Source organism: Pararge aegeria, chromosome 3 (genome assembly GCF_905163445.1).
Source record: "Pararge aegeria chromosome 3, ilParAegt1.1, whole genome shotgun sequence".
Lineage (NCBI taxonomy): Eukaryota > Metazoa > Arthropoda > Insecta > Lepidoptera > Nymphalidae > Pararge > Pararge aegeria.
In genome coordinates, this window is record NC_053182.1 from 12854864 (window position 1) to 12926952 (window position 72089).

The following is a 72089-nucleotide window of genomic DNA, read 5'->3' on the forward strand; positions in this document are numbered from 1 at the left end:
ACACGATAAAAAAGTTTTTACTACGGGACGTTGTTGCTTTAATCATAAACCTAATTATGTGTCTTATACAAATTTTAATGCCACATTAAAGCGAGTGCTGTTATGCTGCTAGGCTTTAGACTAAACATTAATGCAATACTTCTACGGCTTATAGATAAACAGTCGTTAAACTGTTATTTAAAAAACATACTGCGTACATTATTTTGTATGAAAAATATTGATACGTAATAATATGCCTACATACGAGTACATTACCTTAAGGGGAACGATCTCGATCCCGGCACGCACCTCTAATTTATCAGAGTAATGTTCATTTCTAACCTATCTTGATGGAATTTGACACAAAAAGTATGATAAGGTCATGGCATACTTTGTATTCCAAATATGCACAGGGTTACAGTTTTCGGATGGTTAAAAATTTTGGTGTTTTTATTAAACGGTTCAGCAGCAAAAGCGATCTTGAGATAAATTTGCTTAGATATAGCTTGGATCCTGGAGATAGACATTACATAATTACAATTGAAGCCCTGGTAAATAAACTGCCCAAACGCGAATCTTTAAAAACCTAAAAAAACGCAGATGAAGCCGCGGGCATAACCTAGTCAGTATATATTTATGGTTTACGCAACACTGTTAAACTGAGCCAATAAAAGGTTTGTAACCTCTGCATCTTTTGGAATTCAAAGAGATGACACGTATCTTTCAATTCGTGAGGCTTTAAAATATAATAACTTCGCGTGTTGCCCTTTTTCCGGACAGTGTGCATACCAATTATTGTGTCTAACCATTAAAATTGTTAAATGTAATAACGTAATGACCTACTCATTTGCAATGTTAACATTAAGCCCATGAAGGACCTTGTCAGGATTTAAACGACTTTAAATCACGCTATGGAAAACATGTAACACAGAACAACAAACAAAAAACTCCTGTATTTTGTATATAGGTGGTTATTGTTTGTTGCTATTATGCTGTATGAGTCCCTCCGTGAGAAGCTTAAAGAAATAGGCATACTTACTGTAGCTTCACAATATATTTATAATAATATAGTATTTGTAAGACAACATATTAGTCTTTATAAAAAAAAAGTGGACATTAACAGTCGACTTACAAGAAATGGTCATAATAGTGACATCTGCATATTGTTTGCGAAAGTTACAGAAGTCATTTGTGGGATTGAGTATACGCTTTTATAATATGATTCCTAAGGTGATTTTGGACCTACCAATGCATAAGTTTAAAGAATAAGTTAAAACACGTTTATAACATCGAGGTTACTTTACAATTGATAAATTTCTTAATGACAAGGTTGCTTGGAAGCATCCGGCTCCGCTTTCATCTCTCACAAGATAGGAAAATGGATGTTAAAATGTAAAATGTAAATTGTTGATGTTGGAAAAGAGCAACTGCTAAGTTTCTTGCCGGCTTCTTTTCGGTAGAATCTGCCTTTCGAACCGGTGTTAGAGTCACTACAAACAGACAGACTTGACGTTTCAAAAGTGCTTATATGAGGTCTACTTGAAATAAATGAATTTTGAATTTTTTGAATTTTTGAGTAACGTAATATAAAACATCTACCTTATTATCCTTATCACTATCTTACTATAAATGTCTCACTTTTGCGGCAGTGCAGGAGCTTCTATAAAAGAATGAGACTGGTAAAGAAAGAGACCGGGCTACGCTTGCTTTGGGGCTAGGTGGCGATGTGTGTATTGTCGTAGTATATATTTTTTATTTATTTCTTCTTTTGTTGTTGCGGCGTTCGAATTTACGTCCATCGAACCAATCACAAGTGTGTTCGAGCAAGATCCTTGTGATTCGCAGTTCGCAAACTGGAACGCAAGTTAAACGCAGGTTTGACGCGGCTGTGTGGCGTTTGCCTCAAACGGATTTTAGTCTTGTTTTTACCGATCAGACGTCGATGTAGAATTCCCATAGCTAAAAGCTATTCACGCGTAACGAAATGAACCAGCTACAGCTAACCAATTAAAAACAACTATCAGCTCTTACTGAAAAGCTTTACGGATGCATCCAAGGGTATTATTTCGAGTATGTTTGCAGGTTAAATTAACGTAGCGAGAAGCATCCTCAATTCAAACAATTTTACGCATGAAATATTATTATAAATCATCACTCTTTCATATTTTGCTGCAGTATTCACCTGTGAACAAGAATATTAATATTCTCATAAAGAGTAATAAAGTTGTGTGAAAATATTTACAAAAAAATTAAATAAACGTTAAAATGTGATAACATAGCGGCATAGCACAATAATCATTTTAATTGGAACCCTGATTCTCACTTTAATCTTAATTTACTTTTATTTATTTCATAAAATCTATAACTAACTGTATTTATCATACCCAATAATACCTCTTCATTCTTCCTTTATATATTTCTGTACAGATTGCTTGTTTCTTATAAATAAATTAACAAGCCACTACAAGTTAGCCCTTGACTGCAAACTCACCTAGTACTTAGTGATGATGCAGACTGAGATAATAGCGTGCTTACCTGTTAGGCTGAAATGGTAGGTACATGGTACATATGCGAAAGTCTCAAAAGGCACGAAAACGAAAAAACTTAATAAGCTAGTTGCAAAAGTTAACAAATAAAAAAGAATTATTAAATTAAATTTTTGAATCATAGTTTATTTACATGGTTATTTTTGTACACAACCGAATGTGTTATATGATTCTATCTTTACAAAAAATCTATTATTAATATTCCCAAAGCAAAATAAACGTGGCATGTAATTTGCGTTCACACTCATTTTACTCGCAAACATAATAATTAATCAACACTCTTTCATTTCCTGTAGTATTTATTTTACATGCTGCGAGCTGGAGCATAAATAAATCAAGAGTTTGTGATCTAGACACTGGTTATACAAGCCCAGCTTGTTTTACGACGGCGTAAATTATTAAAGTAAACTTGTTCGTTAGATGAAACTTTCAAAGTTTATTCTACAACGTAATTTTGAAACTGTAATAATATTGAGCTTTAACTAGTCATTAGTTGAATTTTGTTGCGAAAAATAAAATATGTGATTTACATGGCGCAAGTACGATTCGTTTCTTATTTAACCAAATAGTTTTAGTGACTATGTAGGAAGTGCTGCTAAACTAGTAAAAACCATGAAATTCCGCCTAATCGGAGATGCTGTAATGCGGATAAGTTCGGTCCTGACCTATAGACCTCACATGATGTCATTTCCAGTACGTTAAAATACGTTATGTTGCTTACTTGCCTGAAGCGCTTGAAAATCCTTTATGCGTTTAAAATTTGCGTTGTAAAATGCATTGTCAAATAATACGTTTACTAATACGATATTGTGCTTAAAATAAAGTGTGGTATCGCTTGGGTCCAGCGAATCCCTGCGACTTATTTGATGTAATCTGTCCACCTCGTCTGGGGTCTACCCAACGTTGTATCACCTCTAAATTAAAGTTAAAGCAATATATTATTCACAAACGCTTCAAAGCTTCCTCTGATAATACTATTTCAATAAAGACTTTCTGCATTCATTTTTTTTTGTTTCTAAACCCATTCGCCGCGCTATGACTATGCTAAATTTATATGGTGCCCCGAATTGTGGTATATACAAGTAGGTACGTTACTACTAATAACAAGTTATTAAGTACTTGTAATTACTTGTAATTACTTGTAATAACAAGTTATTACTTGTTATTAGTACGAATAAAACTGATAAAGTCACATAGATGTGACCTACCACATATATAAAAAAAAAGTACAGTTCTCAACGAAACCAGATTTTGCAGCCACATCTGATCAATTCAACACGTTCCTCTTTGAAAAGGCCCATTGTCACATCCGACCCTCACGATAACCTTATCTGAATTTCAAAAGTTTCCTTTTGTTGTCCCCGGAGCGCACTATTATTGGTCTGGAATTTCCTTTGGCTAGTTTTGGTGGCCCTGTAAAGGTTTTATGGAACGTATACTTTGAATTTAAACTACGGCATTGCAATTTGACGCAGCTGCCAAACGTTTGAGCGTTCTTAACTGGCATGGCGAGGTCCTATTAAAGGAACAGAATAACTATATTGTGTAGGACTATAAGCTTAATAAGCGTATATACCTATACGAATAATCGTTGTTACCACAACAGCGATTTAATTTTTTATCAACATCAATCCATTACCAGCGTTAGGTTCGTCAGGTGGGCCATAATGCCCCTGATTTTGAACAGTATGAGTCTACTAATTTATGAGAGTGACAAACTTATCTATTTATTGATATTAATATTTTTTATATACTTTGGTAAACTAAAATAATATTTGAGGCCTGTCAGAGGAACTTTGTTACTTATTTATGCTATGAAACTATAAACAAGAATACAAATTCTGAAATTACTCTGTTTATCCAATAAAAACTTTTATTTTTGTTTAATCTAGTAGCAATATTCAATAGTAAAAATTGTAACATAGTATATTATAACATCGTATTTTAGTTTAAAAAATACGAGCGTTTTAGCTCTGGTTTAAGGGCTATGGCTCTACACACTTATAATCTTTACTTTTAGTTTTTAGAGACTATTCTTATGCCTAAGTTCGCTTAAGGAAAGGCTTCTATCGTCATATCCGACCCTCACAATTACCCTATCTGAATAGCAAAGTTTCCTTTTGTTGTTCCCAGAGCACCCCGTTATTGGCCTTGAGTTTTCCATGGCCTAGTATGTATATGTTTAGGAAAGTAGAACATCAAAATGAAATGATGCCTTCGTATGGATACTAACTTGCAGCTTCTCAAGGTCACGTGCTTGAATTTATTGAATTGCTAATGACGAATATTGTAGTTCATCAAACTAATTCAAATTTTTTGGTCGAAGTTGAATTTAGTAGTGCTATCCTTATCTAATTATTAAGACTTATTTGCAGAATAAAGTCTTTATACCTAAACCTAAGATGGTCGGATTGAAATAAGGAGAAGCGAGTTGCAGGCCAGATGTCGTTCTTAGGACCAACCACAGATTGAGTAAGTACGATCGTGCAAATTGTTTTTACTTTTGGTCGAAGAGACTCTGTTAGCAACTTCCAACTATGGTTATCTTTCGATCTTCCTCTGTATAAATACATTACCAATAAGCTATGGAAAAACACTCTCGTATGACTGGTGGCAGGCTCTGTCGTAGGCTCTACCCATCATTATATGTGCCAGTTTTCCAAACAAATGTTACATCCGATGGAAGGTTGCAGCTCAAGACCACACTTCAAGGTTTTTTTCGAATTGTGTCCATCAGTAAGCCTGCCTTTTCAGTTGACCTTGTCTGTCCAGATCCAGATCAGGCCAGATCTGCCATTTATTAGAAACATCTTGTACTTGCCTTACCTTACCTATACCTTGATATAAGACCTTGCACTATACGGCACAACTTCTCTTATCTTTAAATCTATGGCCTCATATTGTGAGTATTGGAATTTTATCATTTATGTAAACACAACTCTCGCCTTTTATTTTTATATAGATATAAATGTCTTAACTAAGAATACTTTTCTTGTCATTTTGTAAATAAGGGACAGCTTATTTTGCTCGGAACTCTTACAATTATTGTCAATTAATTTTATTGCCTTACACTTTTGTGTACGAGAGCGGAATCTCAAATCTGTTTACAAATTAATGGCTGCCATTAAGCGTTTCAATGAAGACTTATCGCCTACCGAAAGTTACTTATAGACGTGAATAGAAAGCTTATTGACAGTGTTATAAATGACACGAATAAAGCTAAGACAAAATTGGTTTTACGGAATTGCTAGCTTAAATTACCTACACTTTATCATTATATCATCATGCGCCCGCAGTTTTTTTTGGTTTCTAATAGAGGTAGAATTCAAAATAATATAATCTTTCTCTTTGTATAAAAATAAAATCACCCGGCTGAGTTTGTTGTGGGCTTTTCTTAGACCTGAGTGTGTTTGGAACCCTCTTAGCTTTAGTTATAGTTAACGAATGCATTATCATTATCACTAATATTAGTGTGAACATGTTAAATGTATGAACGCTTCATAAGTGCCTATGATAGGCCAACATGAATAAAGAAATTTTCAATTTGAATTAGAATTTATAGTTCACATGTTTACATAGGCGTTATTTAAATACCACTTACGAAGTTGGACTACCCAATCATTTATTTGTATGCATTTTATTTTTACCCAATTTTATTATTATTTGTTGCTGTATCCTTGTTTTTGATTGAATTGTTTAGCCATACCATTCTTACGTCTCGTTAGTAATCTAAATGTAGGTACTTCCAAAAAATATTTAATATATTGTATGAACATTATGAGTGCATTGTTGTGGCTTTAATGATCAAAGAAAAATTACAAAGTTAAAGGGTTAACAGGAAAAAAAAAACCATGTCAGAAATATAAAAAATGTAAAATATGTATTAATTTAAAAATGAATGTTAAGTCCAAATCCAGATAATTTATTTAATGCCACGGATAATTTTTTTGGAAAAAGACGAACATGGAATCTAAAGAGTATATAATGTTATGACAGGCCAGTCGGATAGGGGTTCCTAGGACACCATCACTATAGAGTATTACTAATGCACTTATTATTATTATTATTATTACTCTTTATTTGTACACCACATGAAGTAAAAGAATTATAAAAGGAAAAATAAAAATAGAAGCAGAATACAAAAGGCCTTATCGCTTTGTAGCGTTCTCTGCCAGGCAACCTTAGAGTTAGGAAAAAAAGAGGAGAACAAACTGCAGGTGGTACAAAATATAAAATGAATAGATACGAATAACTAAATACTAATACATAAACCAATATACACAAATGCATCAAACTAATAAAGAGATAAGTATGTATGTACTACCTCGTTCGCCTAGTGAGTTTAGAAGAGTGTACTCAGGAGCTATTCCATTTGGTTTCCTTCCATTTTCCTTTCTACCATCGAACAGCGAGGTACCGAAAGAATCTGCACCGTTACGTTGTTGAAATACAATCAACACGTACGAAGCGTTTTGCTTCTTCCTTTCTGATCCGCACAGGCCTGGAATGCCCTCCCATCTTCCGTCTTCCCCGATACCTATAATTTGGATTCCTTCAAATCAAGAGTGAATAGGCATCTGCTAGGCAAGCGCGCTTCATCTTAGGCTGCATCATCACTTACCATCAGGTGTGATTGCAGTCAAGCACTTGTTTATATATTAAGAAGAAAAAAACTTGTTCGCATGCACAAACTACGGATCACGAAGTCTTGGGTTCGATTCCAGGACCAAAAATTGCTAGGCATTTGATTTAATGTATAAAATAATATCAGTACCATCCTAGACTTCACTTAGAAATATCTCCTCTTCCTTATCTCTTGCACTTATAAAGCTTAACCGTTGAACGGTCTTTATTATATAAGAATCATAGTATCCTAATCCTTAGCAGTATTCATAAATTGTTTTAATTAAATGAAAGCTACTATCTATTTAGATCTAGAAACTCAGGCTCCTTTAATTTAAAGTCAGAACTAAGTTCTACATTACAGTGACTAGTCGTCAGCTGAATATATATTTGTGAATTTCAGTAAGATGGCAAGGTCCCGCTAAGAGCATACGAAAGTACCGTTAGACAGCGAAAGTCCATTAGGTTTTATGGCTTTCACTCGGGAGGACGAATGGTCCCGCCGAAATGCTAAAATTAATTAAATTCCGCCTCCTATTTACACCGGAACGCGACTGTAAGCGAAAAAATTTAATTTTACAAATGAATCAGGTTTTGACGGCTGAATTCAAAGTTCAATGATTTTTTTTTATTTCGTAATCAATGCAATCGCGTCCGTTCCCGAATAGCTTTTTTTTGCTTTTTACGAGATAAGGGTTGTTCAGGGGTCGACCAAGTTTTCTTCTGCAAGTAACTGGGAAACTATCAACACTTCAATAGATTCATATAAATGTTTCGCACGTTTAAGGTAACTTGTATTATTTTTTTATTTTCAAAGTTTTCCTATTTCATTTTTATAATACATTGACTAGTAAGGTAGCTTTGAACATGGTAGAGGCGAAACATCGTGAGGAAAACTGCATGCCTAAGACTTCTCCATAACTTTCTCATAGGCTTGTAAAATCTACAAATGCTCAAAGTGAGAAATGATTATTCTTTATCATTAAAACTTGGTCATTAAGTTAACTCATTCATTAATCCAAAATCGTTCAAATCTCAAATTTCATTTCTTTCAAATAGGCCTAATAATAATAACTTTTAATACGTCTAATCGGTCTGTTTGCAGTGACAGGCAGATTCTACCGATAAGAATTCGGAAAGAAACTTAGCAGTTTTTTTCGACATTATCCTTTTACAATAATAATAAAAATTCTTTCTTGCGAGAGATGAAAGTGGACTGATCCATTCACCTGCTTATTATTGTTTTATAGACTGACGGACGTGAGTAACGCATTCGTTCAGCGGCCAGACTGTAAATAGAACAATTCAATTAAAAAACATAATCTTTTCGCCACAAGTGCCTAATGATGACCTAATTCATGAAAAACAAAAGTTTTAAAACAGTGAGAATTATATACGGTTTCAATGAATAATGGATCGTGAATGCTTCATTTTCGAACAAAAGCCACTCTTATAATGAGGAGGCATGGAGCGTAATCCTCTACTGTGTCACAAAAGAGTTGATGTGTGAATGGATGAAGTCTTGCCATTCATTTAGGCTCTTTTCACAAAGCACCATAAAAAATTAAATACTTTGTTTTTTACATACTGCACTTATGAGCTTCGTTAGGAGTTTATGTTTTTCCTAAGATCTGGAAAGGATTTTTTTTCAAATATAGAGTGTGATTCTATAGGAAACAGCGGTTGGTATTAAAAAAATCTACTTTCGAACAATATTTTGCAAATGAAGTCACGGGCAAACTATTATAGAATAAAGTGAATGAGCAAAGCGACTTCAGCCCTAGTATTAGATGAAAACGTTTCCGGACTTTGGCTAAATTGGATTGCGCACCGTCGACCGACAAATATAAATCATAACTTAAGTAAGGTAAAACAATTTCGATAAACTATTACCTAAAGGATGTAAATAAATATGATTGAAACTAAAATAACAAAAAATGGTAACTATAGTAATTTCTACCTGTGACTCTATTTAAATTCTTACTTCGATAACAAATAGGGTTTTGGGCACAGACCTTATACTATGAGAGAGGGTTTAAAAGCAGAGACCTAAAAACCTGCTTCAATATGGGTTGGCGGCTCCAATGCGTATTATTATACTATATTAGTAATAATATCCTTGATAAACTGTTCTGCGTGCTTTCCATGACCCGTTGCAACCTTGTTATTGGCGTGTTTTAAATTACGAGAATTTGATACGAGGTTGTTGAATTTTGATCAAACAAATTACACGACAGAAAATAAATCTGTGACATAAACCCGCATATAAGACCACAGCACCGCTGCGCCAGGGAGATCGACGATATATTTTCATTATATCCAGTTGTAATCAATTGATGTTAAGCCTCAAAATCCGTACAGCCGCATCGCATAAAGTGCCGATCCCGCAAAGGCCGCGGCAGGCAACAGATTGATTGGCGAATACATTCACAATCCTACTCGTTGGTAAATAACTGTCCTTCGTTTGGAATGGCAACATTAACGCGTAACAATTCTATTTTAGGCCTATGTTCGGGTATTCTGTTCTCCCATTTAATTTGGTTGTCCGTGTTTTCATTGTTCCACAAAATTCAATTAAGCTAGGCGAACAATGTTCATTCTTCACTCTAAAATTTAAGCTATGTTATTATACTCCTTTCTATATTTCTAACATGTAAATGCTTTTGTGTGTCTGCATGTTTGTTAACTATTTCGGTACCAACCTTTTAACCGATCTTTATAAAAGATAGACAAGGTAGATTGCATCCTTGGAGATAAAACTGTCTTATCTTATATTTAACAATTATAGGTTTTGTCGGTGGCCTCATATTCCAAAGCTTAAACGACGTTGGTGATTTTAGGCGTTCACAATTGGGCACCGTTAATATACAACCTTATAATCAACACCAGTATGGTGGCCACCGACTACCTCTTTTTAAATAAAAGATCATTATAACATATTTTTATAGATACCAACTATTTTGAAGTTATAATTAGCCTAGTTTTGTATGCCTAAAAAATAAATTTCTTCGTAGACGGGTTTTAGTTTTTAAACTCTTATTATATCTCAATCAATCAATATTTATGTAATTTTTATTCTATTTCGATAGGTCCGTACTATAAAATATATAGGAAAAGTAGAAGACACTGCAGAGCAGCTTATAATTCGGTAGCTTTGAAATCAGATAGCACCGTCCTCAAAAGTAGGTTCGAACTCAAAGGTTTGAAAGTAATTGTTATGAAACACCATTAAAAAGCTTCGTAATTAATCAAGGCAGATGGCACCTTAATGAGAACTGACACGCGAAATTGTAAGTAGCGCTCTAAAAAACACATTTCATGGAATTTGCAAATTAGAAAATGTCATTTATGTGGTATTATAAAATTTATCTGTTATTAAATTAAATATCATCATCATATATCATTATTAATCCTGATAGACGTCCACTCTTGGACATGGGTCATTGGTAGCTATTTACAAACTTCACGGTCACGAATAGATTATCTCTCGTAAGCGGAGAGCCCCTATGACTCGTTTGTTCAAAAAATTTATTGAGGTCTCGTCTTTTACAATATGTAATTTTTATGATTTTCCATACCGAATTTCGTCCCCTATTCTATAAAATAAGCAGATTTTATTAACTGTTAATTTCAAAAATTGCCAAAAAATCTCTTCCGACCCTCATAATTTTCATTCGATTTTAGTGAAAGTTAACTAAGCGCCTTAAAGTAGCCTACCTTCTAAATTTAAATGCTAAATAAAAGCCAGAAATATACTTTTTCGTACGTATTGAGTAAAAAGTTGTTTTTGGGTTTAGAGATATGCACTTAAATTTTATTTTGCACAGATATAGGTAGAAGTTAAGTTCGTTGAAATATTACTCTTGATCGAAGAAAAGATAGACCTCTAGGGACAGATCTAGTTAGATTGCCGGTCTAAAGTTAGTCTACACGATTCATTGGTTGGTGCACTATCAAAAGCTATTGGAACTCTGCAGCAATAGTTCAGAACTGTTTACTTAGTGGCCAGGAATACGAATAGGCTTGCAATGTTAGTTTGAAAAATTTTCGGGTAACTATTTTAATTCTTTGATTTCAGATTTCATTTGAACAGTGATTTTTTGAAAACTTAAACATACATTTATTCGAAAGAATACACAGTGCAAACGTATACATAAAGAAAATTAAAACGTAGTCTTAAAATTAACAAAAAACACAAAATCACCAACAATCAATTTATTTTTGAACTAAATATATCGATCAAATTATTTGATATACTTATATTTGATATATAGAATTATTTGTTTTTTCTATTAATATTGGTGAAGCAATAACTAAAAAACGAGAATTATTTCCGTTCAAAATGCGTTCAAATTAGTTCTGCTCAGGCAAAATCTGTTTATGCTAGTCAGACTCACGAACTCAGCTAACAAGTTTACCTAATGCATTCAATTTGAATAACTTTATAGTTTTCTTCATCAAATGCAATTTGCAAACTGAATTTTGTCTAAGTTTCTAATATTTGTTCATATTTCAGGGAGATGGATTTTTGAACTTGTCTATTTATTTATATTAAATACGTACCTAATTGTGAAGTGAGGTCGGGTGACAGTTATGAACAAAAATGCACAGAAACAAACTCAAAATTTAGAATTTTTAGATTTTATTCATCGTTATTCCATTAATCAATTCGAGTTAGGAGATCTAATTCCAGTTACCGATATTCTATTAAAAATAAACTGTTAGAATATTCGAATAGAAAAAGCGCTGATGTTGTTTAAAAATTAATTTGTTTGTAGATTCTCGTGAACGTGATGTAGCGCAGTTTTTTTTACATTTATATTTCAATTCTTATGTGATTTATTTATTTTATATGCATAATTAAATCACATAAGAATTGGAGTTGTCAAATGCGCGTTTTAAGCTATTAAAATATCACTTCACAAAGCATCGTGTGTAAACCTGCATGCCTGTGAGTTCTCCATAATTTTCTGGACGTAAGCGTGTTGGACTAAGGCCTAAATCCTTCTTGCTGTGGGAGGAGATCCGTGCCCAGTAGTGGGCCGGTTATGGGTTGATATGATGATGATAATTATATTATTGTCTTGTGTTCCAGAGTAACAAAAAATGTGTGTTACAACAAACATATCGTATTACCCGTTTTATAGCTCACAAAGTTTACGTGGTGGATGCGGTTGGTGAGTTATTTATATGAAATGAGAAATACGATGTAGGGTAGCTCTACGCCTGCAATGTAGACTGCTTTCAATTAGAATTAATTTAGAATTGCTAAAACATCTCACTGGGACGTGCCTTCCCTGATAATCAACTTGCGTTGTATTTCTAACACTGCCAACTGGAAAGGAAAAGAAATTGTGTATAACGATTCCGTACGTTTTTCTGTTCAGATTTTCTTCAGGAGTCGTCATAAGTTCAATGTAAATGCGGTTTCCCATTTTATAGGTATCACTCCAGAACAGATAACCAAAAATAAAGAACTATTGATTGACTATTGAATATGGATTATTACTTTAAAAAACAAAACTTTAAGTTCGACATGGCCTATGTGGATTACATAGCATTAGCGGGTTCATCGATATTACATCGCCAGAGACTTCATTCCTTATGTCACGCTTGAGTATGATTGATTCGTCCGCCGAACCTATTGACCGTTAAGTTTTCGCTACATTTATATATTGACATCTATAAATATAAAAGCGAAAGGTCACTGACTTGCTCATTAAATACGATATTTTACAACAACAGGACCTATAAAGCTGAATTTATGCAAGGGAATAATAGATAACATCTACCTAATAGATAACCTTTACCCCCTTTCAAGTAGGGGTCTTTGGGGGTATAATTTGTATATGAAACTCATCTTATGAAACAAGAGTAGCAAACATAAATAATATAAAAAAATAACTTATAAATAGGCTTAATTGAATAAAACCATCAAAGGGTCGAATTAAGTTTACAACCCAAAATTAAGAGAAAAGATTCCCTCTAAATCATATAACTTCATCAGCTAAAAAAAGATTTTATTCAAATATATCTCACACACACACACACACACACACACACACACACACACACGCATACACAGAGACACGCGCATCCACACGCACACACAAACACACACAGGTTGGTTTAGGTTATTAATTCGCATTTTTTAGTATTTTTGCTCTGTATCCTGAATTGTTAAGTGTACTGCATATAAAAAATTGCTAGTGCTAGTTTTACAAATCACTATAACTTTTATTTCATTGTATAAATCTCCTTCTCCTTCTCCATACAATAGGAATTAATAAATCAAAATTCATTAATTTCTGACTGTTTGTTATAATATATACTCTGCAATCGTAAAAGCAGTTTATGTTAGCTAGGGAGAAGTTTAGCAGTTGCTCTTTTTAACAATTTTTCTAGCAAGAGAAGAGAGTCGAGCTGACACCTGCTTGAAACCTGCTTTGTCATGATGATATTGTTATGTGTTTTAACACATTGCTTAAACTTATGCATGGATAGGTATATAGAATAACCTTCGTGATAAAAACACCATGTGCTCAAGCCATTACAAGCCTAAAGTATAATACTATATTGATATGTATTATAAATAAGAACGAGGAAAGGACCAAGTAAAAGTGACCATGTCTAAACTTTAATGTTGCTTTCATTAGCTCTGGATTGCTTAATAAATTGTCGATTCACATGAGTCAGGCTGACCCCACACAAAAATGTTAATTATCAAGCAGAACCCGTCCCAGTCGAATATTTTTTATTCAGCACTAATTGAAATTGGTCTAGCAGTTCGCATTGCTATCTTGGTTTTTTCTAATAGTACCTATACTATGCAAGTAGCTATAAATACTGACCGTTCATTTGTGTCCAGCACGCGAGCTTCGCGAGTAATAAAACTTCTAGTACAATAATTAATGATAGAAAACTTAACAGGTTTAAGGATATAAATTGGACAAAGGGGTGTGAAGCGTTTGTAATAAATAAACGCGACGAAACTACCGATGCCTTAATTTATTCTTTCCCGAGAACTTTTTTAAAGATCGAAACTTCGGAATAGCGAAGTCAGCTGCAACTTTACTTGGGTGGATTTGCAGTGTTAAAAGGCTGCCATTTAAATAACTTTTTTAAACAGAGTTCAAAAATATTTCAAAAATAAAAGATTCGATTCTTTAATTTTATTTGAGGAGTGCCTTATCAAAGTTGCTGTATTGTAGAGGTATTTTATCCAACAAACTTTTTCAAATTTGGCTTGATCTGAATAGCTGATATTTATTCTTCGTGTAACTTTTTTCTATTGTTGTGGAAATTATGGAATCTGTTACTTTTCAAAAAGAACTTCTTTTATAGTTCAAAAATAAATAAAAATAATATAGCTTCTTACTTAAAACGATTTTGTTTTTTTCTTTATAACGTGAAGTCTTAGTCCGGGCCGAACCCCCATAGTGGTTAAAATAAATTTAACTCTATTTTAGACCGGACGAAACTCAATGTGAAGCAGGCTATCGCTAAGGCCATTTCCGGGGTACCAGTCGAAACACGCGAGGTGAATTTTACGATGGGCCTTGATTTCCTTGCGATGATAAGCCTTGCTTACTGCGCTTAAAAGTACTAAATTAGCATTCCCTTTTAGGATTTCTAGTGAGATAAGACTTGTTTACACAATCAACCAATGAAACGTTATTTCTGTATTTTAGATTTATTCTTTAAAATGTATGGTGTTCACCATCAATGTTTGGCACAATAATTGTAAAGACAAAAGGAATTTCAACTTATGATTTTACTTGACTCAACACAGATAGTGACGTATGGTTGGTTGCTTCCAAAACATAGCTAATGCAGTAAAGCTAGCGGAGATATACGAGCAAAAGAGAACCGATAAACTTTAATTAACCGAACTAAATTGACACGATCCCAACTTTACGGCAACAAACTTTATGTATTCTGAAATTAAAACTTTTACGAAACAATGTAGCTGTACTGTATCTACCTAAAGTTTTCGAATGGGAGCAGCAATTCCACAACGCAAATGTAACCCACAATAAGAACAATGCAAATCTTGAGCAGCTAGTCTAATTGTTGTTTTGATTAAGCAAAATGTAGGGGCAAACTGCTTGAATAAAATATTGCAATTAATGGTATATGTTACTTCAACCATAGAATACCAGGGATCATCTCCGACAAGATCCAGAATAATAAATATCATGCGGATGCTTCGAGTGACAAATTGACGTTCCACTACTTTAAAACATTTCAAAGAGAGGGATTATGTCAGACATGCGGTGGTTTGTAAAAACTGAATTGTTCACTATACCACTCTTCGCGAAACAGAAACATCAAGTCGACCTTCCATAGTTGCCAAGAAGTAGAATAAGACTCGAACAAAAGCATAACGCGTAATAAAGGGTTATCTGTTGAACTAGTAAACTTTTCGAAAATATTTTAGAAACTTTAACCATTAATAATGATTTCGACGATAGCAATAATTGTATCAAAGCTACGTACTCGCAATCTGCCCTGTGTACAAACTTGCCATAAAGTGATGATTAATGGGCGGTGTGTGATTGATATATGACGCGCCATGTCAGTTGCTGACTCCGAGGTGTTATATAAATCACCGCTTTGTTATATTGCTCCGAATTGTTGTGCAATCGAATATAACACAAGGATACAAATGAAATTGCCTCGTTGGAAGAAAGAAATTACAATTATTCATGTTAAGTGTTACAAACAGTACAACTTATATTATATAGTAAGAGAATGTCTGTGTTTAACACCAGACAGAAAGGGTGTACAGCTCAGGATTTGCCATGCATTTTGGGTACATGCAAACCGCTGATTTTCAGCGTAGACCCGAGTGACGTTACAGCGAATTAGATTGATAAATAAAAAAACAAAAAAAAAAGTGAAGCACAGTTTATTTAAAGCGATAAAACCGTTGCTCTAGTAGTTAGCATGATCGTAGTCCGGTCGGTCCAAAATTGTTAGGTTTTGTAGCTAGGAAATTGATGTTGTTTCCTGTGCCGCAAAGAGCACGTCAAGTTTGGACAGTTCACTTTTTCAAACGACTGAAAAAAAGGAGGAGGCTCTCAATTCAACTGTATGATTTCTTTTCGTATATTTGTTACTCGATTACTCCGCCAATTATAATTCGATGATTCTTTATTGGTTTGGTATGTTACACCTCAGAGATGGTTCCATTTTAATTTGATGAAGATTTATTGGAGGGATCCTCGAAAAATCGAGAGAACTCTTCAATGATTATAGGCACCAATGGGCACCAATTCAATTTTTTTTGTTTTTAAGGGAACTTAAAAAAAAAAATAGTTAATATTAATATTATATATTATTTATATTTAATTATTGTGCTTTTCTTGTTTCGAAAAGCACAATATGGTCAGGTGGAACTTGTAATGAAGACTATGGATGGCCACCGGAACTAAACAAAAATTAGTATTTAACTGCTATATAAATACAGTTGATGAATTGATGTTGATACGATACTAATGTAACCTACTTTTGTTTCCAACAGCGATTTAATAAAATTTTTAAACATAAAAGCTGTTATTGCGACTTACTATGATAGTTTTCTCAGCGCACGCCAATCTTTTTGGAAATAAATTATAGCCAAATTAAAAATTCGTCAAAAGTAAGCTTAACTATTAAATTATATTTATACATACATGATTACTATTATTAATTAATTAATTTATTAGCTTAACTATTAAATATATTTGTATATATATAATTTAATACTTAAGCCTACTTTTGGCGAAGAAATGGCTAAAATTGGTAAAGTACTTACGGAGCCTACTTTGCACTACAAAAAAAAAAAACAAACAGAATCTTACCTCTTTATAATATTAATCCAGTATAAAAACTAAAGCTTCGCTTCGTCATTTGCTTTACATCTCTTACAGCTAGTAAAAAACGAATACAAAATTTCCAAGGATGGAAATAAACCTGCAGTCACACGATTGTATAAACTTGACGTCAAGTGATGATTGATTGGCGCTCTGTGATTGATATATGACGCACTGAGTCCGTTGCCGATTCGGAGATTGAGTATCAATCAAAACCCTGTTTTATTGGTATTTGGTATTATTTTGTGTAGTCGAATCCCTACTAATAATATATGTGAAAGTGTTTTGTTTTTATTTTGAGTAGCAACAGATTCTGGATGTTTTTGCATCACCATGGTTAACGCACTATAGGGCACGGGTCTCCTTTCAAAATTTTACGAGTGTATATGTGCCATAGTCCACCATACTTTCCAATGGCGGATTGGTAGATTTATTCTCTATAATATTCTTGTGCAGTCAAAGGCATACAGCCATTTACTTCACAGGAATATTATATGTATAGAACTCTTAGGCAAATTAGTGTCCCGCGATGTTTCCTTTGCCGTTAAAGCAAGTAATATACAATTGCTTAAAATACATATAACTCCCGAAAAGTTGAAAGATGCGAGTTGGGTACCTAACTCGGTACCCCCGAACTACGGTGTAATCTCACCCACTGCTTTTAGGATTATTTTGAGCATATATAATATTTATTTATGCATATATAATATGGCATATATAATATTATCCCATATTATATATGCATAATATGGGATTAATAGATATAAAGTGCAATAAATTATATTAAAACCTCTTCATTAATTGGCTGAAAGTATTGAAATTTGGTATTAAGATAGATGTATTATTTTTAATAATCAGAAGGGTAAGGTGAGGTAAGTAGGTATATTATTATGTATATCATGACTTGCCAGGTGAGATTGCAGTCAAGGGTTTTCGCAACTTTTAATCGAATTAAACATCTTTCAGGAGAGCTATTTTCAAACGATAAACTTACTACAGTGTTAAAGATTATCTAGAGGACGATTTGATCTGAAGTCTTTGGCTATTATGTATTATTATTTATTTAATTAATTTAGTTTTTTTTAATGTAAATAATTTTGAATATTATTTGTGATAGGTAATTAATATTATTTCAATTGAAAAAATATTGGAAACAGAAAAAATTTGCACATTATCGTTGACAGAAAATTGTGTAGAAATGTATTTGAATTATTGTGAAAGAACTTGTTATGACCCAACATTTTTATTATTATTATTATAAAAGGTAATTCTATTTCTATAGTGTACTTATAGAGTAAATCGATTTGAACAGGCACCAATGAAACAATCTGAAGTCACGCGTGTGCATAAAGTATCCATCAAAGGATTATAGATGTTAAGTCTTGTGATCTGTGATCGTCACCTCGCCAATGGTTTTATAATAGCCCCGCACACTATGTAGAGTCAGCGTCCCGTAATAAAACGATGAATTATGAGCTCTAAGTGTTTTATGTATTTTATTGCATACATAAAGAAAATATAAGAAAACACATGTACAAGACAATTTTAGTAGTTTGTGTAATAAAGATTGTGATAGCACAGTGGGTAGGACTTCGACTTCACTGTCGGTGGGCTGAGTTCGAATTTTCTAAGTTATGTGAGTTTTAAGCAATTTAAATATCACTTGCTCCAACGGTGAAGGAAAACATCGCTACAAAAGTGCATGCCTAAGAGATCTCCATAATGTTTTCGAAGGTGTGTGCAGTCCACCAATCCACACCGGGCCAGCGTGGTGGACTACGACCTTAACCCCTTCTCATTATAGGAGTAGAGCCGTGCCCTGTAGGGCCGGTAACGGGTTGATATGAAGATGATGATGAACACAGACTTTCAGTGATTTCTTCCAGGAAACCATATTGAGAAGTTGACTTAAATATAAATTAAATCAATTAAGTTAGCTAAACCCAGTCCAAACGTCGACCTATGCTAAGTTCCGAGCACTCACAAGACATTCTCTCCGCTGGTGTCGTCGAGCCCTAGAGCTACGATAGCTACGATCTACGATACGATCCATCCAAAATTATAACAGCTACGAGCCATCCAAAATTATAATAATTTTATACGAACTTATATAGGAACAATATATGGAAAGTGGAATTTAGAAATCCCATATAGGTACAAACCTATCTACCGCGATTGAAGTTTATCGGTTAAGATGATGTTGAAGAGGCTTTTAGTTTCCAACTTTACTATGTGGAATTTCGTAAATCAATCGTCTAATATTATACTGCCCCGCACTATGCAAATAAATATATCCGGATGACCTATAAAATTAATAGGTGGCACCGAGTTTTCATATCGTTGGATTGCATTTTGTGGGAATGTTAATACAATTGATGAAAATAATATTATATTGAAATGCATTGCAATAATATTTTTGACTAAAGTAATATGCTTTATTGGTTTTGAATGCAAGAACGTGAATAATGACTTTTAATCTTTTATTTATCTCCGCTTTTATATGCTATCAACTCATATTAACGCCGATAAAAAATGTGCTCAACTTTAAATACAATACAATATCATTTTACGATTAACAGCGATGATTGAACATTTATTGTGCATACAATTAATTTTTAGTTGAAATTGTTTGTTTAAACAAAACGCAGCACGTAATTGTGAGCGGCTGGCATATGGATCTCAAGATTGATGTTTGTTGGTCGAATAAGAGCTCGCAGGACTTCCTAGACTTAGGGGCCCACAGATTGTATACCTAAGCATGCCATAAGGAACATATGCAACCGTTATGTTATGTTATGAACCGTTTTCGACCGACTTAAAAAATTGGGAGTCTTGGGATCTCGAGCACGAAGTTTCAAATATAGTCCCTACATCAAAATGATATTACTCTTTCTCGTTTTATTGAATCGAAAACTTTTTTTGGCGCACCGCACATAGGTTTTCTCCGTGTGTAGTAAGTTAGGCTAAACCAGCACGCTCTGAAGTGAAAGGCTCGATCGGGTAAAATCGGGACCGCCGAGTTTACCCGAGCGAGAAAGATACAATCAGCTGCTCTACGCTGTATATTTAGTATATTCAATTCCTACCTAATAATTGTCTTTGTTAATATAGCAGTTGTGGTAAAAATCATAATTTTAACATTTATTTGGATTACATTATGAGGTAAGTGTGTCTAGTTAGCGGTTTATCGTTCTAATATTGTTTATTGAAATACATTATAAACATAAAAGATTATAAAAAATAAAACTGTAATTGTTTGCACTTCTACCGAGCACACAAACTTATTTTTAAATCTTATTTCGAGCACCATGGAGATTTATCAACGGAACAATAGTCGTGAATAAAGTTTTAGTCTTTACACCAACCGATGTAAGGACTCAAACCTTGTTCGTAATGCCGCTTGCGCGGGGTATCTCTGAATGCTGGGTATACATTGATTTAGTGACCCATGTAATCAGGTCTACAAATTAGCTGGTCTTTAGTCAGCATACTCCCACCATTTGGTACATCATATTAATTACGATATACCAAATGAATAACACGGATGCTTTTTCACACAATTAATAAAACAATTCACAAAAAAACATTATTTTTTCGTTTAATTAATTCTCTTCATAATGCAATAGGTACCTACTTCCCATTATGTAATTGTCAGTAACAAACGTTTAGTCAGTGGAGAGTTAAAAAAGGCAGATGTGAGTAAAATGACACTGTTATTAAAGTGACAACCGAGCAGAGAATAGCTGCACTCTGGGAGCGCGAAAATATGTCGACACAACTGTAATTAGAAGTTGGACATTCATTGCGACACGTTTAATCGAAATAATTGATGTTAACAAAGCTTATTCCGTTTTTTCGATGTGTTTTACGCATATTTATGATTTATTCGTAAATTGTATCGTAATTCATGTTCTTTAATTATAATGTAGGCAGGTACTTGATTGTATCGTATTATGAATAATACCTACAATGAGATTAGGCGTAGCCACGAAACATTGTTATTGTGTTTTTTAAATATCTTGGTTCTCTAGCTTTAGCCCGCAGCTATGCTCGCATTCAAGTACATTTTGACAATCGATTCAAGTTGTCTTTTTCTACGCTATATGTCCACTCCTCAGGAGCAGAACTTCTTTTGGATGGTACGTTTAAACCCTGTATACAACACTTCATGATGATCGGTTAAGGTCTTTTTAAGGTAAATTACTTTTTGTACAAAAATTACCAGTTTGTATTTTCAGATTTTACTTCTCATTCAAAGGCTATCGATGCGATTGAAATTTATGTTGACTTGGTATATTTATATGCTAACCATTTTACTATTGTGAAAGTATTACAAAATAAGGAAAACGTGGTTAATTATAACAGACCGTTATTTTGTACTTTTTATATTACTTTTCAATAAGAAGCCGTAAATAACAATAGGTATGTACAGGAGATTTTTTATCCTTACATAACTATGTAGAAACTTTATCAATATTACATCGCAGCGCACCATTATTCAGCACACGTCTAATATGATCGATTACATGCCGGGCTTTTTCCACTTCGGCTGCGGACATACCAGGGCGCCAGAATTGTTATTTGGTTTTTGAAAATATACATCATATAATGTATGTTGAAAAACCAAATAATAATTCTGGGGCCCTGGTATGTCAATTAATTTAAAACATTTCTTTGACAAGGCTTAGTTGTGACATCACAAATCTATTTAGTTAAACGCTCCGAAGGAAAGGAAGCCAGATTGCATTGGCTTTCTTTCCTTCGTGCATTTATTTGTAAGCACGTTGTGCCGTCAGTACTGTTTTTCATTGATATAATAAATGTTCATTATGAATCAGGTACCTAAACTTGCCAACCCGCTTTTCAATGTTGTTTTTAGTAGCGATATAGCTTTATGAAGCTCTAGAAAAAGAAATATTAGAAAAGTACAGCCTGAATTGATTCACAAAATCTACGTTAAACAGTGCGAAACCGAGGGCTTAAAAGCTTATCTCTACTAATATTATAAAGCTGAAGAGTTTGTTTGGTTGAAAGCGGTAATCTCAGGTTGGAAATAAAAAAAAGCCTTTTTTGTTTGTAGTCTATTTATCCAGCAATGCTATGGGCTAAGATCCGTAATAGCTATCTACTATCTAGTCTATCTTTTTCGGTTGACTTGCTATAACCTTTTTTTTTGTTTGTATTTAATTTTATCATTAAAAACCGATAAAAATACGAAAAAGTCGTGGGCTAATCATGAAGAACGGGAAATTCACTACCCACTCCGCTTATACTAGAAATGATTTGTTCACAATGGCTACAAGCCTAAAACGTGACGTCGGCTATCGCGCAGTTCGTTTCCGGAGTACAAGCCCGTCGGGGCACGCGAGGCGAACTTCACAATGGGCATTAATTTCATTGCAATGATAAACTCCGCTTAGAGTGCTAAAACGTACAGCTCCCAAATTAGCATTCCCATTACTGTTACAAAACGCTTTGCTAAGATAACATTACAGATAGTGCGCGTTACTTAGTTTTAACCTTTTGCGTAAAGTGATTTACTGAAGGTTACTAGAGTTAATCACTTATTACTCCGAAACATGATCGCTAACTAGGCCTATAGGAAGGCTCAGAGTCACTATGCTTGGAGGTATTTCAAAGTGACTAGACTGTAGGCCTCAGAGTCACTATGCTTGGAGTATTTCTAAGTGATCAATTTGAAAAAAATAGTAAACTAGAGAATAAATAGCTGAGAAATTTGCGAAGCTAAAGTGGCTATGAGAAGGGCACGGAGGAATGTTTTTTTTTTAATAATAATAATTGGACTTTAGTCCAACAACCTATAAAGTAGTTGTTAAGTCTCATGTGCCTGTAATTACACTGACAACCACGAATGTAAGACCGGAATACAGAAATAGGCATAGTGGTCCCGGTAGTAGGTACTTCTCTGGAAGAGCTCTGTCACAACAAGTTATGCTACTAGGTACGAAACTTGAAAGCGCAGTTATGGTGGACGGAGGGCAAAATGCGATTTGAGTCATTGGACACATGTGGCCTAGGACCTAGGAGTTCGTAGAGACCTAGGTCAAGCAGTGATCGTCAACTCGCTGAGATGATGAACATTATAAAATGTGTAATTGACTTTCCATCTTACTGTCTGTTCATCTGCTTGTCACCTTTCACTTATTTTGACAAAATTCATCTCTTAAATAACCCATACCCCGAGACCTCCCACTTTATGTCGTTTACCACAGCGCCAGGTTCTAACTATGCTATCAACGCGAGTTTATATTAATCTATATATATATATCTATCTATCTACTATATAGATTAGGATAAACTTTACTTTATATTATAATAATTGCTTTACATTTTAAAAACTGTATGTACCTACATTCTTGTGAATAAATATATTATTATTATTATAAACTACTAAATATATATATGTATATATATATATATATATATATATATATAACAATCAAATAGAAGCGGTGATGGCCCAGTGAGTAGGACTACGACATCATCATTGTTATCTCATCATTTGTATCTCAATACGCACCTCTAACTTTTCTACTTTATGTGCATTTTAAGCAATTAAAATATGGCAATTCAACGGTGAAGAAAAACGTGAGGAAACCTACATTATGTTCTCAACGGTGTGTAGAGTCCACGAATCTGCCCTGGGCCAGCGTGGTAGACTACGTCCTTAGCCCCTTCTCATTGTGGTAAGAAACTCTTGCTCTGTAGTGGGCCAGTAATAAGTTCATGTAATAATGATGATGATGATGATGATGATGATGATGTACCAATCAACATCCACCACTCTTTGCGAAAACTATAACCAAAGAATTTGAAAGTTGTGCAACATAATGCCAATTAAATTTCACGAAACTAATATATTTAAGTTATACTAAGAGCTTTCAAATAAAACGATGTCCGATCGCTTAAAGCTCTATTCTCATTAACTGGATTCAGTGCGGATGCGACCGCCTTGCATCAATATCTACTACAACTAGTTAATTATTTAATGAAGCTAGTAAACCAAACCTCTTTTTTTCAAGCCGAACAAAGAACCGAACCGGCTCTTTGTTCTCTCTTCATGCTTTTTAGGTTTCCATTCCCAAAGGAAGAATGAGTTTTCTAGGGAAGGATGAGTTCTCTAGTAATGTCAGTCTGTCAGTCTGTCTGTATATCTAACTTCTAAGACTTAAACAGACCTGAATGTCTGGTGAAAAAAAAAAATACTAAACTAACCCTAAGGTTTCATTCACTATGGTAAAAAAGCTGTGATAGCCTAGTGGTTAGTGCTTCGGCCTCCTTTCGGGGAGACCGAGCTCGATCCCCGGCACGCACCCCAAACTTTATGCGAGTTTTTAATTTAACCAAGCATTACGAGGAAACAAGTATGCCCGAGAGTTCGCCATAATGATTTCATAGGTGTGTGTGAAGTCCACCAATCTGCACTTAGCCAGTGTGCCTTTACCACCTGCACCACATTACCATTCTGAGTGATACAATGTAGTACAATGATGATCCAAACATAAATAATTACTAAATTAAAAATTCAATAACGTGATTTTTCAAGGCTATTTTAACAATAAATAAATATGACAGTAATACGTTTACAAAGCAAAAGCTTAATGTGATTATCAATTAGATTTTAAGTATCAACTGAATACAAAAATAATGAACAAAACTATCCAATTAATAAATCGGAAGCTTGGTGGGCTTATTTCTATTAACGCCCGCTATTAGGCACCTACAAGCTAATAAAGCCCAATGACCATAACCCAACCACTGCATTTCTGATGCAGGAGTTAATGAGCACTAATTTAGAACTAATGGACTGTGAAGTGTGGTGTCAAGAATTAACGATAGAAACCGAGAACAGTTAATTGCTAATCTATATTTAACTGATACAACCGTTTTGAAAATAAACGTAATTTGAAAGTAATTTTATCATTATTTCTATTAGCATTTTTAAGTCAATTTGAAAGGAATTACAAAATATTACCCGTAAATTAATTTTGAAAGTCTGCATTGATTTATTATAAGAATATATATTATCAAGTTTTCCTTGATGACAATTAGTTTTAAGTGGCTTCAAAAAGGTTATCAATCAGCATGTTTATATTCTATCACTGTAAAAATAAATCGCTTGGAAATCTACATATTTATATATATTATAAATATATATATATTATAAACAAGTTAACAATATAAACCTACCTAATGAGAAAAAGGATCACGTAATGGATGAGTCTTTTTGAAAGTCTTTTAAAAATGAAACATGAACAATGCTTACAAAACGAGTAAATAAAAATGAAATGATGTAATATGTCACGATATTCTTGGTGCGACAAATAGTGATCGAGGAGAGAATGATAACGAATAGGGAACGGAGAAATAATATTACGGCACGACCGTAATAATAATTAGAAGACGGCAACCGGTGTGACTCTATACCGTCGGTATACAAATTATACATATGTAGTTGTCTTCTCTGCTTTTGAAATGTGTTGCATCATTATAAAATGCAAGAAGTGTAAATCAGTAGAGTGTAGATCACAAAAAATGCAATGAGGGCTTTGTTATTTTTGTTTTGAAACTGTGCAATTATTTAATGTTCTTTTTTTTTTTTAAATTATACTTTATTACACAGCCAATCCAGTTTATTTGTTTGTTCCTTACCTATGTTCGGTTCTACTGTACCAATCTTAACGAAATTTGGCACAGAGATAGCTTACATCTCGGAGACGAATATAAAATATTACTCTCTTTAGCTTTATAAACGGTTCCTGCTGAAGTTAAAATCCGAAATAAACCTGGATGAAATCGCGGGCAACATAATTATTGCGCAGCGCGCATGTTAACTCTACAATCTCTGAGGCACTCAGTGAAGAATGCCAATATTATAATGCTAGTTGTTGGCTGGTACTAGTAATGTTGGTCCGATCCGGTCATGATATAAAAATAAGACTTTGCCATCTGTAGTCGAACCTATTAACCACAACGCATGTAAGGCAGTTAGTAAAGGCTACACTCTACTCCTAAAGCACAATTTCATTTTTTTTTTTCATTTTTCGGATGACATTAGTTGATAACCAATTTAAGGGTTGCAACGACGTCACTGGAGAGATCGGACGAGCGCGCAAGCTCTCCATTAGATAGCCCCAAGGCTCGACGATATCAAGGGGAAGACTAAGAACTTTATACCGTATTGAGGAGTAGAAAAAGCAACATCATTTTACACATAGGTTCATGCCTAAAATACCTAAACAGCTTAAAGTATGAAAAGTTATGCTTTAACATTTGTACATATTGTGCTGCTTGAACGAAATGCTTGCATAGTTATGAAAGTCTATTTTGCAGTACACAATAGTGCTTTAGACTTTGCGAAACTCCCTAACTTTTCATAGCTTGTCTGTTTGAACAATAGCAAGAACACCTGTTAGGCGCATTGTTCGAATGGTTGAATGGTTCAATAGCGTTTTTATGGTTACAACTTTCGTTTTGCATACCAGCTTTTAAAGAATTTCGCATGATCTAGGTACTGATAAATTAGTTGTATTATTACTTGCTTACTTATATTAAGACATGGCGTGTCACAGAGTGCAACTAAAAGGCACTGTGTACTCTCTACAGATAGACAAATACGCCCTGTATGTGGCCCAGTAATCTACGAATTTAGCCAGAAAAACATTTCTGACACAAAATAAACTATAGTTTAAAAAAAAAAAACTTTATTGAATGATGCGCTATTTTAGGCCCACACTGTAAAATTTCTGAGAAAAATAAATCTTGACTAAAATTAAGGGAAATTGAATACAACAATTTGCCAAAAAACCGGAGGAAAATCGATGTGGATAAAAAAAATCCACCGAATTTATAATCTTTTTTGAAGATCGCCTGATAATTTTTAATAGAAAAATTCGTCAAAACTTTCCTTATTTAAATAGACTCATGAAAGGTATTTTTTATGCGTAGATTTTCATTCGAAGCGAGCTGATGGTGATATCTTCATACCGTAACTTAAAACTTAAGGTGATGAATTAACGTCGCCTACAGTAGTAGATTTATTTTAAAACTAGCTGTTGCCCGCGACTTCGTCTGCGTTTGATTTTGTTTTAGTTACTGTTAGTTCTATAAAAGTTTAAGAATACCAATTCTTACAAAAAAAACTGGTGTAGTTTTTAAAAAGTATTTTTTCAATTCGCATAGTAACTATATCTTAAAAGTTACTGTCTGATCAGTCTTAGCTCCTTCTGTCACTTAGAAAGAATAGTAATCGTTAAAGGAAGAATCGAAATCGCATTGTTAGTTGGTTCATATGCTAAATAAAGGTTAACGAAGAACATTTTTAACATTTTTTATTTAGTCCTAGCACTGAAGTCCTCATAATGTCCTCTTATGTGGCATCAATTATATTTTCAGTATTGCTAAGCCTTAAATGAGGGGTTTGCTGCTGACCGCTGAAGAGTTCTGTCCTTTATCTCTTAATGTCGGGATAAAAAGTATCCTATATTACTTCTAATACTTCCAAGAATATGTGTACAAAGTTTCATGAGGATCGGTCAAGTAGTTTTTGCGTGAAAGCGTAACAAACAATCTTACATTGACATTTATAATATTAGTAGGGAAGTAGGGATTGTTGGCACTCTTTTTTTTAGAATTATAATCCCTATTAAAGGGACGTTAAAGTATGCCGTTTAAAATTAATACTGTTTTATGCGGCAGAAGAAGCCAAAACAAAATTTAATTGCTTTAAATATGACAAAAACAGAAAGTATAATATCTCTCCTCCAATATTACCTACTCTGCTAATCCATTTGTATGCAATTTTTCTCCCAACGAGCGCAGCGACTGCAGCTTTTATTACGCCGCTTTTTTTCTTTTATAAAATGGAAGTATGATCGGGCTAGCGCTAATGAACCTGCTACGGAATGTTCAACCCCGTCAAAGAGTGGAAACACAAGTGCATTTGTATAATCCACGTGAATTTGTATAGAAGCGTGTAACGTGACACAACTTGGTGTCTAATGCGTCGCTGAAATCGACGCAGTCATTTTATAATTTCGTATCGCAAAACGCTACTATTTGGAGAATAACCAGGTAAATTAAGGAATAAATTTTGACGGCATTTCTGTAATTTTGTAGAAAAATTACATTTGAAGGAGTGGTTTATATTCCTTCTTATAGCATTAAATAATTGTTATATTACGAGCATCATCAAATGAAAATCTTCGCCGATATAGGACGGAACTCTTTAACGGACAATCGAAAATCACTTAAGTTTAATGCAATCGTTTAGTATATATACGAAACATAACACTGAAGTTCATTCTGAAATATAAAATCACGAAGGCATGTAACCTATAGGTTAATAAACTTGGCCTACTTGTTATTGTTGTTGTTGTTGTTTTGGTGTAGAGTATAAAGATTTAAGAAATAATAAATTACACCATACAAATTCTCCTGCTTTTCGCGAAGTATATCATATACTTGAAATAAATCAATTTTGAATTTTGCATTTTTATAATTTTATTAGGTAGGATCACTGACATAATATTTGGTAGTCTTAGGTATATAATAGCACTAGCTAGTAGCTAATTCCATTAACAATAAAAGTATATTTAAATTATATAAACAGCTCAGTTAATAAGCGACTACGCTATCTGTTTAGTGATGCTGGTTGCCCAAACACACCAATAGTATAATTATTTCAACAGTTTAATGAAATTATCATATGCGTTATAATAAGCCCTGATTTTTTTTTAAAATAACAAAATTATTTAATTCAGAATGCATCCGGAGTACATAACCGGTAAATTATATATCAATTTGTGTAAGCAGCCGCTGCAAAATTATCGACAAGCCACGGATAAAGTCGTGAGATATATAACGAACCCGAGCTGTAATCAACCCAACCCAGTTATTATATATTTTATTTGTTGGAGAAATAATATCGATTAGATTAGTCTGATGGAAACCAGTCTAGCCCGAGTTTTAGCGCGCGGCGAGGGAATTTCAAACACTCGGTGACACCCGATCCGGGCCGCTTTTCACTCGTCCCAAGAGACGAAATATGTTGTACATTCGTATGTGCAACGCGTCGACGATTCTAGTAAATATCGTTCCATCCATGTCAACATTCACGATTCTGCCTGCATGGATGTTAGAAAATCTCAATTTCGGATAATATATTACCGCCCGTGTAATCCATATTTACATTATAAAAAGGAAAGCGTGTCTTGTCTTTCCTTCCGGCACTACAAATAAGCCATTTACTGTAAATCTTACCTAGTAGTACGTGATAATTCAGTAATTGTAAGGTTTTATTAAACCAACCATTAGGGAAACTACGAGACATGATACCGGAACGCTTAATCACTTAAATTTAAATGTGCAAACTAGCCATGGCCCATGCCTCCCACCGCAGCGGACCAGAGAAAAATCAGATTTTATACACACCGCCGCCTACTTTTATTTTATTTGAGATCGTCAATTCGTTCGCTTGTTACCAAACTTTGTCTTACCATCCTGGAGACGTTTATAGGATAGTTTTTATTACTTGAAGTTTTTATTTAAAGAAGACTAAAAAACGCGGAAGAAGTTGCAGGCCTAAGAAGTAAATTCAAGCCGCGGGTTCTGATAATTCTACGTTTAAAAAACAGCGTTAGAAATGCAAAGAGACTCATACCTACTCCGTCTTTTTGTATTCTATTATTTTTATTTTGCAACAGGCGGATTAAAAGTTATTCCATGCAATGCGGTCGGCCCCAATGTATGAGAGCTTTATGTTTTGGTATGTGTCAGCAAATTGGGGAAGTTCAAACTATTTGCTTAAATAAAGATGGGGTTTACTGAAATGCTTACAATAATTTAATTATATCAAAATAATTCACGGAATACAGATAGTTAATTATAGTGAATTCTTACATAATTATAAAATTGCTAAATTATAGTATGTTCTTCTCATCATAAATTACCTAATCCATTTAAAATTCACGACTTCATAGCAGTAACAGTTGAACACTGCGAGAACTATTATAGGTCCTAACATGGGTATAGAACCTATTTCCCATATTTTAATGATAAGGCAGCCTTTGTACGCTAGCCAAGTACTATTTCTGTTTTTTTAACCTAACCTAACCTAATCCATATTTAAGAATGCACGACTTCATAGCAGTAACAGTTGAACACTGCGAGAACTATTATAGGTCCTAACATGGTATAGAACCTATTTCCCATATATAGTCAAAGCGGTTAAAGTATGAAGCAAAGAAGCATAATATATAGCTGATGCCCGTTTATTACGGTTTTTTTTAAATCCTGTGGCAACCGTTGGTTTTATTGGGATAAAAAGTAGCATATGTTACTCTCCATCCTTTCAACTAACTCAATGCCGAGTCAAGTCGATTGGTAACTAAGCATAGTTAGTTAAAGCAAGGACAAAAAAACGAACACACTTTCGATTTTATATTATAATGAGTATTGAATAATATGAGAGTGCCTTTATCGGCGATATTAAATTTTTTTTAAATCCCACAGTTTTCCCTAAAAAAAATAGTATCATATCCATATCCGAAGTATGCAATATATTTGCAACATTTTGCTGTTAACATAGCTGAAAATGCATTTTTTTAAATGCGATATTTGGGTTCTTTTTTAGATTATAATTGTTGCATAATAATCCACCTCTTTTAATTCAAGCTATTTATTTGCCAAATTTATCAAGATCTGTGCAGTGAATGAGCGATGGAAAACAAACAAACCAACAGCATTTATAATTTCATATACAAATTTTGCATTTAATAATTGGATATCATAGCTGTTCATAGTGTATCAAGTATTATATCGTTTCCAGCTCGTTAAAATTATTTTACTGCGAAAATATACCCGACGGACCATATCATGGTAGATAAAGTTTATGATAGTGTTTAAATAGCCTAATGAAATACTCTTCCAACTCACCGCAAACCGTTTATGCTCGATAAAATAACTAACATGTGTTTGTTACGTATTTTTTAAAGATGTTTTTGTTTTTTTTTTTATATCGTTTAGCACGCCTCATAAGCGAAGCGTTGAGGTTGGTAATACTGTCAGTTTACGCACACCGAGTGATTCTCCAACTTAAAATGTCACTTTTTTATTCTTTATTGCTTTTGTGAGTGAATAGAAAAAACACTATTTTTAACACTCATGATATTTTTAAATCTCTTTTTATTATTTAAACTAATTAAAAAACTGTTTAAAAAAGTTCTGTCTTGGACGTTCGTGTGTCTGTATGTGCGAGTCCCGTATCTTGTGGTCACGATAACGAGTGAAATACTTCGTTTTTTTTTTATGGGCTTCAGTGTTTTTAGGAATAGAAGCCTATTACTTTCTCCGTATAATTAGATGTTGTTTAGTTATAATTTACAAATAATCTCCATTTTATTGTAATGAATGAGATTATATCCAACTTTTTAAATTTACGCTAATAGGACATTTCAAAGTTAGTTTTAGGCCTATTCTTCTATCAGCTATCCTTACAAATATTATAAAAACCAAAGTGTGTGTGCCAAACAAACAAACAATTGTTTGTTTGGCCCTTCCTTGACGCTTTGACTAAGCAACCAATCAACTTTATCATTCACGACTGCAATCAAGGGTTAAACTTGTAGTGAAAAAGTTGTAGCTAGCTTATCTCTAAAACTAAATACCACTAGTTTGATTTGAAAATCTGGTACAATTTTCTTCATCATTAGACCACTTTTCACAGAGGGTTCATACAATATTATTTTCGTTTTTTTGTAAGGAAATAATATATGTAAGTATTTGTTGATTTGTAAATATTCAATGTTGTCATATTCAGTCAACTGTCCACTTCTGTACTAAAGGTATCTCCCAACGTGAGGGTAAATTATATCTTTTATTTAATTGACTGCAATTTTCTATAATCCAGTTTAATTCGCTCTTTTTATTACTAATTTATACCCCTACGAAGCCGGGGTGTGTCGCTAGTGTAGTATAAAATATTGTAACATTATTAGTAAGCGATGACCCAATTCGGTAATTGGAGGGATGACCTATTGGTCAATCCTATTAAGCTTGACAAAGGGTTAAAAAGGTTAATTGACCGTTAAGGATTTTTGGCGTGATTCTTCAATATTCCATCAAATTATATAACTAGTGATACAGATACAGTTCTCCTGAAAATAGATGTTATAAAATATGGCCATTATATGATTATAATATTATAAATGCGAAAGTTTATTGTTTGTAACCTTTGTTTGGCTAAACCATTGTATTATGCACAAGTTACGTCTTGGAAATGGACATGAAATATATCTACTTTTTATCCCAGAAAAGTATCTTCGCGATTTTTAAATATAGGCTTTGTGGTGCGTTGTTGTTTCCTGTCAATGGCTTCACAGCTAAACCGATCTTGTAAAAAACCGAATAAAAGCGCGGATGAAATTGTGGCCAAAAGCTTTAGTAATGATATATTAAACATAAAATGAATACGGAATAATATGTGTAATGTAATAAGCACCTAATGAAAGTAAAACAGCAAACATGCGGTGAGAAAAGCAATAAATTATTCCCTAAATATTTAAAAATTCCCATTAACAGACGATAATTTAACACTAAACAGATAGGTTTTCATGGTCATGAATTAAATAAACTTTATTAGACTTAATTAATCCCACAAGTCCCGACACGTCCTCCTGTAACATAGAGCTTAGGCTCTAGGACGTGTCTACACGTGTGAACAACGAGGAGGGTCTGAACCCTCCCCGCTATTCCAATCAGGGACAGCGGGCTTAAATGTAACCACGAAGTCCGACGGCCCAGGTAAGGAAGAAAGGAAATATGGTACTCCTTAGATCAAAAAACAATCGAATGCAGTGAAGCAAGTAGATAAAACCATCCATTAATATAGGTTATAATGTATATTGTTATCAATTTTGAAGTAACTATCTATTTCCAGTTAACAAAGGCAATCGTGTCTACATTATTGAATATGTCACTCATATACCACGCGAGGCGATTAATATAGTTTGAAGCACTTTTTATTTCCATTCCACTCATTATAAGCAGCTTAGCCCGGCATACTATAACTAAATCTAGATATTTATTCACTCATAAATACCAGCATGCGGTAGTATTAATAAATTTAATACGACATTGTTCGATACCATGCGAGTTGTGACTAGAGTCGACGAAATTTTCATAAAACAAGTAGGCAGAAACAAAACCTTAGCTCTGCATGAACCATTCAACTTTTTGAAGCGAAGCTTTTAACGCACGTTCAGGATATTCTAACAAGGACGAGCTGCATTGCCTTTTTAGAATTAAATGTCGATCTTATATTTGTAGTAGCCAGCTTTTTGTTTCTGGGTTGTATAATACAGTCAGGGCCAGCCTCGTTGTTTAGTAGATAGAGGTTTCCACTACGGATCATGAGGTCGGTCGGTCAGTTATATTGTCGGGTTAAATGAATAAATTCTCAGTACCTACCCGGAGTTGAGAAATTGTGCATTCAACATGGTTTGAACATTTGAGCCCTCACATGGGTCTCTTTAGTATACTTTTTTTTATAGATATAAAGCGAGCAAACGAGGAAGCGGTTTAATTTTTTTTTTAGTTACTTACTTGCATCAATAAAATAGATGTTAAAAACAACATAATGACACAGGTGTTTTAAAGAAAAGTTGGTAAAAAGCATTTAAAAAAGTTATGGCAGTTAACGTTTTTCTCAAGTTGGCTAAGTATGAGTATATCTATTACCTATGCAGCTTCGTATTACAATCCGCTTGGGCGGTACGTGTTTGGGAATTGAGACTAAAACTCAGTCGAAGTATCACCATACCGTTTCTAGAGTTAAACTGAGCGGAAATCGAGCCAATTTCCTTTTTGCGAGTCAATATTAGCATCTCCTCGTATTGATAGTGCGATTGTCCGTCGATTGTGTTTAAAGTTGTCAATAGCAGACATGTTAAATGGTATCTGTTGACTAGAGGCTAATGTGATGTTAGAGATGCTCAAGTTTTTTAATTAATTTCTAAATCTCAATCTGATTTGTAAATCAGACGGCGACATCGTGTGAGAACGCAGTGAGGAACGCATTACTTACCAACCTGCCGAAACAAAGTTATTTTTCCAGGAAAGTCTCGTCAAAAATATTCGTTCGAAATAGCTGTGCCCGCGTTTTCACTCCCGTTAGCTAAGATGTATGTAATAAATTTGTTTATTCACCATAACATGTTTGAATCAATTGATCACGCAATTAAGCGTGTTAGTTAAGCAGGATCTGAGTTTTACAACTTTTCTTTATACTATTAATATAATATATGATTACAGCGTTTGCAAGAAAATCATTTTCCTAATCATATTACAAACTTGGTCTCCATGAAGTGTTCTTATTTTAACGGGATAATATACATAACATGTACACCTCGATGCCCCATCTGAAATAAGGATAGAAATATTTAAAGTCGAATAAATAATTTCCAAATTACCTTCTAAATTCAAACTTACAAAATGTATCTCGTATTAATAATAGTGTAAATAAGAAGCGGGTATTTCTTTCTTTCTGCAAATCTGAGAAATTAGCGTCGAATCGCCTGATATTTTAACACAGAAACTTAAGCAAATTTACAAAATAACAGATCATCTTATCGTGGATAACAAAAGGCAAAGAAATCAATTCGAATAGCGACGCGTATAGTTGGCAATATTTCAAATTCTCTTTGATACTATATTTCCTTTTCTCCCTCTTCCTGCCCCTTACATAATCGAGACCACACAGTATCCGCATTTGTCAGGTTGACGTTCCTGGAAATTGGATACAAAAAATCTCAAAAAGTGTTTCCTTTTGTTTGGGAAGTAGAAAGTCAAATTTGAAAATTTAAAATGTTGCTCAGCGTATTTGCGTAGTGTTTTAGAAATCGATGGAGCATCGCTTACTTTGAGACAATATACCCTAGATGATGCAATGATGCTACCAAAACAAATTGTGACTAATACGATGGAATAGTAACTATTTAAAAATTTGAATGTATTTGCAGAAAGACTTGCAGAGAAAATGTTTGTACACGTATTCTGAAGTTGGTTTATGTAAAGTTTGGGTGTGTGTTTTATTTTAGAAATGCAATTTATTCTTTTATATTATTTATTTTTGACTTTTGAATTTTCATGTCCATAGCGTAATACACTAATAATAATAGTTGTCAAAGTTTTTAATGCGATCAAAAAGATGCCAAACCACCAGACATTAAGATGTTTGGTGCTTATTCTAATGCAACTAGGGCCAAACTACTCAAATAAATGTTTAGATTTTTTGCTATATGATGTCAATTTTATAACTGGACTGCGATCTCACTTGATGGTAAGTGATAAATAAGTCTAAGAAGCGTGCTTGCCTAATGACAATTGATTTAACCCACACCACTTCTCGCAATCCAATCTAGAAATAATTAAAGATTAAAATTATGGAATCGCCAATTCACTAATTTAATCATTGTATCGACGTTTCAGAAACTGGTGTTGAATGCGTTAGTTATGACACCATTTCCTTAAAGTGTATAATAGCAATAATAGCAAACTTTTCACAGCCAAGTTTAAAATAATAATATTATTAGTATTAATATATTACCAAATCGCATCGAGTTTTATTTTTTTTGAAGGTTGTAAAATATCTAAGCCGAAGCTTATCATTACAGTAGAAGCACCGGTGCATAAAACAATCAGTTTTTCTTTTATAATATCTACTTACAAGAAAAATAGTGAACTCGAAGCTAGATCCTTGTCTCTAAAGAAATTCGTTATCGTCAAAGTTCCACTATTGTTCCACTCTTTATCGCCTTGATTTATAACCTCTATCGCTCTTCGTTTGCAGACGTTGTACTAGGTGCTACGTACCTACTACGATCTACCTCATCAGTTACTTATCCAACATAATAATCAATTCGTCGTTTAAATAGAAACCCTTTTATCATGAGTTTCAGTTAGTTAGTTAGTTAATTTATATTCAACGTTTTTAGTATTATAAACATTATTAAAATTGTTAATCGCACCAATTAAATGAGGAGGACATTTTATCTGTTAAGAATGGGATTTTATTTTTAGTACACTGTCAATTATATTGATAAAGTTTTAGACTCGGATTTCATCATGGGTTTTCATCTATGAATTGTTATTTATTCTTAGGTTTTCATGATGAATTCTGAACTGTGCACAAAATATATTTAATGACGTTGGCACCTCTTAATACAAGTCTTTCAATGTTGGCGCCAACAATGGTGGTTGTGAGTTTGTTCCTATTTGAAAGTTACGGTTTAGTTATAGCTAACTCCACAGACTATTTATTTAAAACTAGCGACCCAGCTTCACACGGGTATAAGTTAAAGAAAAAAAACAGTAAACAAATTAAGAATTTTTTTTTATAATTTCTTTAAAAATAATGATTGCAGCCGACTTTCCGTCACACAATGCGAACGAAACACGTGGCCGTGAGACGCGGTTCCGTGAACTATTATTTTCGTTGCTAAAGCAAATTGGAATTGTATTGGAAGAAATCAAAGGTTTTAACCTCAAATGTATTTATTACAATTTTATAAGACAATACAGATAATCACAATCCATATTCAATGCCCAAAAATCATATTTAGTTGGATAAGGATCCATAAGATGATATTGATTTCAACCTATTCGGTTTTTATCTTTTTTGATTCGCCGATAACTTATTCTAAAAATAACACTGTAGTAATTAGCGTCTTAGCATCCTAAGGGTAAGTACACAGCAATGGTCTGTGCTAGGTAATGAAATTTGCTTAACAGGGTCGCATTCGGTGCACGTTCGCGCACTAACGGCATCAGAAATTCCCAACTAATTAAATTACAGGCCGTTGCAGCCTGAGTAGACAAGAAATTCATTTTCCTCCTCCCTTACACTTTTAATGTTCGGTATAATCATATTTCGCAGTTTAAAACTTTTCAACCTGTAGTAAGTAGATTTTTTTTACAACACTTCCTCGGCCTTATTATGTATGACTTACAAAAAAAGAACATAAAATGTAAAATTATAAGCAAAACATTTATAACAAGGAAATAAATCTCGATAGTATTTATTTACACATTATTATTATTGTAATACACAATGTTATCGTAGAAACTCTCGATAGAGTTGTAGCTCTAAACAGAACTTTCAACATACCCCTAAAGCCTCTGAAGGGTATTGGATAGATGCAGGCGTTACTTTGCGGAAATCCATGATATGTTAATTTGCTATGTTCCGCGAAAAGCAGGAGAATCTGCATGGTGTATTTTATAATTTTTTCAATCCTACTCCACACCAAACTGATCTTCGGCAAAGTACCCTCTACGCACATTTCGCTCCGCACCGATCAACATTCCTCAGGACATGTTGACATTACAATGAATAATTGTTAAGGGAAGGTACATTGCCAAAGATCTGTTAGAAGAAATTATAAATTACAACATAGAGATTCTCCTGCTTTTCGCTGAGTATAGCAAATAAAGCTTAATTTTCATAATACCTCTAAAGAGTATACATATTCGTATTTTAAAGAAATACGAACGGAACGTAACTCTGGTAGTTAGGATATCTGTTTTAAAGAATTTAATTTTAGGCCACCTTCTCCGGAACCAAAACCTCGGAGAAAATTCGCAATTCAGGGTTAACCGAGATTTACACAAACAAAAAGAAAAATTCTTACTCTTGGAAACAACATTGATGAACGTTTTCCTTCCCTCATGTACGTCATATCGGTAGCTTTTTTCGTTATTTTTTGTCAATAGAAATGGTGACACCAGGTATTTTTCACTAAACAATCCAGTTCGGTTCATTCGATTCCCCTGGGTTTGTGTATTTCAGTGCAGTTACTCGTATATGCGGGCTGCGGCTTAGTTCGTAGTTTCGGACCAATATTTTTATCGTTTGAATGTTAAACTTTTATAAAAAGGCATACTAGTTAGATGCGAAACTTTTTATGGTTTTTATGAAATCATCCTTGTGCTTTGACATCTAGTAAAAGAAAACTTCATATAAAAGAAAACTGCAGAATTATATGTTGAAACTAAATGTGCCCTGCGGCGTCGCCCGAGCAAAAAGGGACGCAGCGTACTGCTATGACCTTCCAAAAAAGGTTCCTTCCTCAGATTTTTTCAATTATACCGGAAGAGCCAAATATATAAATCTATAATAGTATATAATAAGTACCTAGTTTAATATATTTAAACAAATGACTGTGGTGTGGGCAAATAATCGAAATTTGAGCTCGAAATTTGAGCAGAACTAAACAGGTAGTATAAACTATCCCGTACAAAAAAAAAATTTGAATCGGTTAAAATTTGGCGGAGTTATAGTGTAAAATCGTCAAGTACTTTCATCCCCTCTCCCAAAGGAACTGACTTGAATTTCGGCATAAAAAGTATCCCATGTAGTAAGCATAATGTTCAAAGTTTCATTTGAATCCACTCAGTAGATTCAGCGTGATGCGCAGCCATGAGACAGACAGACAGACAAAAATTTAAAAAAAATACAGTTTTCAGTATTGGTTATAGAGTGCCTTCCAAATTTTTTTTTTTTAATTTTTTCAATGTTCAGAATTCGACCGGTTTCATTTAAAAAAAATCTATAGATAAATAATTTAAGGGGGGGGGGGGGTGGTAACTGTCCCATTGATTTAGTGATTAGTGTGGTTAATAATGGATCAATATGTTCTGTTCTCCATTCCAGAATGCGCCAAAAATGGCTAGGTTAGTATAGTTTTCCTGCCGAGAAATTCTTAGTCCGGAATTAGGAAATTTGTAATGTACAATCCGAAACTGTCCCTTAGAGAGCACGTACCGCAAAAGCAAAAAATAAATAAATCAACAACATGATTTATTTGGTTTATTATTTAATGTTATCTCTTCCCTCCACAGTTATAAAACAACATGTCAAAAATAGTGTATTATACAACTTAAATATTTTTTTTAACTATCAAAATTGAAATGTTACTCGCACAAAAAAAATGCAAACTCACTATACAATTAAAATTAACTTTAATATCAGAACGAATTGCTATTCGTTACGTATATTCAAAATAGCTGGAATCAGCCATTTACTTGTAAGATTTTTGTAATTATTATTTATTTGATTAGGCACGATTGCTATCGCTCCACGCACCACATCACAACCTAATTACCAAAGGTATTTATTAACTGGTGGCTGAATCTCTAAGGAAAGAGACTGCTATGGAATCGCACTGGTATCTATATATAAGTACCAACAGATATCACTTGACATAAATACTGGCGTAAGTCAAATATTATCATAATTGTTTTTTGTAAACTTTTTAATAAATTATACTAGCTGACTTGCGCAACTTCGTCTGCACCAAATCGGTTTTTACAGGTTTTTATATCTCAAAAACCTAGAACCTAATTGCAGCGCCAGCTACCGGTTCCAGTTTTATTTCCAAACTATATTTTACATGGCTCGGAGCGCGGCATTTTTCTTGCCTTTTAGCATTTCTCTAACCGTCGTAACTTCTAAACAAAAAGGTCCAATTTTAATAATAATAAAAGGAATTTGCAGATTCGTAATTAATCTTTAAAATATATAAATAAATATTTATTTGGGTAAGGATTAATCCTACCCTAATGTCAACATCTTACGATTGTACCCATGTTTTGTTTAAAAAATTATAACAAAAAGCGGTTATTGTGACTTAAATCTTCTCAATCTTTATATTACAGTCAATTTACAGAAAATTCACCTACACTAAAACCTTCTGCAAGAGTCACTCTGTTCATTAGTGAAAACTGTATCAAAATCCGTCCGGTAGTTTTTCAGTTTTTCACGCCCAGGCAGACATGGCGGGGGACTTGGTTTAATTATATGTAAAAATTACGAATATGATAAAAATAGGAATTTTTAATTTTAAGCAATTTAAATAATGTTATATTCGACACGTTAAAACTAACAAGTGATAATATTGCTTACGGCCGGCCACGTAGATATTGAAAAAGACAGTCTGTGATCAACAATGGGATATTAGACTGAAGATGATGTTCACGATGACCCTGTTTATTTTAAATGAAAGAATAACTTGTTAAGGCAACATTCTATTGAACATCTTAACTTACATAAACCAAACGTCTAATTTTGACACGAAATCATACATTATGTAGTGCATTGGCATCTATCGTTTCAGGAAACAGATACCAACATATTCTAGAGTGCTGAAGCTTTAGTTACAAAGATAAACAAGTTGGTGCGGTTTCGGTAAGCTGTTGTAAAGGCGGGGAAGCTTGTGGCTGCTAAATAGAAGGGAACATCCGGCTAAGACTGGCAGACAGGCAAAATCACTGTTATCTACATTTAATCTAGCTTTAACTCGACCAACTTAAAGGACGTATCTTTTTAACACCCGCTAAATGAATTTGCTCTCTCAAATAAAAGCTTTCACCGTACATCTTTGACATTATGGTAATGGAGTATATGTAGATATGTACTTATAACAGACTAACTGTGAAAATGTGCAAAAACTGTACATTTTCAAATTATAATATTTTTAATAGGACTCAAGAAATATAAATTGATAAAGCTTTATAGGACAAGGTTATTGTTGTAAAATTTACATTTTACAATTGCACAAAATGATACCTGCAGCTACAGACAGTAGTTAGTTATTTTGCAAACTATAAAAATGCATTATATAGTTTGCAAAATAACTAACTACTGTATATAAGCCATATTTGTTGGTGCCCAAGGGACTAGTGGTGTGCTGGTACGACTGAATATACATTACAAATGAAAAATACTAACTGCACTCAAGATTCAAAAATTTATTTTAAAAACAAAAAAAATTCAGTGTTACATGCATATGCCTTAATTATGCCTCCAATATTAAGCGTAGTATGCAAAAATTAAACCAAAACCAAAAATGAAAAGCACTACTATCAGATACAATCTCTAAAACTCTTAAAAAACTAGCAGTTTTCCGAGACTTATCTGCATACAACTTCTTAAAAGTCCCAATATTTTAATCCGATATTCTATACCCAATATACCCCGAGCTAACGAACCGCATCACCCGATCTTGCAGTTACTTCATTTTCTCTGTTCGTAAGGGTAGTAGCGTGATGTTATATATCCTATTAACATCCCTAAGAATTGGGCTTACAAATTGAAAATTAAAATATATTATTTTCATGAATAAGCGCACATAATATACTTTATCTATAAAGATTTTTTGGTACGTCTGTAACTTTTTTTATAACTTTAGCTAGCACAAGTTAGTGCAATGCTTGTTAATAAATGTTTCCATGTTTTACAAGAGAACTGGGGAATAATAAAAACTAGACAGGTAATTCTTAAAAGAAAATAATGCGAATAAGCATTAACTCAACTTTTAATACTTTTATTGCACTCCTCGGAACGGATCCCCTTTGTTCAGTGAGTACAACGTTTGTTAAATCGAAAAGAAAATATTTCTGAAGTTGTAAGCAACTTCGCCTTTTGCGCAACTTGATAAGACTTCAATGTTCTGTTTCGCATCGAGTCGAACTATTGTTGCGGATTTGTGGATTTCTTCTACCTACTTACTTTAATTTAATCTAGGTTACTCGCAATAAGTGTAAAATGAATCGAAAGTTTTAGTTGATAAAAGAGAAATAAATCTTTTTATGTCCGTTCGGGTTTTTTTTCTAATAACCTTAAATGCATACGAAAAATGATAATACAAACACAAATACCACACCTTGTGGCAAGAATCATAGACAAGTTAGGTTATATGATTTTCTAACATCATAGCTTAATATAAATCTACTACTGTGACTATCAAAAAAAAAATTTACCCGGCTAAGTTTTTTGTGGGCTCTTCTAAGACCAGGTCGCGTTTCGAACCTTCGGGCCTCGTAGCTATAGGTTTAAGTTGGCGAACGAAGTTATCACCATTCCCTTACAATTATGTAATCATAAGTGCCTGTGATAGGCCTACATGAATAAAGAAATTTTGATTTTGAATTTGAATTTGAGTTGCCTAGTGAAAATCGACTGGTTAAATGTATGCCTATGAATCTTGATTAGGCGCTACTTATAAGCATTGAAAACACTATTGTTGGTCGCATTCTTTATTGCTATAAGTAGTTGACGTGTGGTGAGGGCAGATCAGAATACTAATGTCACCCCTCCTCTTCCTGCGAGTGACGTACCAGGCGACTTAAGTAATATAATTGCCGCCGGCCGATTGGCGCAGTTTTCAGCTACCCTGCTTTCTGAGTCCAAGGCCGTGGGTTCGATTCCCAGAACTAGAAAATGTTTGTGCGATGAGCATGAATGTTTTTCAGTGTCTGGGTGTTTATATGTATATTATTCATAAAAATATTCATCAGACATCTCAGTACCCATAACACGTCAAGCTACGCTTACTTTTGGGCTTGATAGCGATGTGTGCGTTGTCGTAGTATGTAAATTAAATTATAAATTAATGGAGCAGGAGCCCCAGCGTCCTCTGTACTACTATTGCGATCGCCAACCCTTCCTAGTGTGGTGTTTGTGAGCAAACTCTCCCGTTGGGATAGGCCTTTAGATCAGCAGTGAATAGTATTTTAGCTTTTTGTGCCAAAGCTTATCCGGGTAAGTACAACTACCGTGCTTATTTCTACCGCAAAGCAGAACTGATGTGTTCCTGCCCAAAAAAACATTTAAGCGTGTTTTTAACCATTCCATACTGTTCTTTTCTCGGTCTCTGTTACTATAAGAGCGACACGTTAGAGACTTTACCCAGTCAAATCAGAAACTGGATGATCGGTTGCTTGGTCTATTATCCGCCACTTCGCCTATCACTGTAATTTTATATACGCCTATGTTTAATATGACCAAAGTAACTGAAAATGCTAATACTAATGTAAATGTACATATATCAATATTAATAGATGGCTGTAATAGAACTATAGAGTCATTAACGGTTATTCTGTTTAATTAATATTTATGTTGTTATAATGATGATAATGATAAAACTGGTGTATTGTACAATCTTTTTATAAATAATAAATAAATAAATAAATAAGGTTGAGGTTTTAAAGTAAGATTAGATCATGAAATTTAGAATTCCTCTTAATCTCTTAAGGAAGGCCCAGCTGTTTCCTACCTCCTACTGACAAAATTCCACGGTGTTAAAACTTGACGCCTTGAAGATGCATAACGAGAACGCTTCCTTACACAAACATAACCCAGCATCTGATAAAAATTTCTAATCTTCGAAGGATGCTTGGAAGCACGGCGTTTCGCTTCCATCTCTCGCAAGATAAAATAATTATTGTTAAATTGTTTAATGTTGATGAAAGAAAAGACCAACTTTTAAGTTTCATGTGGGCTTCCTCTCGGTAGAATCTGCCTTCCAAATTGGTGGTAGAGTGACAACAAACAGATAATTATCTATTTGACTTTTCAAAGTTACTTAAATTTAGTTTTCTTGTTAAAAAAAAAAATTTATTCTTCTGATGCTTTTGATGCGTGAACTTAGTTCTAAGATTCCACGTATCCATTACGAAAAAAAAATTAGGCTGAACGGAACCATTTCTTTGCTTATCCATAGGGTGGATTTTGCTGACAAGGGGCATTATATTTCAAAAGAATTAATAAATTATATAATAATTAGTACGAAATCAATCACTTTGTTACTAGTTTCTTCCACTTGATCCACACAACGATCATCGATCAAAAAGTGCTAGCCAAAGCAACTGCCAACATTAAAGTTTGCTGATTGGTGATGTTTTTAGGCTACAATTAAATCCAAGAAGTCATACATATTATGTAATGTAAAATAAGTGTAAGATTGTGATAAACGCACAGACACAAACACAACACGCGTACATATTATATACAAACAAAAAAACAAAAAACGCCAAACTACTGTTACCGATTCACCATTGGGCCTTAAATACGTACTTGCGTAGCGCCTAAGTTACGCCTGCGGATCAAGTAGATGATGAAAAATCAATAAATCAATTAGTATTTTGTTTGTTAGAGATTAAGGGCTTATCTCCACCGGAATTTGTTTTAAGCCGATTAATTTGGAGCGCGTTCGCCGAGTGGAGAAATATCGCGCCCCAGAGGATAAAGCCGAATCTGCAGGCCGATCTTAACAAATGGCTTTATTGGATGCTTTGACTTATTGCCAGCTCTTTACTGCACATTGTTTTGTGGATCGATAGGCTTTTGGCTTGATTAATTATCGTATTGTTTTGTTTGAACGGTAATACAATCAAATAAGTGAATCTGAAGTGCCTGAGAGTACTACATTATGTTCTCAAAGGTGTTTGAAGTTTACCAATCGGCACTTGGCCAGCGGGGATGACTACGGCCTATACCCTTTTCATTATGGGCCCGGTAATGGGGTGGTTATGATTATGATGATGAAACTGATGATGCGAACGTTCCAGTTCCAGAACGTTTGCATCATCAGTTCCATCGGATTTATGGTGTAAAATCGTCGGAAAATTTCATTAAAGGATGTGGGATATTCCGCAGAAACTACAGTTTTTCGATTAAAAATATTACCCCGATTTTCAGGTATAAGTATAGCAAATAACATATGCAGACCGACAAAGATTAAAAAGAGATCTAGTTCAGGATCTTCACTGATATTAAGTTATACTGTTTACATAAAGTTATATTTTTATTTATCTCTATCAACTTATATTTTGACGGCCGACTGGCGCAGTGGGCAGCGACCCTGCTTTCTGAGTCCAAGGCCGTGGGTTCGATTCCCACAACTGTAAAATGTTTGTGTGATGAGCATTAAGTGTTTTTCAGTGTCTGGGTGTTTATATGTATTTTCTAAGTATTTATGTATATATAATTCATAAAAATATTCATCAGTCATCTTAGTACCCATAACACAAGCTACGCTTACTTTGGGGCTAGATGGCGATGTGTGTATTGTCGTAGTATAGTTATCTATTATTATTTATTATATAAAAATATATAAGTTAATAGAGATAAATAAAAATTTAAAGCCTAGGTATAGCTTATTAGTAACTTATTAGATTATTATTTCTGTCTGCCACAGTTGTTTCATAAATCATAAGGCTGAACACTTGATTAATTATTATTATAATAAAGCACAATGAGCTCAGGCATAAAAAAATGAAATTCACGATGACTTTCTACATTCCTTGACTTCGACTGAGTTACGTTAATTTACCAGATCACGATTACGATTTTTTTTTATTGAAGCTCTGATTGTAGGGTTCCGTATATCCGTCTGTCTCAATGCCCGCAGCTTAGCTAAGAGACTTAGTACTAGAAAGCTGGTATAAGACGTGGGTAAGCATATTTATAACCCCGATAAAATGTAAAAAAATTAAATTAAGATGTTTAGGGTGGGTTAGAAAATTCATCCTAACTTTACTATAGGGTAAGGTCCTTCTCCTAACCCTACAGTAACGTAAGTAATCATTGGTTTTTCTCGTTATCTTGTGGTTAAAGGTGTCGTTGGATGGGTCCTCCAAAAATATTGCGGGAATTTCCTAACGAAATCAGGAATTCTGTTGCGAATATGAAGAACGAAGTCGTGAGCAATAGCTAGTCCTATAATATTTTCTGTCCATTTAAAGAAATCTGCATTGATGTGATAGAGTTTTATAATTAAATTCAAAACAACAGTAGGTGTAGTTCGAACACAATATCACAGCAATGCAATAGGAAAGTATTTTTATTGGCAAAGTTGATGATTTCCCAGCGAACTAACAATAATATAATATTTATATGTTATGGTTAATATTTATATGTTATGGTTATTAGGTAGGTACATTTACATCGCAAAATACCTATGTGCAATTGTAAAAACAATCCAATTGTTCATTGACTACTGAACTAGTATAAACTGTGTTTCAGTAGTCAGCCTTCCTCAATTTTACAGGAAAAATTACACAAAGAGCAAATAGTGAGAAATTTTAACAAAGGACATTTAAAATAAAATTTATAATTATGGCATGCAGGTATGTTCATAGTGGTGCTGTGTATATGTAGATATGTGTAGTGAAGGTATGCAAAGTAATGTGTGTAGTATGGTAGGTGTGCATGTTTGACATTAAAGGTAAAACTTATAATTATAACATGCAAGTATGTGTATAGTGGTGTTTTGTATATGTATGCATGAAGGTTGTGTAGTAAAAGTATGCAAAAAGTGAGTGATTATGTGCGAAACCTTATAGATAAATTGTTTTAAGAAGTTCCTCAGTTTGGACATACGACATTTTAAGAAGGTAATCTTTAACCGTTTTTTTACATACACTTAATTTTAGTGGATAAATATTGAGTGCATTGTTTATTTTATTGTATAACTTAGACCCAAGAATATAGTACTGATTACCAGCAAGAGTTGTTCTATATGATTCAAATGAGCAGACTTTTTTCTTCCTTCGTGTCTCTTCAGCATTAGGAATTTTGAATGGTAATGATTTATGCTTCCGTAAAATTATCTTTAGAATAAAAATTTGCCTTACTGTCAGTACCAAACTATCCCTGTACAATAGTTCCGTGCTAAACCAATATGGTTTTCCTGACATAATTTTCAGAATTGACCTTTGCGCACGTTCCAGTCGTAGTATAATGGAAGAACCTACTCCACCCCAAGTCATTATACAGTAGGAAAAAATAGGTTGTACCAAAGCATAGTACACCGTTTTAAGAGTATGAAAGTCTAATACACGTCTCAGTTGTTTAAATATAAAATTTAACTTTCGAGTTCTAGATAAAGTAGCGTCGATTTGTCGGTGCCAACTCAGTGTACAATCAATTACAACTCCCAAATATTTGGCACTATTTGTGCGAGCTATTGGTAAACAATCACATGCATTGGAGTCAATGGATCCGCAGCTATGGGCTTTTATTACAAAATCCTGCCTGGGCTGAGAGTTTAAGCGAAGTGTGAAGGGAACATATTGGGTTTTCAGAATGTTCAGAGTTAAGAGATTTGTAGCAAACCATTTGGAAACAACTGCTAGAAGGGCCTGGGCAGTATTCCTCACAGAATCCCAGTCACTGCCCTCAACAAGCAAGACAGTGTCATCAGCGTAAGACAGTACTTTACAGTTATTCATATTAATGTGGCAAAGTTCATTTATATAAATGAGGAATAGGGTTGGACCAAGAATACTACCCTGTGGAACACCAAAAGTAATGTGATTATCTTTGCTAGTAAAGTTATCAATTTTAACACACTGAGTGCGCCCCATCAAATAGCTTTGAAAGATGGCAAGAGCTGGACCACGAATTCCCAAATGCTCCATTTTACTTAGCAGATGAGGGATTGACACGCTATCAAAAGCTTTGCATAAGTCCAAAAAAATACCAAGAACCTTTCTCTTGGAATCAAGTGCTCTGACTATAGGTTCAGTTAGCTTAAGTATTGCATCCTCAGTGGATACTCCCTTTCTAAAGCCTGACTGATGATTATGGATAATTTGATTATTTTCAAGATAGTTATTTAGCCTAATATTTAAGATCTTTTCTATAATTTTTGAGAACGTTGGAAGGATAGAAATTGGTCGATAATTGGTGACGTTTTTTTTTATCACCACTTTTGTGGATTGGTTTAACAAGAGCTTTTTTAAATACTGTGGGAAAAACACCGGTCCTCAAACAAAGGTTACATAAGAAAGTAAATGGCTTTACTAGAACGTTTCGAGCAGCTTTAATTACGGATGCAGGAATATCATCCCAGCCTACAGCACAGTTCGATCGCAAGGCAACAATGATAGTGTCTACCTCTTTTTCATCAACATCCAGAAGAACCATTGAGCTTAAAACACGGAGCTTATTTGGGGAAGGAAGATAAGAAATCAAAGAGTTTTCCAGAGTAACACTAGATTTATCAATATTTTCAGCCAGATTGGCACCTACAGCAGAAAAAAACGAGTTTACTTCATTAACCGATTTAATGGGGTCTTGTGTTAAGTTAAGCAGGTCAGTAGCACATTGGGGGTTTTGATTCAAATTCGCAATTTTCTTAATAATATTCCAAGTCGATCTTGAATCATTCGCGGCTTTCTCGAGTTCAGTTTTTTCATAACTAATTTTAATTTTTCTTAGCAGATTATTACAAAAGTTTCTGTACCTCTTATATGTGATTTGTATTTTAGGGTTTTCCAGAGAGGTTTTAGCTCTTTTATGTAGGCTATCCCGATTTCGAATACACCTGAGAAGGCCAGGAGTGATCCATGGCTTGATGAGCCTTTTACTGCTTGAAACTCTTTTAACTGTTGTATACTTCTTAACTAGGGTGGAAATGGTATTAACCAATAACTCCGCTACCTCATTGGCATTCACCAATGAAAAAATATGCGAAAAATCAAAATTGTTTAGTTCATTCGTAATGGATGGTATATCGATGTGTGTGCGCTTACTAACTGATCGTTTAATCATCGATTTTCTATTTCCTAAGCATAGCAGAATCGGGGCATGGTCAGTTATGTAAGAACTAATCACAAATACAGATGCTTCGCTTTTAGTCCTAAGTAAAACATGATCCAGACAACTGTTCTCCCTGGTTGACAGAAAATGGGCTGGGTATAATCCATGAGAAGTAATTATATCCAAATAGATATCAGAATGTGGGTCTTTGTTGCCTGGAGATATATTTATATTTATATCACCAATTAAGACTATTGTTTTATAGGCTTTTAAATCTGTTAGAATATCGTTTAGACTTTTTACAAAATTATCAATAACGGAAAATGATGGGGAACGATAAATAGCCACTATTGCAGTGTTACTTGACTGTTTAATAACAAGGCAATTGGCATCCATAAAATAGGGCTCATTTACAATTAAATTAAGATTATTGCGAGTAAATATCACGACACCATCATTCTGATTATTAAATTTGGACATGTAAGATATATACCCCGTTATTGATGGAATTAAAGGTAACTTGGAAAGCCAGCATTCTGTTAAGATCAAAATGTCACATTCAAAGGCCATCCTATTCAATAAAATTTGAAATTCTGAGAAATTACAGTTAAGACTACGTATATTGATATGTAATATCTTAGTAGATTTTAACATAAAGCCTTCATGGTGTAAACATTCTTCAGGGCTGCAGTTATAAGAATTAGAAACCTCTAAAGATTCAATATCATTTGCTATTAAGAGCTCATCATCCATTATTGAATTTAAAAGGTAATATTAGTGATCTACAGAAAGGTACAATCAGAATATCTCCAATGCTTATAAATATTTTAGAAAGTAAATTAATATCTTTTAATAATATTTTAAATGAAATTGTGTAAACTCGAGTAAATTTAAATTGTGTGATGTGTGTCGTATAAAATACGTGTATAAGGTGCAAGTATGAATTATATCGGTTGTTAATATAAAGTAAAATTATTGTAAAAAACAGCATGCTTAAAAAATTTAAATAAAAAGTTTTACAAAATATAAGTACACATATAACTAGTCATTTCTTAGCGTCGGTAACTAGATTAATAAGGGTATGTTCATTCTTGATGTGAATAAAAGGGGCCCCTTCTTTCTTACGTAGATAGACTTTTCCATGTGTTGTCCAGCAAAAAGCATAGCCATTGGCTTTGGAAAATTCCCGAGCTTGAAAGAACAGCTTCTTGCATTTATACGTAAGAGCTTCTGAGATAAATATGGGCTGAGAAGGTATATCAAGACGAAGAGTTTTAGTGCTTAACCGATCAGACCCTCGGTGTTCCCTATTATAATTTTTGAAGGCTTGTAAGAGGTTCTCTTTCAATATGACTGAGGAGAATTCAATGCTTATTGGCTTATTGTCTTCGGGCTTGGCATTGATTCTATAAACATCGCGGACCTCGCTTCGTTCCAGTGGAACCTTTAATACCTGACTTAATTTTATGACTAATTCCAAAAGTTCCAGCTTGCTTTCTGATTTTTTAGTAGGAATGTTTCTTATTTCTAGGTTAGATGACTTAAATCTTTTCTCTATTAATTCAATTTTTTCCTCTAACTTCTCTATACACAAATTATAACTTTTCTTATCCTTTTCAATTTTTTCGATTTTAAGCTTTATGTCGTCATATTGCTTAGATAAAAATTCTAGTGAAGACCTAATTTCCCCGTTTTGCTTCTTGATGTCATTAATAGTTACAAATAAACTGTTTTGGAAAGCTTTGAAATTTTCCTCTTGTTGACTTTTAAAGTCCTGCAACATCTTTTTCATGTCTGCCATAAACAGACTCAAATCATCGTCATGCTGTCGTTTACGTATCCTTAGTTTTGATGTAGCAATAGTGGCACTCTCTTGGGTATCGGTGTCTGTCATTGCATTGGAGCTTTGATTCGAGTCTGAGTCAACCTGTAGCAGTATGGGAGTTTTCTTTGGAGGCATAAGGAAAAAGCGAAGCAATTCACACAAGTATTGCAATTGCTATATGCGAATCGCAGGTTCGTAGTCTTATATGCGAAAACACTGATCTTATTACTATGGACTTAAGGCTGAGTTTTGAGGGAGCGGCTTCAGAACATAATAGCTCTTATTAATTAATAAACTACCATTAAACACTCACTTTTATTCTATGTGCAGTAGCGTACAATTTTGAAGCGGGCAAATGTGTTTCACCGGTCCATAATCGAGGCAGAAACACTACGTTCAATCGTTTTTAGGACGGGGCGTATACTAAACGCGACAGAGGTGCGTATGCGCAGCAGTCGCGTCGTCCCGCTCGACTTCAGCATCAGCACTAGGAATGAGGGACAGGGATGCACAGCTCACCCGCTGATCCACTTCGCCACTAAGGCGCGGCTTGCGTAGTGTGCGCGCGTCCGACGATCTTGCCTACTGTTTCTCGTTATGTTATCCTAGTACACTCGCGTTATTTATTTGATCGAATTTTGGAATAAAAATTGAAAATAAACAAACAGTAATATGCTATTATAAACACGTCTGCTCCGTACAGAGGGTCCGGGGGAAGGGGAACAATCCAACCGAACTGAACAGAGAGCGTATACGGATGAGCACATTCTGAAATACTCAAAACAAACTCCACACCGATTATTTCCGTTGTCCGGTTTCAGTTCAAATTAAATTTCATAACGGTTTGAATTTAACCATCGATATTTCTGTAATACCTTACGCTATTTCTAAAGCTCCACTGCCAGTGCTAAGTGGTCTTATAGTTACGTCGTTAGCCTTTTTTTTAGAAAGTTCATTTAACAGTTCTCCATCTTTCTTTGGATTATATTACTATTTGCAGTAATATAATCCAAAGAATAATATAGTTTAACAATTCAAAACTTATTTATCAGGTGCATAAAAACAGTACTCGTTTAGTATTTTGTTTAAAGATTTTCCGTTGCCATTGCACCGTTTCCTATGAAAGGCTAGTTAGTATATTGCTTGGATCCTGGACTTAATAAAATTTTCCAGGATAAAAAACCTTATAAGGTATCATCATCATCATCATCATATAAACCTAATACCGGCTGACTACAGGGCACGGGTCTCCACCAAACATGCGAAGGGGTTAAGGCCGTAGCCCACCACACTGGCCCAGTGCGTATTGGCGGACTCCACACACCTTTTGAGAACACGGTGTTTTCTTCAACGTAGAAGCTAGTGATATTTTAATTGCTTGAAGCGCACATAACTCAGAAAAGTTAGAAGTGTGTGCTGGGATTCGAACTCGGCCCGCTGCAAGTGAAGTCGATGTCCTGCCCACTGGGCTATCACCGCTTCTTCTTCTTAATGAAATAGTTACTTTGACCTAATGTTGGAACCTTGAAAGTATGCAACAGTCTATCCAACTCTTTCTCTTGATTTGCTTCGTGTTTAAAGATAATAAACTACCTAGTGGCACCTAGTTTAGTTTAAAAATAGGCTATGAAAACAACACAAATTGATTCTGCCTAGATTGACGAGGTACTTGTAACTCAATGACGAATAACTGTAACAAACCTCCATCGTGAAAAAATATTTGTGATAGCTGCTAATGGCCGTTTAAACAAAGTGCCTGTGTTATAGATAACATTTTTTCCCAACTCCTGACTCATCATTAGCTAAGTGAGGTTAACATCAGTCACGCCCTTCCCGACCTCTAGCATTTCCTTCGGAGATGGATTAATCTTGCGAAAACACTTAAGATTTATTCGATACTTCCCATTCCCTTCAACAGAATGTGTTACGGATATAGGTGTACATTGATCTTCCTTGTGCTTCGCTGACAAATGCCTATTCATCTTCGTTGAAAAGAATTATATTGTTAGAGGATAGTTGAATCATTTTCCACCGCGCTGCTCCAATGCTGATTTGCCAATCAGCATTGGAGCAGCGCGGTAGATGATGATGTAAATGATGGCTTTAGCGATTATCATAGCTAGTGGCCCGACCAGGAATCGGCTGCTCATGGCCTCATGATGATGCATATCATGATGATATATTAAAAATATTAAAATGTTTTACTTATTATTGTTTCAGGTAACTACTTCTTAGGATAGCAAAGAGAAGTGATTGGAACCATTTCCTAGGTAGGTTTAAATTAATATACAAGTTTAAACTAATTCCACGTCACTAATTACCCTTAAGTCTAAGAAAGATCAAGACTAGGAAAATTGCTTCCGGTCTGCGAGCATTATGCTAATGCACACGGGCGGAACTATAATGACAAGAAAAACTGAATTAATAGCGTAACATTCAGGCGTAGTATCGGAGAAAGTACTGGAGCTAACGTTAAATGGATTCGCAGTTCGGGTTGTATCACAATTTAAATACCTAGGACCCATCTTAGCCTCTGAAGACTGACTGTGGTATTAAAATTGAAATGAGGGTGCCCTATATCTTTGCACCATACTACTGTGAAGATTTGGGAGGTAAGGCAAATTCGTCAAGAAAACACTGTTCAAAGTGACAGTATTCTATACCTGTCAACTGTGGACGAATTTTCTAAGGAAGTCCTACACTACAAATTGCAATGTGCTTACATTACAATGATGCTTTTCGCATCTTGATGTTTAAGAGATAATTACGTTTAATTTCTTTAGTTTTCAAAAGAAATTAACACCGGCAACTGTTTCATTTTTTCTTATCAATGTTTTGACGTTGTGAATGTTCAGCTTATTAAAAGTTTTCACAACTTTTATAAATAATTTTAAAATTAAGTAGGTATGTCTTACTTAAATTTGTAAACCTTATTAATACAGCTGCTATATAAAAGATATGTCGAAAAATATTTAACAAACTAATTAATAAGGTAAAAAATAACTTTAACGTTATAATATTTTTTTAAGTTATGAATAATCTCTCATAAATATATCCAAATTGGCCTCCTTTGGAAATCATTTCTGGGACCCAATGCCCAGGGTGTTCATCAAGGATAGGAATGTAGCAGGCACAAAAAGAAAACTGCTGTTAAAAATTAAAAAAAAAAAAAATTTTATTTCTATCAATAAAGTAATAATCAGTAATTGTGTGAAATCCAGGTTCATGTAATCACGTTTGGTGTATCTCACACCCATTTTATTCAGTATCTAGCGGACCCGCGCGACTTCGTCCGCGAATGAGTCGACTTAAAAAAATTTCGTAAGTTCAATAATTCCGACAATTCTGATGTATTTACTTCATACTTCCGTCGTTTGGCGTAACGTTTACCGTTCAAGCATGGCACGCATCAGAATCTCTCGAAAAGGATATTATTTGCATTTATTGCAACATTTTTCATTAATGATAGTAGCCATTGGTCGTAGCGTGATGTTGTATAGCCATAATGTACATTGATGCAATTGAAAGGATCTATAATAAATTTCTGCGTTATATTAAACGTCGTAATTTAGTATTTGATCACAGTATATCTGCAAGGCGTAAACCTCCCTTTGCGTGTGCTAGATGGAAGACAAGGTATTCGGCAAATAACTTTTTATCTCTTGCGTGCAATGCTTTTAACAACAAATATTGTGAGACGGACATTTTTCATGTCAAAATTGGCACTTTTAGGAAATTTATTATGTTAAAATAAGTACTATAGCTTTAAAGTTTTTGTTTTTCATTTTTGTTTTCATTTTTGTTTTAATTAAATTATTACTTTTTTCTTTTTTTGAATAATAATTGCTAGGTACTCATTCCAAAGCAATTGTGGTTGATGTTATCGTATTATATGTATAACCAAGTTGTGGAAACTTCATTGGTTTATGTGATACAAAAATACGGCATTATTTTTATGTGTAATAATACTGTTTGTTTCCCTTGAAAAGCTAATAAATAAATAAAATAAATAAATAATTGTTACTACCGATCCAAAAAAAATTGTAAAAATCGAAAAAGCATTTTCTGAGATTAGCGCGTTCAACCAAACACAATTTTTAGCTTTATAAGCTTTAAATTATGTCTATTCAAAAAACCATTTATAATATTAGTAGGATGGTACGCATGCATTCGATCGTTGTCCCATATGCTTTGCGACTTGCTGTTATCTGTAAAGAATTATCTCATTGATCTCAGACAATACTCATCAAATCTTTATTAAAATTAGACAATAAATGCTTGTACACACTCTCAAATACAAAAAAGAATTATCAAAATCGGTGCAAATTTAACGGAGATATGAAGTAAAATTGATAAAAAGTTTCATGCCATTTCCCGGAGGAAGCTTATTGTTTATCGGGATAAAAAGTATTCTATATGTTGACCCAGGATATCACCTACCACTATACCAAATTTTATTTAAATCCGTTCAGTAGTTTTGACGTGATGCCCGGACAAACAGACAGTCAGTCAGACAGACAGACAAAAATTAAATAAAAATCAGTTTCGGACTCAGTATCGATTATAAAGCATCTAAGAAATAACAATCAAAATTTTTAAAATATATTAAATGTAGTTTTATTATAGCCAACCGTGAGGCATTCGAAACAGTGAGTTAAATACATAAAACATTAAATAATGTCCGGTAAAGTACTTGTTAGAGCAATAATAAGGTTGGGAGACGGTTAGTTACAGATAAGTCATGTCAAAAAGAAATAAATTTATTACAACATATATTTTAGTTTCACATTCTTAATAGTAAAATGTGAAACTAATATTTCGAATGCCTCACGGTTGGCTAGAAAAGAAAAAATAAGTACTTTTCTTCCTTGCATAATGAAACATTCCTATTATTGTCAAGAGTAAAGAAAAGCAGCTCCATTTCTCGTACAAATATAATACTAAACAATGCAATACAATGTACCTATTCTAAAGACAATGACTTAAAACGTATTTAAAATGAAAATTGTAAGAATTCTTAGCGAACTTGAATTCAGAATAGAGGCATGGTAAATTGCCATTATTTTGTAAGATTCATTTTATTTTTTTTACAATCAGTAAGTAGGTAGTAAGTATAACATAGCTGACTTGATGTCCTGAAACTCCACTGAGTTTGTATGGACAATGCACAATCTTCTAATGTTAAACAAAATTATACAATTTAAGCGGGTAGGTGAATAAATACACCGCCAGTAGGTCGAGATACCGCACTATAAAATGCAGTCCCCCGCCAGCTGACAATCGGCGCATAGGCATCTACAAGTTGTTGCCAGAATAATCTATAATAACATTATAAGTAGGAAAAGTTTGTAAGGTTGTCGGGGGTCTTCTGGATTTACTGAACCGATTTTGAAAATTCTTTCACCAATATCAAGTCACATGACAAGATGTGTGTCCAATGAAAGTTAAGCTTAATTTTCTATACTACGCGAAAAGCAGGAGAATCTGTATTTTTATACTCTACAACTCCATCATCCATCCATCCATCCGCGTTCGTATTTGCTTTTAAAGCATATTTTAAGTAGTGTATTCTTGTAAAGAGTAATCGGGTTTAGATTTTAAAAATATTTTTTTAATTACGTGTAGCTCTAAAAATAACCCTTTTTTTAGGTTTAGTCCTTACATTTTTTAAACTCGCGATAACTTCTACATTAAATGTCCGATTGGAATTAATTAAAAGTATTTTACCGCTACATAAATACCGTTGATGGTAAACTATTTATTTGAATAATAATTAATAATGCGATACTTATGTAAACCACTTTTTTTTTTCTACCGGCTAGTAAAATTTTAGAACACAAAATTTTCTATTGCGACTTAACTATGATAGTAAGGTGTCTTCTCTGGTAGTTTTTGTAGGTAATAATGAGGTCTTTAATTACATAATCGAAATTTTTATTTATCATCAATAGTTTTTTCAGCACACGCCAATTTTGTTACTTTGGAGTACATTATTGCAATTTTTTATACGTCCTCATTTTTTATATAGCCCATAGCCTATGTTATTACATGATAGTTTAGCCTTCTTTTGGCAAAAAGCAAAATGGTTAAAATTGGTCCAGTACACAAGAGGCGTATTGGGTACAAACAAACAAACATTCATTGTACCTATATCATTGAATTCCGCAAAATAACGCCTGCTTCTATCAAATGTGTATCCTACTTTTCTTCCGTACAGTTACCAAACACTGATTTAAGTTTTTGAGTAATTTTATTAAGTAGGTAACTAGTTAAACTTTATATAACTATAATTTGATATGTGACAGATATTTTATTAAATTGCTTCTAAGTATATTAACAATTAGATAATGAATTAAATATTCAATTAGATAATGAATTAAATATTCATTATCTAAATAATAACTGAATATTTTCAGGAAATAATTATAATTTAATTCAATTTACAACCAATGTTTTTATTGGGTCAGTGGAATTTTGATATAAATACGGCAGCAATTTCTATAAATGTCAGTCTTGTGAGGGACTTAGGCGGCGCAAAGATACCTCGGTCAGTGCAGTTAGATATTTATCGCAAAACAGTGAGTTTCAAGCTCAAGGTAATAAGCAAGGATCAAATAAGGGCTATTTTTATCCTTCGGCCCACGCCCGGGTCCCGTTAGGGTTCACGCCCCAGCGATACATTAGACACAGCTGACACGCCCGCCACTTGTTTGTTATCAATTATCATGAATGTGTGTACTAGAAATGTATAGAAAAAGTCAACTGTCCTGTATTTTTTTTCCTCTATTACAACTACAAAGAGGTTTTTTGTACAGAATATTCATATTCATACGTTCACATTAAAAATTTTCACTACCCTATGTTTGTGGATTACTTACAAGGAAGCCCTTGATTGCAATCTCATCCGATTATAAGTAATGCTTAAAGTTAATCAAAACTATAAAGTTTTCAATGCTTGCCCAACAAGGTTATGCAGACATGTGTAATGATTGTTCTTGTTGTGCACTTTGCATTTCGCATGCTTAATAGTAGAATATGGAGGAATGTTATATTATAATAAAACCCTATGTAAGCTCATATTCAGCGAATAAATTTCATTTCATTTCAATGATTAGCAGTCTAAGATGTGCAGAGGGTTCACCTGTTAACCGATACTCATAATCGCCTTCTAGACGCCATCGTGAGGGAACTCTTAATCGCTTAGCTTCCCGGTATTTTTGTAATCGGCCACAGCCAAAACGTTCCATCAGACCACACCAAAGATAATACAGAGATTGTAGGCTCATGAATTGTCGCAGCCAATGTCGGAACCCGGGACCTCCCACTTAAAAGACTACAGCGATCATCATAGCGCTTTAAAGGTTGACAAAATCGGTAACCAATTATGCATATTGTACTAGGAGCACAGTAAATTATAAACGAAGTTGAAAGAAAGTAGAAATTAATTATTCTTAATTGCACACCAAGAAAGACGTACAATAACGACATAAAACGACGCAACTCAACTCAACTTAAAGTGATGTTGTCACTACTTTTCATGGGGTTTTCTATCCATTCCGGATTATCCAGTTAAGAAATCACCTGAAAAAGGTTGAGTTTATTGAACTCGTCACGTTACAAGATTCATAAGACACTCGCAAATGCTCATCGATACAACTTTACTGGCCACCACCAAAACTTCCCTATAAAAAACATCTAGATGACACTCAATGTAAAGATATATAGTTTTCTTAACCCTAAACAAGTAGAATTTTGTCCTTGCGATCTACCGAAGACTGCAATAGAAGTTAAAAATCAATTTCGCAACTGGAGTAGATAACTTCATCACTATTCCTCTAGCTGGCGCACCAAAGTTTAATTAAATCTTTTGGGAAATGAACATGGTTATTATGTCAAATAAAAGTTCTGAAATCATACTTTATGTTACTTGAATCTCGCGGGAGTTATTAACCGAAGTGATTCCTCCACATTAATTAATACCTACAGATCAACAACTTATGTTCGAAAATCTATTCAGAGACTAAATAGTTTGAGCATATTTTAAATGTGTTTATTCTTGTTTGAAGTGCTTACATATTGCAATTATACAATTCACATTTTCCAGACAATACCATTTCCTAAATTGGCCCAACGTGTCCTATGGCGACAATATATATACTCTCTGTCGGCAATTAGTGACGGAAAGCAAGTTTCTACAGTCTTCCTGCTACTTTTACAGCCCCCGTTACGTTTATTTCCTGTGCTTATCTCTGACTCAACAACTCGCGGGCTTTTATTGATGTCAGCTATATTGCAAAAACGTTTGAGGTTCTTATTTATGAGATGCCATAGCATTTGGCTTCGTTTGACCTCGTATGTTCTAGCATCAAGCTATAAAGTCAAGCATACTCCGACAAGAAACCAAGAAAATTCATCACACAAGCATCATCATCAAGCCATTAACGGCAAGGCACGGATCTCCTCCCACAAAGAGAAAGGTCCAAGTAAGTTCAGCCATTCTTAAAATTAAATCTAAATTTCAAGCACAACTGCTCAAAAACATCCAGTCCTACTTGTATTTCGCCGGGACAAGCATCCTCCTTTGGTTTAAAATTAATTATGCTTCTTCCAGCAGTCCGAGATATTAATTGGGGACACTATATTTTTACTGTCGATATTATAATTTATATATTTTTGCGTTCAAATTGTAGTTGTAATTTCTTTTTTAATGTTTTATTTTCATACATGATTGTAATTTGCTCACCAAATTAATGGTAATACACTGTTTCAACAACAAAAGCTAAATTTGTAACATAAAATTATCTATGTGTATTTATGCAATAAATCTAATTATTATTATTATTATTATAAGTTATTGTTTATACGACAAATGAAGTGAAACTGATTAAACGAAAGGAACATCAAAGCGGTACACTCGGATTCACAAGAACAAAGACAGTCCGTGCTCTAGATGTTCATAACTCGACGGATACACTTAACCCAATAATTCGATTTTATTGGTTTATCATTTTGCTATTAGAGTACTTCAAAAATAGAATTTATATGAATTGCTTGAGAAACAAAACGCAAAAAATTCAAATCACCACTAACCATTTTTCGAGTTTTTGCGAGCAATTTATTTTTATAATTAAAGATAGTCATGGCCAGGTCCTGCAGACCATAGAAATGTAGGCAGACCGCTTGCAAGGTCGTCAGATGATATCATTAAAGTTGCCGGCATAAACTGAATGCAAATAGCCAAAGACATAGAAAGGTGGTCATCTCTGGATGATGCCTTTACCATCGCATGAGAAGGGTTCTTGCGAGAAGAAATATTATACCAGTTAATAATTATTATCTCTTTATAAATGCAATTAAGAACTACTTTTTTAATTATTATTTTTTTTTTGCTTTTTTTTATGTATTGAAAAATTTGAAGAAATTGGTATACTTACGGCAGCCTCACAATATATTTATAACAATATAGTATTTGTAAGACAACATATTAGTCTTTATAAACAAAAAGTGGATATAAACAGTCGACTTACAAGAAATGGTCATAAATAAGTATGCGTATCGTCTGCGAAAGGTGCAGAAGTCATTTGTGGGATTGAGTATACGCTTTTATAATATGATTCCTAAAGTAATTTTGGACCTACCAATGCATAAGTTTAAAGAATGTGTTAAAACACATTTATTACAGCGAGGTTATTATACAATTGATGAGTTTCTTAATGACAAGGTTGCTTGGAAGCATCCGCCTCCGCTTTCATCTCTCACAAGATAGAAAAATGAATGTTAAAATGTAAAATGTAAATTTTTGGTGTTGGAAAAGAGCAACTGCTGAGTTTCTTGCCGGCTTCTTCTCGGTAGAATCTGCCTTCCGAACCGGTGGTAGAGTCTACACACGGACAGACTTGACGTTTCAAAAGTGCTTGTATTAGGCCTACTTGAAATAAATGAATTTTGAATTTTGAATTTTATTTTATATTTTCAATTGAAATCTTAATATGTATTGCAATGTAATCTATGTAAGCAAGAATTAAAAGGCTTTTTTTTATTCTTATTTTTTATTTTAATTGATGATAGCAGAGATATGGTAAAAAAGCGTCGGCTTTGGCAGTTTGACTTACGTGAACATTACATTTTATGTTATCGTTACATTTGATGTCTTAAAATATTAACAAAAAAGAAATATCAATTCCTTAAGTGCCTTTCAAAACAAGCAATACGATAAGTCCTGTTTTAAATTTAAGCCTGTCGACCCTGAAAAGAAAGCGCGTGTGAGCAAGCAATGAATCTGATTTATTAACTATTCATGTTAGCAAAAACCACACGTGCTGGCCGTGTGACGGGCGCCTAGGCCTGTTTGTGGTTTAAAGCTTGATATATATGACATAAGTGGATATGCTGGTATTAAAGCGCTTTCACGGGCATGAAAATTATGATAGAGTTATCTAGAAACATTATTTTCTACAAAATAATAGGATGTTGTTACTAAGGAAAACTTTAAAATGTTGATTCAAGAACGTCATAAAATGTTGTAAATTCTTACATATAAAATTCTCGTGTGGCGGTGTTTGTAGTTAAACTCCTTCGAAATAGCGTGACCGATTCTCATGAAATTTTGGGTGCATATTCGGTATGTCTGAGAATCGGAAAACAACTATTTTTCATCCCCCTAAATATGGTCAGCTAGTTTAAATATATAAATTGTCTATTAATAAGTTTTGGAGCGTCATGATATTTAAATTAGTATTTAGGTTTAAGACCATCTTCATCACTTCAACCGATTGTAATCCACTGCTGGACATAGGTCTTTTCCAACCTATGCATTGCCGTCGTAACAGCAAAATATTCTTATTGTAATAAACCAGAATTCAAGATACATTCACGAAATTTACAATTTCCAGCTCATCAATAATTCAGCTTTATTTACTGGAGGCCTTGCCCCTTCCTATAGTGACGTAACCCAGCTTTTGGCCTGCTCCTGCAGTGCAAGCTTTTTATTCTGAGCGCTTTGACCCGGTACTCTATCACTTTTTTGTTTCATGAATTTAGCTGCCTCCAAACTTGGCACTAGTACAATTGCGCTACAGTAAAGCGAAACGTGAATTGAAAATATATCGTGCATCAGGAAGGCTTTAAAAGAGAAAAAAAAGCTAAGTTTTCCGAACATAAATTAGTATACCACACTGTTTTCTTAACTGGAAATGGACAAAAAGGATAAAATATCTCGAATATACATAAATATAGCTTTTATCAGTTCATCTTGAACTTTCGTTTACAACTTCACTCATCATCATCATACTCAATCTATGAATGTCACACTTCTGAGCACAGACCTCTATCATAGAGGAGCATTGAGAGCTTAGATCAACGCTGGTGTACTGTAGATAACTTGGCATTAAGCCTATATACTAATATTATATATATAAAGAGGAAAGTTTTTTTTGTTTGTTTGTAACCAATAGAAATGCACCAAAGGCACTGAACCGATTTTAACCATTTCTTCGCAAAAAAAGCTAAACTATCACGCAATAACATTGGCTATAGTTTATTTCCAAAAAAATTTGAGGTTCTTGAAAAGTTCATTACTTGGCGTGCGCTGACAAAACTATTAAACTATTGATGATATATAATAAGTTTCATAATCACATACAAAGAATACATCTACGAGTAACTATCATTGTTAAGTCTATTGCGACTGCAGCTTTTGAGTTCTAAAATTTTATTAAATCGCCGATGGAAACCAAAGTGGGCTATATTACTATCGCAGTATTAATTCTTATTTAAAAAAATAGTTTTATCATCAAGGGTACTCTAGGTTTTACATTGCAGTTAAATACTTTTTAAAATTTTTGGACATTTCATTTAGAAGTCCAAACACGTCCTTTAAAACATTTATTTTTAGAGATATGCTTACCTACGCTTACGTACACTAAGCCTGGGTTTTCGTAATTCAACCTAATGGGTGAAGCGGAAAATGATTTGTGTAGAAGTCCTGCTATTGCTACTACTATTTGCTTGCTACTTGAATTTCTAAGATATTTTGGTTACGTTAAAGCGCGGATGAAGTCTGGAGCAAAAGCTTAGTAAGTATAACAGAAGGGTTGCAAATATCATTGCCCTCTGTCTTGGATATCATGTAATCAGAAGTTATTTCAGCCTTAAAAACACTCTCTGATCCCGAGTAGATACTGAATAACAAAAGAGAACGAAAAACCTGAAACCTCGGTGAGCTTCATTTCATTTAAATAGTGATGCTTTATTTCACGGGCGGTCGAGTGTCCTGAAAAAAGAGGTATACCGTTACAAAGTTAAGTTCCGAGGAATGTTATTGTTCCGAAATAAGAATTTTAGGGTTTAAAGCCTTCACACTGTTTTACAAAAAGAGGTTTATCTTTTAGAAGTGTTTTTTTTTAATTATATCTCCGACAAATCTTAACCGATTTTTTTTACATTGTAAAGGGTTCTACTGTTTTTAATCATATTATTTAAAGAAATTTAATTATTTAGTTATTCTTTAAATACGCTCTAATCAGTTTTAATTTTAATTTTAAAGGTTATCTATCCCGTTCACTCGAGGTCCAGGTTCTCACTGAGATATTATACACAGCTGGCAGACGTTGGGAGCTTGTTTGTTATTCTACAAAGGAAATTCATGAAAAACAAAGTACACTTGCTTTTAGGAAATAAAGTCAAAATCCAAGTACTATACCGTAAGCCATATGTTCATATTTATAAGGTGCCTAAACTAGTGGCAAAAACCGTCTCCTTTGAATTCCTCCGCTTACGATAAAGGAGTCAAGCGTGCGTAGAGATTGTGTTTTGAAAGATCTGTGTGGTATTGCGTATCATATTTTTTTTTAATAAATAAATAAACTATGACAATACACATATCGCGACCTAGCCCCAAAGTAGGATGACTGATGAATATTTTTATGAATAATATACATATATAAATAGCAATATACATATAAACACCCAGACACTTAAAAACATTCATGCTCATCACACAAACATTTTCCAGTAGCGGGAATCTAACCCACGGCCTTGGACTCAGAAAGCAGGGTCGCTGCAAACTGCGCGAATCGGCCGTCAAAAACAGTATGCCGTATGCCCCTTCTTGTGCCGCGGTCTCGTACGTGACGACTAGGGGAATATAACTATACTACTACCATCTATTGCGATCACCATGTGGTTTACCCAACGTGGTAGTTTTTGGCAAATTATTCTGTTGGGACAGTCTAGCAGTGGACTGTTATAGGTTATGAATGAACCATACCAGTAATTTTATAAAATAGAAACGCCCGTGACTTTGCTTGTGATTTTGTTAATTTTTCCGGAATAATATATAAGCCAATATTTCCGTCTCTAAGGCGCTAGTAGTTACTAGCTATCTCTATGGAAAATTTCGTTGATATTGGTTAGGCTGTTAAGCCGTGCATAGAATGTAATTTTTAAAACCCCTACGGACGTTATCCGGATATTATCTAATGTTTTGCCGGGTAAAAAGTATCCTATGATACTTTTATATGGAAACCAAAATATACATCATTGTTCGAAATTCCCTTTAAATGCCTGCGTAGGTATTTCTCTAAATCCAGTAGGTATAAGTGATACTATTTATGGGTGGTATTCTTGTACCCCCTACATAATGCTTATCAGCGAATTATGCTTGCTTGCTTATTGTTAAACTTAGATATGTCTCTTTCGGCCAAATATCAATATTAGATTCAGGTTAAATATTAACTTTCAAAGTTAACACTCTAGTTACTTCTATTCTATAATCTAACCGCGGTGACTAGTTTTTCGTCACACTACAGTGGTTTATTGGTACGTAATAATAAAAGAACGAACTAAGACAATGCAAATAATAGTTTGGTTTATAAAAAGCATTCTATATCGAGTGTAAGCGGAGCGGTGCGGCGACGGTATTAATTCAATAATTGCGTTAGTTTCAAGCAGCAGTAAATAATTTTCGAATAGCTACATAATTTGATCAGCTGCTTCATCATTTAATTTTTAACACTAGTCTAGTTGACTTCAATTATTTAGAATATTGCTTAGAGTATTTTTTATAAATAATAACTGTGCAAATGGTCCAAAAATTACACTTACAACAAATAACCCCTCGATGTTATCGCATAAAACAATAATACGAACCTGTGTGCCTGACCAGAACTAAATGAAAATGTCGGTAAACCAAAAATGCAGATTCAGAATTCCCAAATCAATAAAAGACCGCAAAAATAGTTATCAAGAAGCCTCCACTGCGGTGTTCCGGATACGGTTTCACTATATATCGTCATAATCATCAACCCATTACCAACAACCAATAAAGGTCACAGGTCTGCTCTCAGAATGGGGGCGGGGGACTACGTAGGTCGTGGTCCACCACGCTAACCAAATACGGATTGGCTAACTTCACACGCCTTTGAGAATATTATGGAGAACTGTCAGGCAAGTAGGTTTCCTCATGTTAAAAAGGTAAATAACTCTTAAAGTTACAGGTGCAACTCCAATCTCAATAAGATACCTATGCCTTCATATTATGAATTTCAAATATTCGATACTTCTTTAAAGCGTCAAAAAGTAGCGAAGATAAATGTATTATGTAAAAAAAAGAAGTCACGTCTTTTGTATCTTTCTGTGGAATGCCTTATCCAGAACACTAAGGTCATAGTAAATAGCCGCTCCATGAAAGCAATACAAATAAAATGTAGGTATTTGCAGTAGTGTAAAAAAACTTGTTCGACCCCAACTTAAAACCTTGCGTCTCGTGTTATGCGACGGATTTAAGTTTTCTTTACATATTATAAAACAAAGTCCTCAGCCGCGTCTGTCTGTATTTTTGGGCACGACAAACTGAAAAAGTACCAAACGGATTAACATACGGTTTTTACTTATGAGCAGAATGACTCTTGCGGAAGGTTTTAGTGTATATTTTAATATGGTTTTCTGTAAATTGGCTGAAATATAACGATGTTTGTTACAGATGTCATACCAACTTGGAGCTTTCCTGCCGCGTTCATGAACTCCCGCGCGTAAATATAATACATGTTTAAAGTAATCATTATTTTCATTATTATATGCGAGGCTATATGTCTAACCTATATAGTTTATTCACAATACCCGATTTTTGTTATAATTTATCAATCAAAACACGGGTACAATTAATGTATGATAAATGCTTTTATATTTAAGATTGATTTTGTAACTGCAAATTCCTTTTTAAATTATTCAAATTAGACCTATCGTTTTGAAGTTACGAAGTGTATAAATTTCAAAAGAAAGAAATATATAAAATGCCTTCAACGCAAGGAAGATTTAAAAAAATAGAAATTTTCTTGATTAACCTTCTGCATACCAGTAAACTAACTCTATATGATTCTATTCTTTGGGATACATTATATACAATCGTTTTTTCCAATTGGACTGCCATCGAGTTCTAAGTGTATTTAAGAAAGTTTTTCACAAACTAACGAGGTATGTGTTTGAGTGGTTCCCTATAGTCCATATCGTTTAGAAACAAAACTACAGGCCCCGGTAGATGGCGCTGCATTAAGGTTCTGGGATTTTTAAAATATTAAAACCGGTAATAACCGATTTGGTGTAGACAAAGTTGCGCGGGTCAGCTAGTAAATTTAAATTTTATAAAACGAACAAATAGGCAGACAGATAGGCAAACATAAAAATAGCCCCGCCCCAGTTTGCTTGATAAAAAAAAAACTGCAATATTGTCTATTTATTTAACTTAGTTGTCTATTTATTTTCTGGTATTGATACGGACATTAGAGAAACAGGTTAAAATTTATCCAGCATTTTAAACACACCAACTAACTCGTAGTAGATGTAACCCGACGCATAATTTCACAGTTCAGATTATCTTTCTCCCACCGCGCACCTACTTCAACCCACAACAGCACGGTGTGGCGCAGGAATACTAGGAAGGCTGACCACAAATGAATTGGGATAAAAGCCAAAGAAGAAGAAGGAGAGAACCAAAAGTCAGGGCACTAGCATCTATTTTATTGAACGGTGTATTTCTAAACGACCGAAACACAATTTTGTACATCGAATGTCACTCGAAGGGAAACATAAAAGCCTTCGTTAAACCCTTTTCATTTAAGCTCTTGTTGCGAGGGAACTAGAAATGAAAGCGAGTTAACAAACATTCAGAGTCGGGATTAATAGCAGTGTAATGGTAAGAGCACATTTGCAACACCCCACCCCGCGCTTTACCTACCTACGCATGTCGAGTCCTTAGTGTAAGTTATAAGGCGTGATGCTTGAGTATCGTCAATCCTTCTTTTAAGTTTGACCATCCACAGAAGAAATAATTTCAAAAGTAAAATGAAAAATTCATTAATTCCTACTTAGCCTACTTCTAAGGTACTCTTCAACCGGATCGATAAGCAGATTCTACCGAGAAGTAGCCGGTAAGAAACTCAGCAGTTTCTCACCTCCAACATAATCATTTCATCAACGACGACGATTTAGTAAATGTGATTTAATATATATATTATTTAAACTTAGGCATAGGTGAATTCAATATTACCTACGAATCATGTTTTATAAATATATTACATACACTTAACAATAAATACAGTACATACTAGAATATACCTAACATCACAATATATATGATATGCAGGTATGTCTAATTTATGTACATTTCTGTTAAGTCGATCTTTTACATCAATTTTGTCGACATAAAGACAAATATTTTGCTCTACGAAAACTATATTCCTATTTTATTTAAGTTATCCGCACAGTGTTTATTATATATACTATATGTATATGTACATGATTCTGCGATTTGATTCGATCCCAATATTAGCGTGGCTAGACATAATCGAGTGAAGTGTTGCAAATATGTTTCTAGCCTTAACCGATCTGCGTCAGTTCCCCTGCGTGTTCATGTGATGACATTTGAGACTGATATGAATGCGGTTAGAGTTTGCTTGCTTGGTTGTATTGACTTTATAGCAGCTTTAAAGACGATCGGGCTTTGACCGTGACTCCGACTGCGAGTTATAAAATGTTATGATAAACTTTAAATATATTTTTTACACATTGTGAAAAAATGTGGTAACTAAAAAAACAAGAAAAACATTTCCAGCATCAAAGGAGCTTCGCATCACAGATCTATCCATGACTATTAAAATATAAAATGTTAACATTTAGTAAGATCTCTAAGAATGAGATTACCTTTTCAAAGTAGAGGAAGATGATTGAATTTCTGAAGTTGTATAGTTATTTTTCTTTAAAAATGCTCCCTAAGAACTTGGTCTTAATTATTTTAATCTCATTTCAATAAATAGGCGATATATATCTTAATTAAACATTAGAGTTAATCAACTTCAATTTGAATAGCAGCTTTAGCTCGCAAATTTATCGACGCAAGATTATAAAGCAGTAAGAGAGAACATCTGTATCACTGTAATTTTAAGTATTTAAAATTTTAGGCAACTTGGAATTGGTAATTAAATTGATCCAATTCGGAGTACATCAAACACACTAATTTCAAAAAAAGTATCTAACACTTGCAATTACCTAAACTATACTATCTGCATCTACTGCAAACTAAATATCTGAATATTATTTTACCTTATATTACTTTTTCCACAAATAACTTACTCTGCTGCAGTGCGCGTACGTTTTTGTTTTATGAACGAGCGCTATCACTTTTTTGTTTCATGAATTTAGCTGCCTCCAAATTTTGCAACCGTAAAATTTCAGTACAGTAAAGCGAAATATAAACTAAAAGTATTTTTTATTAAAATGTATTAAAAAGAGTAAGTTTCCTGAACGGAGCTTTGATATTTAAATTAATAATAGCCCCCTGCGAGCCAGTAATATTAAGACATTGTTTTATTGCCTACGACCTTACCTATCTTTCAAGCTTGAGAAAACCTTAGTGACACTTAAACTTAGCTCTCTAAGTAATCCGCTTATTAAATTATTATATCTTAAAACCACTTAATACCGCAACAAATAAAAGGTAACATAATAGACATCAAATCACAGTTAAAATTTGCTACTCACGGCAAAAGGAAAGCAATATCCAAATTCAGCTAAATATAAAACAGGGCTTGGCCGGTAATCGGATTATGGTGAATTAAACCACAACACAAATGGCACAAACGATAACCGCAGAAGTCGCTATGCGCGAATAAATTCAGGACCAGGATGACAGACAATACATTGAATTCGGAATCATGTGCTGAATTTCGAAAAAAATGATTCCTAATTTTACTGGTGAATGTTGCGTAACTTGGTATCATGTCTCTTGAGATTTTCAATGTGGAAAAGGTATGTAAGAAAAATATTTGTTTGTATAAGAGCTGCGAAAATATAGTTCAGGTCTAAATTAGATTAAACGTTGTGATGTGCTTTTGTGAAGGTTTGCGAATGAGCAATTCTGTCGGATTAGCTTTCACGTGCCTTTTATTTGTGGACCCAGGCTAATTTCCCCCCCGGCTAATCCCCTGGATATTTTCATAACATTATAACCATGTAATACTCGTATATCTATCCGGGCTTACCTAGCTTTGGCCCTAAAATAGTAATGTTTGTGTAAAACTGAGATGTCAGATGTAATGAAACTGGAATTACTGTGATAGAACTTAACTAAGAAGATGGGTACAACCTAAAATTTGACGGCCGAGTGGCGCAGTGGGCAGCTACCCTGCTTTCTGAGTCCAAGGTCGGTTCGATTCCTACAACTGGAAAATATTTGTGTGATGAACATGAATGTTTTTCAGTGTCTGGGTGTTTATCTGTATATTATAAGTATTTATGTGTATTATATTCATAAAAGAATATTCATGAGCTATCTCAGTACCCATAACACAAGCTACGCTTACTCTGGGGCTAGATGGCGATGTGTGTATTGTCGTAGTAGGTATATTTATTTATTTATTTATTTATAAAATAGATTGTCATATAGAGGACCAAATTATAAGATTATATAATTTTGATAAGGCTGGCTTGAATTCAAATGTATAAAATTCCCTAAAAATTAAAACAGAGGGTTCCGTATGTCTTTTTAATATAAAACAATGTTGGCATGAAATAATGTTGTTGGTTATTAAGATCGAGCCAAATACACCATTTCTTGCATTTGTTGATATAGAAGCAATCGAAGTATATACACTGTGAACGTTTAAATTCTGGCACCTACTATGGTTCTAGCCTGCAGACTGATAGACGGACAGACGGACAGATGGATTAATAGATGCGAACAGCAGGGCAGGCTTAGTTACAGTAAGGAAATGGTTTGAAACACAAAAAAGTGAAAAAGCTTGTAAGAAGAAAGTAGGCCCACATTGAGTTTAAAACTTTGACATAGATAAAGGATGCTGTAAACTGACCTACAAATCATGTCATGCCCGCAACAGACAAAGCTTTGACTTGACTTTGTTTCTTCATAAGCCCCTGTGATTTAACATCGTCTATAGACAAAGCTGAAGCCAACATCGGATCACCGCAACTCATCGCAAGCGATGCTGATTAAGCAAGGGTAGTTTGTAGCATAGTAACTACTACGAGCGGTACCACATTGTGACTTTGATCCCTCATCACACAAAACCACAGGACACTAATCGAAAAAAAATCATATACACTTGAAGAGCTTTCCTGTAAATACTTATTTAACAACACACAAACTTATTTAGGCTTTACTATATATTAAAACCATTTCATAAATTATTTTAACGATGGTCAAAACCGTACAAAAATCAGCTGCGTATGAAGCGGACTTTTTTGCATACTATGTAGAGAAAAGGTTTTATAAAAGCTTTTACAAGGATTCTGAAGCCTTGAATTCTGTTTACAGCAACTAAGTATGTCATGTGGGACTTATTCTTTATTATTACATGCATTATACAATTACCACCTCCTAGAGAAAATCTAATATCTACACTTAAAATAAATCGGGTCGAATTCTGTATAATGAAACTGTTTTTAAAATGTTTTTTTGGACGGCACTCTATAATCGATACTGAAATCAAAACTGTAATATTTCTCATTTTTGTCTGTCTGTCGGTCTATCTATATCATGGCCGCGCATCACGCTAAAACTACTGAATGAATTCAAATAAAACTTTGCACGTTATGAATCCATACTATGAGGTACATAGGATACTTTTTATCCCGAAGTTCAGCTCAGTTCTTTTGTGAGAGGGGATAAAAGTGTTTGACGATATTTAAGCAAAACTACGTCAAATGTTTACCTAATCATTAATTTGTACTGGATAAGTTATATTATCAGTGCAGTGTAGCCCTATTTTGTGTAGATCTGATGAATACGATTACGGATAGAGGACAGAATTCCACAGAGAACAAAAGCAAACCCCTCCTGATATTGAATACGTTATGTGTTGCCAAATTAATAAGGACTTCATTGCTAGGACTAAATAAGATGTGTTATAAATTTTTTTGGTTAACCCTACGAATCAACATACATTGCGATTTCGAGTCTTCCTTTAACTTCCAAAGATGGGCGCTGATCCATATACTAACTTGGGGTCTACGTGGCTTACCCAGCACTATCGACTGATCTGTAGTGCTGCTGTTAAGCCACACATTATTTATACAGTTTTTTGGCATTAATAATGCAGTCATTCGTTATAGGGAATTCAAAGTATTTTAAATTCCCTATAACGAAACAGGAGTTGGTCCTCCGGACGGGCATTTGCGATTGACTATGTTTACGTTTCAAATAGTGGGTGTTTAAAGCTCTGTTTGTCTAAAATATTTTGAAATACTATCTCTACTTAATATAATAAAACTGTAAAATTGGCACTTCCAGTACGTACGTACGATTGAAACAACTCTAGGTTTTGTATGTGATTTAATTAGGTAAAGAATTAAAAATTATGCCGTGATTTTCAATCGTTTTTTAATTACGACTCATAGTAAACACATCACACATGTGAAACCACGGCGTACAGTCCGTCTTGTAATATATAGGTTTTAGGTCACTAGGAGGTGTTATGGAGACGGGTAAGGAAGAATATGAGTAACCAAAATTCGGCGTAGAATATTCCGTACTTGATTTACTCCCCTTAAGTGAAAGTCATTTGAATAAAGCAAACTTATTGAATACAGTATGCAAATGAGAGGGAACCGATAAATACAGATTTAAATAAGCTCTGCAGCATCCACTGCCGAGATGAGGCGAGTGGAATTTATTCATAAGGTTCAGTTAAATGGTTTTATCGCTGACTCGTAAATGTATCTTGTTAAGTTTGTCTGTAATATTATGTATTTGGATTATTGCAATGCAGATATGAATATTTTCGGGAATTCCATTACAGAATTTGTACTCAATTTTATTATTCTTTTGTTCTTAGTGCTAATTTTACTTTAAGAAACATAATATATCAAAATAATGAGCTTGTAGGTACTATCGCAATTCTCGCACATAAACCGAGGACGTCTACGTCGCTTTATGATACCTTTACCGAACCTGCCAGGCTCAAAGAAAATGCAAGGTGAAATTAAAGCAACATTAACATATAAACTACTCTTCTAAACAATAAACTACTAAACTACTACTCTAAACAATACACTTTTTATTATGAGTAGAATTTTTATGCTACACCACTGCTTTGCCAGGATATCACGGCTCCATACATGACGAGGCAATAGTGGTATACATAATCACAACCAAAAGCGTAAAGAATTACTTAACAATGTTATCAAACTAAAGATCCAAATTTAAGGCAATTTAAGTAATTATTCAAGTTTTAATGCGCTCATCTCCATTAGAGGTTCTTTCGAAACGGTAATAGAGCAAGCAACTAGTAGTTGCATGCAGCCGCGAGCTTGTGTACGAGCAAGTCTTGAATTATTTATGCAGACCG